The sequence below is a fragment of the Rana temporaria genome, chromosome 4 (genome assembly GCF_905171775.1).
Source record: "Rana temporaria chromosome 4, aRanTem1.1, whole genome shotgun sequence".
Taxonomy (NCBI): Eukaryota; Metazoa; Chordata; class Amphibia; order Anura; family Ranidae; genus Rana; species Rana temporaria.
In genome coordinates this window covers 65,511,671-65,583,759 of record NC_053492.1, presented here as the reverse complement: position 1 = coordinate 65,583,759, position 72,089 = coordinate 65,511,671, and the positions used below count along the sequence as shown (strand labels likewise).

General features: G+C 45.6%; 1 protein-coding gene, 1 non-coding gene and 1 pseudogene across 3 annotated transcripts; 2 read left to right on the top strand and 1 right to left on the bottom strand.

Annotated features, from left to right (window-relative positions):
• Positions 1-33,706: 33,706 nt before the first annotated feature.
• LOC120938379 lies at positions 33,707-33,813 on the top strand. The gene has a single exon (XR_005749005.1). It is a non-coding gene; the product is annotated as a U6 spliceosomal RNA (small nuclear RNA).
• A 2,394-nt stretch (positions 33,814-36,207) lies between these two features.
• LOC120938467 lies at positions 36,208-36,384 on the top strand (annotated as a pseudogene).
• A 21,254-nt stretch (positions 36,385-57,638) lies between these two features.
• On the bottom strand, positions 57,639-68,305 carry C4H19orf25 (chromosome 4 C19orf25 homolog). Of its 2 annotated transcripts, none has more exons than XM_040348513.1 (3): positions 68,167-68,305; positions 61,413-61,573; positions 57,639-58,379 (listed from the first exon to the last, which is right to left on the bottom strand). In XM_040348513.1, the coding sequence occupies exons 2-3, from the start codon at positions 61,540-61,542 to the stop codon at positions 58,189-58,191; spliced, it is 321 nt and encodes a 106-aa protein (XP_040204447.1). In that variant the 5' UTR covers positions 61,543-61,573; positions 68,167-68,305; the 3' UTR covers positions 57,639-58,188. The 2 variants fall into 2 exon arrangements, with proteins under 2 accessions (XP_040204447.1, XP_040204448.1); XM_040348514.1 differs by lacking the exon at positions 68,167-68,305 and adding an exon at positions 67,881-68,149.
• Between the last annotated feature and the right edge of the window lie 3,784 nt (positions 68,306-72,089).

The window sequence follows — 72,089 nt, the reverse complement described above, 5'->3', positions numbered from 1 at the left end:
CAAACACTTTTTAGGACAATAACTTGCATATATTAGCCTTTAAAATTAGCAATTTAGATTTCTCCCATAGACTTTAACAGGGTGTTCCGCGGCTTTTCGAATTTGCTGCGAATACCCCAAATTGTTCGTTGTTCGCCGAACAGGTGAACAGGCAATGTTCGAGTCGAACATGAGTTCGACTCAAACTCAAATCTAATCCCTAGTCCTGAGCCCTGCACTGCATTCATTATGTTGTACATAATACCCCTCCACTGCATTTGCTATAATGTACATTATACTCCTGACCCATCACGATATATGCTGTGTAGTACATAATACTCCTGATACTATTTTATATGTTTTCATATAATCCTGATCCCTGTTCTGTATACTCTATGTTGTTCTTTTTACCCCTGTGTATGTGCTATGTTGTACATTATACCTCTATACTGTACTGCATTCACTATGTGGTACATTAAACTCCTGACTCCTGCACTGTGTAATCCGTGTTGTACCATATACCCCTGAACCCTTTGTACTGCATTCACTATGATCTACATTATAGTCCTGCACCATATATTATATTCTACTCCTAACCCCTGTGTATATGCCTTGTTTTACATTAAACTCCTGATGCCTTCACTGCATTTACTATGTTGTACATTATACTCCTGACCCCTGTGTATACACCCTGTTGTACATTATACTCCTGATCCCTGCGCTGCATTTACTATGTTGTACATTACACTCCTGTCCCCTGTGTATACGCCTTGTGTATTATACCCCTGACCCCTGTGTATACGTCTGTCAGGTCACCTGTGGCCAGGTGACAAGTGCACCCTGTAGGGGTCAGGGATGCACCACAGGGAAGTGAACCCTATAGCCGACTACTGCTGGCAGGGAGGAAGCGTAACCCAAGATCACCCAGGGCGCGGAGTCTAAGACCCAGTTTTGTATTCACCAGAGCCCTTGATGGTAGGGATGGTCTTGGCCGCAACTGGGTCCAGGTCGCGTTCCCGGGATTCCTCAAGTCACACTCCGCAGGGAGAAGGGGGAAGCAGCCAGCAGGACAAACAGTGGTGATGGACAGGCCGAGGTCAGGGCAACAGGCAGACAAGGATAACCGTGGAACATGCAAATAGTCAGGGGCACAGACAGACAAGGAAGTCGGGGACAAGCCAAAACGGTACACGGAAGATGATCGTAGCACTCTGCAAACAGGAACTAGCAATACACTGCAGACAGGAACTAAGCATAGGAACACTGTTGAACAGCACTGCAGACCTGTAGAGCAAAGGTTAATATAGGCTTCCTGGGATGGACTAGGGTGGAGCCATACAGGAAGAGGAAGTGATAAGAAGGGAAACCAGAACAGGATCTGCCTCTAATGAACACATGGAGATCAGGTAGGCAGACAGACTTGATGCATATTCATGACAGTACCCTCCCTCTTACGAGGCCTCCCCCTTCCCCGCCTGGGTCCGGGTTTAGAGGGAAACTTCAGATGAAAATTCTTCAATAGACGAGGTGGAAAGACCTCTGATGCAGGAACCCAAGACCTCTCCTCAGGACCAAAGCCTTTCCAATGAACAAGGTACTGAAGAGCGCCTCTACAGAGTCGGGAATCCAGAACTTGACTGACCTCATATTCCTGATTCTCCTCAGAGACTGGTGCCGTGGTGGGGAGAGGACGAGAGAACCTATTAAGGACTAAAGGCTTCAGAAGGGAAACATGGAAGGAGTTAGAGATTTTGAGGTTTTTGGGAATCTGAAGTTTGAAACAAACTGGATTCAGCTTAGCCATTATGGTGTATGGACCAATGAATCTTGGAGCAAACTTCAGAGAAGGAACTCGGAGCTTGATGTTTCTGGTGGAGAGCCAGACTTTGTCCCCTGGTTGAAGAGAAGGCGGTTTACGCCTGCGGCGGTCAGCAAAGCCTTTGAATTTGTCGGCAGCTGCCCGGAGGGAATCATGGACGTCGCTCCAGATGGAATTGAATGACTCTTGAGCTGAAGCCAAAGCTGGGATATCCAGAGAACAGGTCATGGGAAGTGGAAGTTGAGGATGTCTTCCATAAACTGAGAAAAAGGGTGTTCTCTGCGAACTGGTATTTACATGATTGTTATGGGAAAATTCCGCCCATGGAAGTAGAGAGGACCAATCGTCATGATGAGCGGAGACTAAGGTACGAAGAAAAACCTCTAACTCCTGATTAACCCTCTCCGTCTGCCCATTGGATTGAGGATGGTAAGAAGAGGAAAAATCCAAAGCAATATTGAGGGATTTGCAAAAGGCTCTCCAAAAACGAGACGTAAATTGAACACCCCTGTCCGAAACAATATGAGAAGGAACCCCATGAAGACAGAAAATCTCTCGAACAAAAATGGGGACCAAGGCAGGAGCAGAAGGCAGACCAGGAAGGGGAACAAAATGTGCCATTTTGGAGAACCGATCAACTACCACCCAAATGACCGTATTACCGTCAGACAGTGGAAGATCGGTGATAAAATCCATGGCAATGTGAGCCCAGGGCTCCTTGGGAATGGGCAAGGGCATGAGGAGACCAGCAGGAGCTTGTGTGGAGGATTTGAACTGAGCACAGACATGACAAGCCTTGACATAGTCTTTAACCTCTGAGCGGAGATTTGGCCACCAATAGTGACGACTAATGAGTAGGAAGGACCGGAGGAAACCAGCATGGCCCGCCACCTTGGAATCATGTCCCCAACGAAGGATCTTGGCTCTTAGCTCAGTGGGGACAAAGGTCTTACCAGGAGGAATTTTTGAGTCCAGGGTGGTAGAATGGGCAACAATGCATGAAGTTGGAATGATCGGCTCAGGTTCAAGAGTGAGATCTTCGTCCAAGGTGTCAAAGGATCTAGAAAGCGCATCAGCCCGACCGTTGCAGGAACCAGGTTTGTATGTAATCGTGAAACTGAAACGGGAAAAGAAGAGACTCCACCTGGCCTGTCTGGGATTCAGACGTTTAGCATTCTGTAAGTACTGTAGATTCTTGTGATCGGTGAAGATCGTTATGGAGTGAGGAGAACCCTCCAAAAGATGACGCCACTCTTCTAGCGCCAATTTAATTGCGAGAAGTTCCCGGTCACCGATGGCATAATTTCTCTCTGCCTGAGAATTTTTTTTGGAAAAGAACGCACATGGTTGACGTCTCTTCTCAAAAAGTTGAAGAAGCACCGCTCCCACTCCCACTGAAGAAGCGTCCACTTCAATAAAGAATGCCTCCTCAGGATTTGGTCTCCTCAAAAGAGGTCCAGAGACAAAGGCCTGTTTCAGATCGTGAAACGCAGAGACAGCTTCGGGAGGCCAGTCTTTGGCATTAGCACCCTTCTTGGTCAAAGCGATAATAGGCGCGGCAATGGAAGAATAATTCCTGATGAACTGCCTATAATAATTTGTGAAACCAAGAAAGCGCTGTGTGGCCTTGAGGCTAGCAGGAAGAGGCCAATTGGTAATGGCTAAGACCTTCCCAGGATCCATACGAAGGCCCAAGCTTGAAACAAAGCATCCTAGAAACAGGACCTCAGAACATTCAAAGGAGCATTTCTCCAGTTTGGCATAGAGATTATTCTCTCTGAGGCGCTGGAGTACAGTGCGGACATGGTTCCTGTGGACACGCAGATTTTCCGAAAAGATTAGAATGTCATCCAGATAGATGACAACAAACTGGTACAGCAGGTCCCTGAAGATTTCGTTGACAAAGTTTTGAAACACGGCTGGGGCATTACATAACCCAAAAGGCATGACCAGATACTCATAATGGCCGTCTCGAGTGTTAAACGCAGTCTTCCACTCATCACCTTCTCGTATTCGAATGAGGTTGTACGCCCCTCTGAGATCCAACTTAGTGAAAATGGAGGCACCCCTCAACCTATCGAACAATTCAGATATCAAGGGTAAGGGGTAACGATTCTTAATAGTAACAGCGTTTAATCCTCGATAATCAATACAGGGTCTCAAGGTACCATCCTTCTTGGCAACAAAAAAGAACCCTGCTCCTGCAGGCGATGACGATTTCCGAATGAAACCTCTGTCAAGGTTTTCTGCGACATACTCAGACATGGCCTGGGTCTCTGGGATGGACAAAGGGTATGTGCGACCCCTGGGCAGAATTGCTCCAGGAACAAGGTCAATGGCACAGTCAAAAGATCTGTGGGAAGGAAGCACCTCAGCTGATTTTTTACAGAACACATCCCGGTAATCGCTGTAAGCAGTGGGAAGATCCGAAGATACTGATGTGGTAGCAACCGGAAGTTCCCCCTTAGGAGTCACCTTGGAAAGACATGACGAGAAACATGAAGGGCCCCAAGCCAGAATCTGCCCAGAAGCCCAGTCCACATGGGGAGAGTGGAGCTGTAGCCAAGGAAGGCCCAATACAATGGGAGTGGAGGCTTTAGGTAGGATGAGAAAGGATATCCACTCCTGGTGGAGAATCCCTATCGACATCCTAATGGGTAGTGTCTGGAAGCGAATAGGACCCCCTGGGAGAATAGTGCCATCAATTGCCGAGACTACCAGCGGCGTAGTGAGGGGTGAAAGGGTAAGCTTCATAGAAGAAGCAGTTCTCCAGTCCATAAAGTTGCCGGCAGCCCCAGAATCCAGATATGCAGAGATCGATAGGGGAGAAGTGCCTACATGAAGGGACACCGGAAGGAGCAGACGGGAAGGTGATGTTTCTGGGTCCAATACTCCACCTTCTAAATGTATTAGACCTGAGCGTTTCCCGGGCGAAGCGGGCAGGAGGCACGAAGATGGCCCTTGCCTCCACAATAGAGGCACAAGCCCAGAGTTCTGCGTCTAGCACGTTCTTCGGGTGTTAGTCTGGTCCGGCCCAGCTGCATAGGTTCCTCAGCAGGCAGAGGATGGTCCACGGGACGAAGTGAGGGAAGCACAGACTGACTACGACCTAGGGAGTGCTGGTGTCTTTTCTCAATGGACCTCTCCTGAAAACGAATATCGATCTGATTGCACAGGGAGATGACATCGTCCAGACCGACGGGGATGGTTCTTCCCGCTAATTCGTCCTTCACTCGGTCAGAGAGGCCATGTAAAAAGGTAGCGACCAGGGCCTCATTGTTCCAGCTCAATTCAGCTGAGAGTATACGGAACTGAAGAGCATATTGACCCACTGAACGAGATTCTTGGCGGAGACGTAGCAGAGCACTGGCTGCTGAAGAGGCCCGAGCCGGCTCTTCAAAGATGTTCCGAAAGAGCTTTAGGAAGTTGAACAGGCTGGAAACTACCGGATCATTCCTCTCCCACATAGGGGCAGCCCAGGCTAAAGCTTCACCGGAAAGGAGGGAAATAATATAGGCTACCTTTGCCCGATCAGACAAGAAGTTTTGAGGCTGTAGTTCAAAATGGATGGTGCACTGGCTAAGAAACCCCCTGCAGGCCTTGGAGTCTCCAGAAAAACGGACTGGAGGTGGTAGCTTCAGCGAATGCGACTCTGCGACTGGTGCGACGGGCGCAGCCGCTGCCGCTGGTTGTACTTGGGGTTGTAGATTCGGGGCTCCCAACGAGGTCTGAAGCTGATCAAAGCGGGAAGCCAGATCCTGGAGGAAACGCATCACCTGAGCCTGATTAGCTTCATGCGTCTCGAGTCTGTGAACAACGCCCTGTAATGGGTCATCTGCAGGAAGCGGCACGTCGGCCGGGTTCATGGCTGTTCAAACTGTCAGGTCACCTGTGGCCAGGTGACAAGTGCACCCTGTAGGGGTCAGGGATGCACCACAGGGAAGTGAACCCTATAGCCGACTACTGCTGGCAGGGAGGAAGCGTAACCCAAGATCACCCAGGGCGCGGAGTCTAAGACCCAGTTTTGTATTCACCAGAGCCCTTGATGGTAGGGATGGTCTTGGCCGCAACTGGGTCCAGGTCGCGTTCCCGGGATTCCTCAAGTCACACTCCGCAGGGAGAAGGGGGAAGCAGCCAGCAGGACAAACAGTGGTGATGGACAGGCTGAGGTCAGGGCAACAGGCAGACAAGGATAACCGTGGAACATGCAAATAGTCAGGGGCACAGACAGACAAGGAAGTCGGGGACAAGCCAAAACGGTACACGGAAGATGATCGTAGCACTCTGCAAACAGGAACTAGCAATACACTGCAGACAGGAACTAAGCATAGGAACACTGTTGAACAGCACTGCAGACCTGTAGAGCAAAGGTTAATATAGGCTTCCTGGGATGGACTAGGGTGGAGCCATACAGGAAGAGGAAGTGATAAGAAGGGAAACCAGAACAGGATCTGCCTCTAATGAACACATGGAGATCAGGTAGGCAGACAGACTTGATGCATATTCATGACAACGTCTTGTTGTACATTATACCCCTGACCCCTGCGTTGCATTCACTATGTTGTACATTATACCCCTGACCCCTGCGCTGCAGTCACTATGTTGTATATTATACCCTTGCACTGAATTCTCTATGTTGTACATTATATTCCTAGCCAATCAGCAAACACAGCCTTTATGATTCTGTGATTCTCTTAGGAAAGGTTTCTTTTATAGTTCAGGTATAGTATAGTACACAGTTGTTATTTTATTTATGCAACCAATTGCTCGTCTACAAGTAATATATGCTGTGAAATCGGCTTTCTAATCAGCTATAGGCACACCGTCTTGTATGATAAGATGGTCATCTTTTGTGCTGTTATGTTGTGCAGCTCTAACCGTAAAAGAGAGCCATCTGGAAACAACAGAAGATATGATATGAATTTTCTCTTTCACATTTTATTTCAGACATGGTGATAGATTGCCAGCCCTGAATTATTCATGTTATATAAATATAATGTGATACAGTTTGTGTAGACTGACTTCACACAGTCACTGGAACATCAGAGTACCTGGGACCTGTCAGGGCTGACATTGCTAATCAGGGCCAAATTTAAAATAAAATTAATTCAATTTAAGTCATTCAGGGCAAAGTAACCGATTCCAAGGATAGATTATCCCTCTTCGGCCGCGTACAGACGAGCATACATGTACGATGAAACCGGTCCGCCGGACCATTTTCACTGTACATGTATGCCCAGGGATTTCTGTATGGTGGCTGTACTCACCATCATACAGAAATCCGCGCGTAAACAATACGCGGGGCGTGTCCGCGCCATCGCCGCGATGATGACGTGGGCGGCCCTGCCAGTTAAATGCTTCCACGCATGCGTCAAAGTCATTCGACGCATGCGAGGGATAGCGGGCGCTCGGACATGTACGGTAGGTCTGTACAGACGACCGAACATGTCTGAGCGGGCAGGATTTCAGCGGGCTGTTTTAAAACAAGTCCAGAAATATTTGCCCGCTGGGAAAAGGCCCGGCGGGCAAATGTTTGCTGGAATCCTGCCCGCGGTCCAGTTTCAGCAGACATGTTCGGTCGTCTGTACGGGGCCTTCTGCTGACTATTACCTTCCCTTAATGTACAAAGTGTATTGTTTATTTGTTTCACAATTTCCATTGACAGTTACATTCATATGGGCACTGTGGCATGCACATTGCAAACTGGTATTTTGTTTATGGAGCTGGAGCCGCAAGGAGCTGTGTGCAGGCAGCCTATGTCACTTTATGGGGACGCAGCTGTTGGAAGAGCAACAGCGTGTATTGTAAAGTTATTCATAAACTGACAATACTGGCCCAGATTCAGGTACCACTTGCGCATTATTTGCGGAGGCACAGGGCAACGATTTTGCCCTATGCCCCCGCAAATAATTAGCGCTGCCCTTGATTCACGGAGCAGTAGCTCTGTAAATTGCGAGGGCGCGCCGGCAAAATTGCCCGGCGTAAGCGTGCGCAATGTAAATGATCCCGCCGGGGGCGGGAATCATTTAAATTAGGCGCGCTCCCACGCCGAGCGTACAGCGCATGCTCCGTCGGGAAACTTTCCCGACGTGCATTGCGGCAAATTACGTCGCAAGGACGTCATTTGCTTCAAAGTGAACGTGAATGGCGTCCAGCGCCATTCACGATTCACTTACGCAAACGACGTAAAATTCGAACGTCGCAACGCGGGAACGCCGGGTATCCTTTAGCATTGCTACCCCTGCTTTTAGCATGGGCAGCCTTACGCTAAAGATGCCGTACGCAACCGACGTAACTTGCGTACGCAGGGGGCGCGCAACATTGTGAATCGGCGTAAGTATGCAATTTGCATACTATACGCTGACCACAATGGGAGCGCCCCCTAGCGGTCAACGCAAGAATGCAGCCTAAAATCTGTGTGGCATAAGAGCCTTATGCCACGCAGATTTTAGGCTGCAGTTGGCGTAACGAGTTCTCTGAATCAGGAGAACTCGTTACGCCGGCGCAAGTCAGCAATTGCGCTGCGTAACTATGGTTACGCAGGCGCAATTGCTACCTGAATCTGGGCCACTGTATGCATTATAACTACTGTATCTTTGCAGCAGGTGGCGCTGTAGTATTATAGTGTATAGTTCATGTTTTCTATGCTATAACAGGATGTGTTGTCTATCTCAGTGCATGTACTTGTATGGTTCTTGTACCTGTTTCTGTCTCCATGATTTAAAGACATGTTCTGATATTTCTCCATAGAAGTAAAGCCGTTTTGCTGTATCCAAAAAGCTTCCAGCGCATGTTTCAATATAGTCACATAGGCTGCCTGCACGCAGCTCCAGATGCTTAAAAGAGAAGTTTTTTTTTTATTAAACATACTTACCTAGGTGGATGCAACATCGGTCCCATGCTGCATCTCTCCCCCGTCGGCTTTAAGACTGAGAACCGAGCAATCAAAGACCATTGATCGCTCGGTTCTCAGAGCTCAGTGAGCTTTATGAGCTGTCTGCTCTGCCCCCACCCCACACTCACTGGAATGCTGAGCTGTGGAAGGGTTGGGAGCGACTGGCTCAGGCCCCGTACACACGGCCGAGGAACTCGACGTGCCAAACACATCGAGTTCCTCGGCCAGTTCAGTCCTGGAGCCGCCGAGGACCTCGGCGGGCCGAGTTCTCCCATAGAACAACGAGGAAATAGAGAACATGTTCTCTATTTCCTCGCCGAGGTCCTCATCGGCTTCCTCGGCCGAAAGTGTACACACGGCCGGGTTTCTCGGCAGAATTCAGCCAGAAACTCGGTCGGAAGCTGAATTCTGCCGAGGAAACTGGTCATGTGTACGGGGCCTCAGGCTCTCAGCGGCTTGCTGAGAGGCTGAGTCGGGTGCCGGTCCAGGGTTGTGGGCAGATCCCGACCATATTCAGCTTGCTGTCTGCTGAAAATTCATATGCCTGCCCACCCAATCATACTTATACATTATGTAGAGCTGCACGATTTATCGCGAAAAGATCGCAATCCTGATTCACCCCCCACGATCTCCAGGCTGAATGACCCGCGATTTTTGGGTGCGGCCATAGGAAAGTCCCCGTCTTCGGCCTAGCTCCAAAGCGGCGGCCATCTTGGTACACCAGGTGGAGGCTGTCTGGTCAGGAAGTGACATTTCATCGCCTCCATCTTGCTCCACCCCACACTACTGCACAGTAATGTTAGTGAGAAGGGGCAAGCGGACATCTTGTTACACCCAACAGAGTTTTAACATTCACAGTTATTTTAAACACAAAACGGAGCTTATGTGCTTAAATACAGTATATGTAAATCTGACGGACTGTTTACATGTTAAATTTTAAAAGCAGCAGCAAACCTTACATGCTTGCTAATGTGACAGAACACCTCTGATTTTCACATTTAGTTAAATGTAAAAATCAGAGCTGTTCTTTCACATTAGCAAGCATGTAATGTCAGCAGGTTTGCTGCGGATTTTAAAATGTAACATGTAACCAGTCTGTCAGATTTACATATACTGGGCCAGATTCACATAGATTAGCGGATCTTTAGATCCGCGTAATCTATGTGATTTACGATCCGCCGGCGCAATTTTGCGAGGCTAGTGCAGTATTCACAAAGCACTTACCTCCAAACTCGTAACTCCCCCGGCGGAATTCAAATTCCGCGGCTAGGGGGAGTGTACAATTTAAATCAGGCGCGTCCCCGCGCCGATTTAACTGCGCATGCGCCGCCGGCGAAATTTCCCAGTGCGCATGCTCCAAATGACGTCGCTAGGACGTCATTGTTTTCGGCGTTAACGTAAATTACGGCCATCCGTATTCGCGACCGACTTACGCAAATGACGTAAAAATTCAAAACTCAGCGCGGGAACGACGGCTATACTTAACATTAGCTACCCCTCATATAGCAGGGGTAACTATCCGCCGGAAAAAGCCGTACGCAAACGACGTAAAAAAAAAGCGACGGGCGGGCGTTCGTTTCTGAATCGGCGTATCTCCTCATTTGCATATTCATCGCGAGTAAAACATGAAACGCCACCTAGCTGACAGCGGAAGATTGCAGCCTAAGATCCGACGGTGTAAGTCACTTACACATGTCGGATCTAAGGGAGATCTATGCGTAACTGATTCTTATGAATCAGCCGCATAGATCCGACCGTCGGATCTCAGAGATACGACGGCGTATCAGGAGATACGCCGTCGTATCTCTTTGTGAATCTGGCCCAAGGTATTTAAGCACATAAGCTCCGTTTTGTGTTTAAAATAACTTTAAACATTTTTGAGAATCGTGAGAGAATCGTGATCTTCATTTTATGCAAAAGAATCACGATTCTCATTTTTCCCAGAATCGTGCAGCTCTAACATTATGGCAGACTTACCTCTGTGTTTGCCCTCTTTCAGCACTGACAGTTTAGTACTGTCTCCCACCCCTCCATCTGCCGCAATCTTCTGGAGTTACATCATCCTGATACCTTGCTCCATCCTTAACATCTTAACGGTACCAGGTGTGTAAAATGCACTGTGCATGCACCGCAGATAATGTATACTAGAAATAAAAAGCATTTTTTTTGTTTTGTTTTTTAGGAAACTTCTTCTATAGCCCTCACATACACTGGATGTTTAGCTAACACTCCTAAACTCCTTTCCTCCTGGCAGCAGCATTTTGGCATAACAAAATAACTTGATGCTTGTAAATGCTTGTAAACGCGCCTCAAGGCGAGTCAAGTGCCTGGGCAGTAATTCATTTCATTGGCCAGAATAATATTTTTTTAGGCTCTGTTCACATCTAGGTGTTGTTATTTGGCGTTTTTCAGGCGTTTTTTCTGGTGTTTTAATAGGCGCTTATGAAGCATATTTTGCAGAGAGTTTTGCAGCATATTTGTATAGGGTGAAAAGGTCACCAATGTAAAAGCAGTAAAATGCCTGTAATCTGCCAAAAAAAAGCTCCTGTACTTTTTTGAGCGATGGGCGTTCTGCTTCAGGTGACAGAACGCTCAGACGTGCAGGGGCCAATGAAATTGATGGGATTTGTCTTGTTGCTCAAAAACGCCTAGGTGTGAACGGAGCCTTAACGCTCAACCACTAAACATGCCTAGCACTTAGGGTGTGTTAAGACACGTTTAGAGGTGTCATGCGTTTTTGTCTGCCAAAACTCTGTTACTCCTGGATGCACTGCCTGTGGGTTTTTTACCTGCCTCTAAGCTCCTCTAAACGCCTATGTTTGCATGGACACATAGTAAAACATGCAGAGGTGTTTAGAGGCAGGAAAAAATAAACACTAAGGGCCAGATTCAGGTACATTTACGTTGCGCAGCAGCGGCGTAACGTATCCCATTTACGTTACACCGCCGCAAGTTTACAGCGTAAGTGCCTGATTCACAAAGCTCTTACCTGTAAACTTGCGGCGGTGTAACATAAATCGGCTCGGCTCAAGCCCGCCTAATTCAAATGGGGCGGGCACCATTTAAATTAGGCGCGTTCCCGCGCCGAACGTACTGCGCATGCGCCGTCCGTCAAATTACCCAACGTGCATTGCGCTAAATGACGTCGCAAGGACGTCATTGGTTTCGACGTTAACGTAAATGGCGTCCAGTGCCATTCACGGACGACTTACGCAAACAACGTGATTTTTCAAATTTCGACGCGGGAACGACGGCCATACTTAACATTGGCTAGTCCACCTAGAGGGCAGCCTTAGTTTTACGCGGCGTATCTCGACGGAAACGACGTAAAGTTAGAGCGACGGGTAAAGCGTATGTTCGTGAATCGCCGTAACTAGTCATTTGCATATTCTACGCTGACCGCAATGGAATTGCCACCTAGCGGCTGGCCTAGAATTGCATCCTAAGATCCGATGGTGTAAGTCAATTACACCTGTCAGATCTTAGGGCTATCTATGCGTAACTGATTCTATGAATCAGCCGCATAGTTACGACGGGCGGATCACAGAGATACCACGGCGTATCAGGAGATACGCCGTCGTATCTCTTTTGTCAATCTGGCCCTAAAAGCCCCTAGGAACAGCAAAAAAAAATGTCCAGTGTGAATGAGACCTTAAAAAATTAATACATGTCCTCACACAGATAACCAATAGAGGGATAATGTAAAAGTCAATATATGTATAAAATCACACATGAAATATAGTAGTAAAAAGTTTCATAAAAAATCTTAATGGTAAACAAGATAATAACTCAAAGTAAGAGCTCAATGAAAAAGCACTGCAGCTTGATGACAGTAATGATCATTGAATTCCTACCAAGTTGTCATTCAGTTTTCCAGGATCTTTAAATGAAAGCACGTTTGATGAAGACATTGAATAGCGTGTAATTAACAATCTGGGTCTGTGTGTCTTTGTGTTCCTATGATAGATGCTTAAAACTGACAGATTCACTGACACTGAGACAAGTGATATGTATTTCCTGTACACCCACGTAGTGTACGGGCCTAAAATCCTGGCAAGATCGTGATGGCATATTTGTAGAGTGGGGGCACTCTGGGGCTTTGCTGTACTGTCGTGTCATATGGAGCTTTTTTTTTCTTTCGAATTCTTTTAATTAGTAAAGCTCTGTGCTGAGGAAATGTCAGAGGAGTATGGTATGTGCATATATGTGTGGCATCCACAGCACGATGTACAGATGTGCTAGCCGTATCATAATTCCCTGTACTCAGCTAGTCTAAGGCCCCATGCACACGAGACACTGGTAAACTCGAGTTCAGAGGCATTTGGGCATTTTTTTCAACTGCCCCTGAACACATTTAATGTTATCCTATGTGTCCATGCACACATTCACGTTTTCTTGCATTTTAAAGCAGTTGGGTTTAGGATCATTTTTTCAGACGCAAAATTTTGGGTTCAGACACAAACGTTTTTGCGTTTCAAAGCTTTGGGAGGGTCTACAATGTCTTTGTTATGAACGCTGATAGCCGCAAACGCGGTAAAACGCCGCTAAACGCGGCAAAACGCCGCAAAATTCGCAGCAAAAACGGGCGTTTCAAACGCCGGTTTTTGCCTTTGAAAACTTGAGTTTACATGTGTTTGCATTTGCTTCTCGTGTGCATGGGGCCTAAGGTGCCGCTGCATGGGTTTATTATTTGTTTTATTACAGCAGAACAGGAAAACAATTACTTAGTAAACTTTTTTTTTTTTTTTTTTTTTTTTGTCAAATTAGTTTATTGGGTTTAAAGTAAAGAGAAAACAGTAGATACAATTGACAATAAAAGATTACAGAAAAATAAAAATGGTATCATGTAATAAGAGAGTATTTGAAACATAGACAAATCCAATAAATATTTGTAGATCCTATGAGGAATATTAAAGGAATCATTAAAGCAGGTTATAGTCAAACCAATCATGTTAGTCTATTGCATTTGAACTCATATAAAATATTATAGAATATTGTGATATAAATGGAACCGGATATAATTATGATATGAACTATAGTTATGGAGCAATTGTAATTTTAGCAATGAATCGGTTCAAAAACTGGCCGAAATAGGGGGGAGAAGGATCTTATTCATGTTAAGTATTAAAACAATAGGAGCAAAATTAGATATCGTATTTACATATTCACATTTACCATTTTATATAATGAGATAGCTTGAGTTATATATTTGAAGAAGTGAGAGATAAAAGAAAGAAAAAGGACAGAATGTGGAGTATAAAAGGTGAAAAGTGATGAAAACAATAGGATAGAAAAGGCAGTACAGGATAGAGGAAAGGCTCCGGGATCGTTACATAATAGAGATAGTAATAATATAGAGGGACTGTATCAAGAATGTTACTGGCTTACAATATCCTACCAAGGTCTCAATAGAGAATCATCTGGGTTAGATGAGATAGTATAGGTCACCCATGGGTTCCATATTGTTTCATATATGTCTATGGAATCATTGGTTATGGCTTCTGATTTTGAGTGGAGCATGGCTTGATGTACTCTATTTCTGGTTTCAGAAACTAGAAGCGTAGCTGTTTTCCAAGCTTTGGAGATGGTTTGCTTTGCGGCTGTGGTGATTTGTAGGAACAGTTTAAATTGAGCATAGGAAATACAATCCGGTTTTAAATTTAGGAGTGCGGTAGTCAGATCAGGAGTAATGGATTTCTTGAAAACTGCTGAAATCATGAGGAATATTTCTTTCCAGTAATTTTTTGTAACAGGGCACTCCCAGAAAATATGTAAATGTGTTCCCGGATCACCACAGCCGCGAAAGCAAAGCAGGGAATAACGGGGAGCAAATTTTGCTATTCTAACAGGAACCAAATACCAGTACATGAGAACTTTATAATTTGTTTCCATAGCAAGTATATTTTGGGAGGACGTTTTAGTATTTGACCATACTTTATTCCAGGTAGATATATCTATATTGAAACCAAGGTCGTTCATCCATTTTTCAGCATATGAAGGTAATTTTGCGGTAAGCTTAGTACTTAGTTGGCTATATAGTATTGAAATGAGTCCTCTTGAATGAGGATCTCGTTTACATATTCGTTCAAACTGCGTCATGTCACTCAATTTATTTATACCTTGTAAATATGGTGCAAAGAAATTTTTAATTTGTAAATAGCGAAAAATTTCTGATGCCGGAAGTTTATGACTTTCACGTATTTCTGGAAATGTTTTAAATGAGGCAGGTTTTAAAAAGTCACAACATTGTGTTAGACCCGCTGAAATCCATCTTGTGAAGGTTCTAGGAAATGTGAGGGCTGGGTAAAACTTTGAGTTTCTCATAAAAGATATGAGGGGTACATGTGGGGATTGTAAACCCTGGGTCATTTTAAATCTTTCCCAAATAGTGATTGTATGTTTTGTAATCTTATTGTCGATTATTTTGTGGTTAGAGGAGGTGGACCATATGAGATTTGGTATAGAGATTGGGTCGCTATCAATGGTTTCAATTACTACCCATAGTGGAATTTCGTGGCTTACATGGTATTTGGGAATGTTTGCTATTTGCGCAGCATGAAAATAAGTGGCAAAGTTTGGGAAACCTAAACCTCCTTTAAGTTTAGGGAGGTATAGGGTGTGTGGAGAGATTCGAGATTTTAAAGTGCTCCATATAAATGATTGTGTTTTTCGTTGTAGGTTTCTGAGGAAGTAGGCTGGAATAGGAATGGGTAAGACTCTAAAGAGATATAAAATTTTGGGTAATATAGTCATTTTTATAACATTTATTTTACCTAACCAAGATAAGGGGAGAGTGGACCATTGCTTTAAATAATTTGAAATTTTCCGTAACAGTGGGGGGTAGTTGGCGGAGAAAATATCTTTTAGATCAGGGGTAAGTACAATACCTAGATATGAGAGATGTGTCGCGGACCATGTAAAAGGGAGGGATATCTTCGCTTGTTGAAGTATATCTGGGGGCAAAGAAACGTTTAAAGCTATAGATTTTTGCATGTTTATTTTTAATCCAGATATATGGGCAAAATGGTCAAGTTTGTTTATAACGTTGGGAGCTGTAATATGGGGGGAGGACATGAAAATTAAAATATCATCAGCAAATAAGCAGAGTTTATGATGGTGGCCAGCCAGTTCTATACCTTTAATTGATGGATTTTTTCGAATAGCTTGAGCTAGGGGTTCGATGAGTAAGGCAAATAACAGTGGGGAGAGGGGGCACCCCTGGCGAGTGCCTCTGTTAATATTGAACATAGCTGATTTATACCCTGCATACTTGATGTATGCCTTTGGGTTATTATATAAAGATGTGACCCAACTAAGGAAATGTGGGCCAAAGCCCCATCTTTGTAAAGTGAAATGTAGGTAGGGCCACGTTACCGTGTCAAAGGCTTTTTTGATGTCTAGTGACAGTAGACACATAGGGATTCTTCTTTTTTTGGCTGCTTGAATCAGCAACAAGGCCCTACGAACATTATCAGTTGCTTGGCGCATTGGGATAAAACCAACCTGGTCGTTACTTATTAAGGTACCTATTATGCTATTCAATCGGGTTGCAATCACTTTTGCTAATAATTTTATATCTAGATTTAAGAGCGATATAGGTCTAAAATTAGCACAGGAAGAGTCATCAGATTGTGGCTTAGGAATCATAGATATAATTGCTGTTAGAGTTTCAGATCTGAATGATTGGTTATTAATGATGGAGTTGAATGCTTCTAACATCATGGGAGTTAATATATGTGAGAATTTTTTATAGTAAAGGGCTGAAAACCCATCTGGTCCCGGACGCTTATTAGGTTTGAGGCATTTGATTGCTTGTTCAATTTCAATGTGAGTGATGGGGCTTTCAAGGCTTTCATAATGACTTTGGGATAGAGTAGGGAGTTTTATTTGAGAAAAAAAAGTTTCTGCTGAGGATTGGTCGAAAGAGCCTTCTTTTTTATACAAGGAGGTGAGATGTTTGTGGAAGGTATGAAGGATATTGACTGGATTACTTGTATATTTATCATGGGAGATTTTCAGTCGGATTGGTTTGGATGGGTTGTTTAGTTTTTTAAGTGCACGTGCAAGGAGAGTGCCAGGTTTATTGGCTTGGAAGTAGTATTTTTGTTTGGATTTACGAAGAGTTTTATCTACAGATTCGGATAAAAATAGGTCTAGATTTAAGCTAGCATTCTCGAGTTGTGTTTTATTCTGCGGTGTAGGGCTGGATTGGAATTTATTATGACAATTGTTAAATTCAGTTTCAAGTTTTTGTTGCAGTTTTTTCTTTTCTTTCTTTTGATGTGATGCTTGACGTAAGCAATACCCTCTAAGGACAGGCTTATGCGCTTCCCATAGTGTTAGTGGGGATATATCTGAGGATTTATTAGTTTTTAAGTATTCTTTTAGGGCATTTTCTAGGTCTTGAGAGAGTGAAGGGTGTGATAAGAGAGAGTTGTTTATTTGCCACGTTGAGTCTTGTGCTTTTGGAAGTAATGAGTTAAAGGTGGAAATTATAGCGCAATGATCGGTCCATGTATAGGGTTTGATATATGAGGTGAGCAATTCAGGGGACATACAAATAGAAATTAAAATGTGATCAATACGGGAAAAGGATTTGTGAGGGTGAGAATAGAAGGAGTATTGACGTTTGGATGGGTTAATTTCACGCCAAGAATCTATTAATGAATGTTGTTGAAGGAGTCTCTGAAACGATCTAGATTGAGAATTAGATGTAGGGGGTAATGGTGATTTATCTAAATAGGGATAAATTGTTTGATTGGAATCTCCACAAATCAGGAGTGTGCCTACTTTATGTGTATCAATAACTTGAAGAAGGTGGGATAAAAATGATGTTGGTCTTTTGTTGGGTGCGTAATATGAGACTACTGTTATTGGGATATCGCATAGGTTGCCTATAAGTATGAGGTAGCGACCTTCTGGATCCTTGATTTCGGATTCTAGGGAAAAGGGTGTAGTTCGGTGAAATGCTATTAACACTCCTCTGTGTTTGGACTTGGCTGAGGCTGTATAAACCTGGGGGTAGCTTGCACCAAAATATTTAGGGGTGGAGGATTCAGTGAAATGAGTCTCCTGGAGGCAGACTATGTGTGCTTTTGATGCTGAAAGTGACCTGAAAACTTTAGTACGTTTATGAGGTATGTTTAGACCTTGTGTATTTAGGGTAAGTACATTCAATGGAGCCATATAAGAGTTTTTAGAAAAATATAACAGTACATATCAAATGTAAATTGTGGTATTAGACAAAACCCGGAGTAAGGGAGGAAAATGGAGAAAGAATAAGAAAAATAGGATAGAAGAAAAAAAAAGGAGATGATAGACAGTAATCTAATTAGATTGAGATGGTTGAAATCCATAGCAAGAAATAAAAAGTAGGCTTTCTGAGCTCAAAAATGACAGGAGCTCAGAGGCACAAAGTCTGTCTGAGGAGGCCCCCTACACTGTAACTACAGTGAGGGAGAGTCCTAGGACAGAAAAATTAGAGGAGCAGTGACCTCTTCTCGGCTTCTCAACGGTTAAAATGTATTCAAGAATAAGGAAAAAAAAAACATATTAAACTAAGACAACCAAACTTGGCAAGGTAACCAGCTACAAACATGTATTTAACTAGTGACTAGTTATTCCACAGTTATGAACATAGGATAAACAATTAACCTTATACATTTTAAAACTAGAAATGGCATATTTCAATTCTATTATGATCATAGGATTGATACACCTCAGGGCTGCTGTAAGTGTGGAAAATAATTAAGTATTCACTCTGTAGGAAAGAAATAGGGTTAATAACAAGAATATTAGTATAAATACACAAAGCCTTGGAGATACAACTTCTGTCTCTGCATAGTGTATGAAGGGGAGGAAAGGAAAGGGGGAAGGAAGGGGGTGGGGGAGGGGGTAGAGGTAGTTATAGGAGAAGGGGGAGAGACAGGATGTTACAATGAAGAGAGACTTATGAGGGTATAACAAGGCGATTTGGTAGAATGATTTTAAGTGTACTGATACTTATCTTCTTATGGGTAGGAAAAATGTGAATGAATTAAGGCATGGCTAAATTAACCATGGAGTTTGGAGGAGACACAAAGAGAGTTACTCAGTCAAGTCAGTCCATTGTGTCCTGCTGGTCAGAAACTGGAGGATTGAAACGCCTCTCTTTGGGGTAGCCTGTCTGTTTCCATCAGGTTCAGGGATTGATGAATATGGAGGAGAGTCAGAAAGGGCACGGCGTCGCGTATTTGCAGATGACTTATTATAAAGCTGAAGTTTTTGCAGCGTGTTCTTTAGTTCTGTAGTGGTTTTGCTGGAGTATTTGGCTCCTTGATAAGTGAACCTAATTGAAAATGGAAACCCCCATTGATATGGGATGTGGTGGAGTTGGAGATTTAGGAGCAAAGGTTTCATCTCACGACGTTTAGCTACTGTTATGGGAGATAAATCAGCAAACATTTGGTAAGTATGTCCTTGGAAAGTAAGAGATTCTTTCAGTCTAGCTGCAGCCATAATTTGATCTTTGGTGCGGAAAAAGTGGAACTTAGCAATTATATCGCGAGGGGGGCCATCAGCTTTGCGTGGCCCTAAAGCTCTGTGGATTCTATCCATTTCCAATCTTTCTATAGGAATTGCTGGTGTTAGTTCTTGAAAGAGGGCTGTCATAGATGATTGGAGGTCAATGATTGACTCCGGTATACCTCTTATACGAAGATTTGAGCGGCGAGCTTGGTTCTCAAAATCCTCCAAACGGGCTTGCATTGCTGCATTTTCTTCTTTTAGCATTTCAAATTCATTGTCATGGGTTGCTATGCTTGTTTCAATATCATCCATCCTGTATTCAAGGTCAGAAGTGCGCTGACCTATGTCTCTGATTTCTTTAGTCAGAGTCTCAGTAATGTGTTCAGAGGACACTTTCAAAGCTTTTTGAAACATTTTCTCTATTTGTTTCAATATTTTGGGTTGTAATGTATCAGTTTGTTTTGACTGGCTTATGGCACTGTGTTCATCATCAGTATCAGAGGAATCCTGTGATAAGTGCTGTTGTTTCTTGTCAGAGCAGGGTTTGACTGCCTGAGGAGAATTTGACAGTGCCATTTTCATATTCCCTTTGAGTGGCTTTTCTTTGAGGGTTTTAGCTGCGGTTTTTCCACGGGTTACTCCAAAAACCATATTGTTTTGATCCCTGGGCTCTAGGGAGTGATATGGTGTATATTATTTTGTAGTTACCCTGCCATTCGAGCGTCTGTGAGAGCCGTTAAGAGCCGAGAAGGACAGAGCTTCAGCAGGACACATCCATCACTGGCCACTCCCCTCAGCTGACTGCTACTTAGTAAACTTTTATCACATTACCAGCACTCTTTTTTCTTGTTATAGATGTACCTGCTGCGGTAAGTACAAAAAATACATACATATAGGGTAAATCTAACTATAGACATACATATAGATACATGGATTAATTCAATCCAGATTAGGGAAAGTTTTGGTAAATTTTTTCTGCATCACCAGTCCTCTTGGCAAATTCATTAACGGACTTTAAAGCTTAACTTCAGGAATTATTTGTATTGAATACTTACATTGGTGCAATTATGTGATTTTTTTTTCTGCAACCATGGGTTGATCAGGATTCCCTCGTTAGGAGCTGCAGGTAGGGTAAGGCCGCCATCGCGCTCTACCAGGAACGTAACTGCAACGAACAACTGGCCGACTCTCACTGGTCTTCTCCCAGAATCCTCCTGCCTGCGTCATTGTGCCCGCTGCTGCGGCTCGGAAACAGCGCGGCCGCCTTTTCGGCCTGTTTACTGTACTGTACACCGCCTACAGGAGCTTCTTGGAATCTCTAATCCCGCTACACCAGTGCTGGCCACGTGCGTCCCCTCATAGTCCTCACAGGGCCGACAGCTTATGATAAATTATCACAATTAGGCTAGCTTTGCATGGCAACTTTAGTTTGTTTGGATAAACTCTGCGTCATACACAACACCTCCAGTTTTCATAAATCTCCCTCAAAATAAATTCATTGAACCAAAGGTATAAGGACCTTCAGGGCCCTGATGCAAAAAAACATAAAGGGGCCCCCCTGACCTTTTCCTGGGGCCCTTTCCCTTTCCACTGGTCCCCCGTGCCCTCTATTGTTGTCCGGCAGCAGCAGGACCCTTTCACGTGTTCTGCGGTGGGCCTCCTTTCTGTATAGTTGCCAACCTTTCCCAAATAAGTTTAGAGACCCCTTTTTGTTATGTGCGCTGCCAACCATTTTAGGCAGAGAACATATCAACATAGGCTTGCCATCTCATCCCTTTAAAACCCGTACACACAGGTTCTGAGGCTAATTTAATGCAGATAGTGGGCCAGATTCACATATAACTGCGGCGGCCTAACGTATCATCTATACGTAACACCGCCGCAAGTTGTCAGCGCAAGTGCCTGATTCACCAAGCACTTGCGTGTAAACTTACGGCGGTGTAACGTAAAGGCGTCCCGCGCAAGCCCGCCTAATTCAAATGGGGCTTGTACCATTTAAATTAGGCGCGCTCCCGCGCCGGACGTACTGCGCATGCTCCGTTTTGAAATTCCCGCGGTGCTTTGCGCGAAGTGACATCATTTTTTTGAACGGCGACGTGCGTAACGTACTTTCGTATTCCCGGACGTCTAACGCAAAAAAAAAAAATTGAAATTCGATGCGGGAACGACGGCCATACTTTAACATGGCTCGTCTAAATTTAAGCCATGTTAAAGCAGCCGTAACTTTGCGACGGGAAAAAACGACTAGCAACGACGTAACGAACGCGAAAACCTTTGTGGATTGCCGTAAAAGCTCATTTGCATACCCGACGCTGGAAAACGACGCAAACTCCACCCAGCGGCGGCCGAAGTATTGCAGCCTAAGATCCGAAGGCGTACGAAGCCGTAAGCCTGTCGGATCTTAGCCAAAAGCCGTCGTATCTTGTTTGTGAATCACAAATTAAGATACAACGCGGCAAATTTGAAAATACGCCGGAGTATCAGTAGATACTCCGGCGTATTTCTTCTGTGAATCTGGCCCAGTAAGTTTAATTATCACCGTATTCAGATACAGAACCTGTGTAATTAATATGTGTTAAAGGGATGAGGTGGCAACTCTATATCAACACCTTTTAGCCGGCCATACGCATTTACTGTATGCAGCCTCTCGGTGGGTGGGCCTTAATGCAGAGAGGCCACATATATGCTTACCAAAATGTAAAAAAAAAGCTGTGCCGAGAGTGTGCACCCTGCGCGCTCTCACCATAGTTAACAGAAAGCTCCAAATTGCTACTTTACGCTCATGTGACAGCCAATTACAGCAGTCACATGACCAAAAACCCTGCCACCATCTCCAGGCATCTAAAACCTCTTAAAGGCACATATTTGCACCCCCCCAACTCCTAACACATACCTGTACTTACTTGCACATCTCTGCTCCCCTCCCCCCACCAGCAGACCTCCACAACATATCTCTTTAACCCCCCAACACACACAGCAGTGTCCTTTAAGTACCTTGGTCAACCCATTGCCACTCACTTCTCCTGCACATATTGATCGGTAGCTCTGTCGTTTTCAGCATCTCCCTCTGCTCCTCCAGTCAGCAGTTCACTAAGCAATAGGGGAGGAGGGGGTGATCAGCAGCTCTGCAGTGCACGTGGGCATCTCCCTCTGCTCCTCTGGCCAGTAGTTCAGCTAGACAGTGAAGGAGCCTCTGACCTGGGCAGGCTCCGGCTTCTGTACACAAGTAAATCGCTTTGCTTATGCACTGAAGCCAGTGCCTGCCCATGTCAGATGCCCCTCCACTGTTTAGCTGAACTACTGGCCTGATCACCGCAACTGCATAGAAACTTGAAGGTGGAGGGGGTAATGCCAGGTCCGAGCCCTCCCCCTACGGTGGTGGAGCGCCAGGGTCTGGTTGCATATGCGACCCTTGGGGCCCTGGCAATTCTGCCTCTGCCTTGAATGTAAGACCTTGTGGAGGGCCGTGTTAACCACCACAGGGATGCACATGTGTTCCATGCAGGCTCATTGATGTGAATTGTTTGGGATGCACATGTGTTCCATGCAGGCAGGCCCATTGAGGTGATTTTAATTGGATGCACATGTGTTCCATGCAGGCAGGCCCATTTAGATGAATTGTGTGGGATGCACAGGTATTCCATGCAGGCAGGCCATTGAGGTGAATTGTGTGGGATGCACAGGTATTCCATGCAGGCAGGCCATTGAGGTGAATTGTGTGGGATGCACAGGTATTCCATGCAGGCAGGCCATTGAGGTGAATTGTGTGGGATGCACAGGTATTCCATGCAGGCAGGCCATTGAGGTGAATTGTGTGGGATGCACAGGTATTCCATGCAGGCAGGCCATTGAGGTGAATTGTGTGGGATGCACAGGTATTCCATGCAGGCAGGCCATTGAGGTGAATTGTGTGGGATGCACAGGTATTCCATGCAGGCAGGCCCATTGAGGTGAATTGTGTGGGATGCATATGTGTTGCATGCAGGCAGGCTGATTGAGGTGTGAAACAAAAAGTGCAGTGCTAATGTGTGATGGTCAATGTAAATTAAACTTGGCCAATAGTGAGCAAATAAAGTCCAAAATGATGAATCTCCAAACAAATAAATGAATCACTTCAACAGGTGGGTAATTCACAGTTCAAAAATGAGTGCTGGATGGATATTTCTCATATAATATATATGGCTTGTCTGAAGTAGTTATCCAAAACATCAAGGTAAATGAAATGGGTACTCTTACCGACAGGTGTGGACTCACATGTTAGTACTAACAGTAAGTCTAAAAGGTGTGACCTGGAACCCTGCATGGATCGTCACTCCGGGCGGTGGTGGCTGTATTGATCCAGTCGAACGAATACCTCCAAACCAGGAACCAGGCGGATGTGATTCAGCAATGCTGGTCAGATGGCCGTCCTCAATGGGCAGGCAGGACATGAGTGAACATGGAAGTAAAAAAGAGAGTGCTCCAGATGGTGCAAAATCAAACTAAACCTTGGAAGGTTTTATTGAAAATTTGCATAAAATCACGTGAAAAAACATAAAAAGCAGTATAGGGTGCTAAGGTAGCAAATCCCATGGGTAAACACACAGCTCCCGGTCCTGTCAGGGGGAGAATGTATGAACAGCGATCTGTCATTTCCCCTAGTCAGTCCCACCCCCCCTTCAGTTAGAACACACCTAGGGAACATAATTAACCCCTTCCTCGCCCCCCTAGTGTTAACCCCTTCCCTGCCAGTGGCATTTTTACAGTAATCAATGCATTTTTATAGCACTGATCGCTATAAAAATGCCAATGGTGCCAAAAATGTGTCAAAAGTGTCCGAAGTGTCCGCCATAAGGTCGCAGTACAGATAAAAATCGCTGATCGCCGCCATTACTGGTAAAAACGTATTAATAATAAAAATGCCATAATTCTATCCACTATTTCGTTGCGCTTTTTTTGTTTTTTTTTACGAAAAAATATGTAGAAGAATACGTATCGGCCTAAACTTTGTTTTTTGAAAAAAAATGTGGGATATTTATTATAGCAAAAAGTAAAATATATTGGCCCCGGATTCACAAAGCACTTACGCTGACGTATATCAAGATATGCCAACGTAAGTATAAATGTGCGCCGTCGTATCTGTGCGCCTGACCCACAAACACAGATGCACCTAAAAATAGGCTTCACCCTGCCGACGTAACTTATTTACGCCGGCGTAGGGTGGGCGCACATTTAGGCTGGGCACATATTTACGCTCCGATTGATCAGCCATTCAAATATGCAAACGAGGAAAATATGGCGATTCACGAACGTACGTGCGCCCGACGCAGTGCGCGTAAGTTATACGTCCGGCGTAAAGTTATGCCCCATAAAGGAGGTGTAACCCAGCACCAGACATGCAAAGGTCTGTACCAGGGAACACAAGCCGACGTATTTTACGTTGGACGTGGGTCTGGCTGGGCGTAGGATACGTTAATGGCGTACACAGTGATCCGACGTATCTTAGGCAGTTGTTCCGACGTGGTTGTGAGCATGCGCACGGGGATGCGTCCACGCCGCGGCGCATGCGCAGTTAGTTTTATGTACTTTTCTGGTGATCGGCCCATCATTTGCATGGGGTCACGCTTCATTTGCATGGATCACGCCCACTTCCACTTACGCCGGCCTGCGCCTTTGAAACCCACGCCATGCTGGTGCAACGTAGGGAGCACTGGCTTTATGAATTCAATGCTTGCCTCTCTGCGCTGCGTTGGCGCAGCGTAAAGGGGATACGCTACGGCAGCGTAATGTGCGCCTGTGTCTGTGAATCTGGGCCATTGTGTTTTTTTCAAAATTGTTCGCTGTTCTTTTGTTTATAGTGCAAAAAATAAAAAACGCAGAGATGATCAAATACCACCAAAAGAAAGCTCTATTTGTGGGGAAAAAAGTACGCAAATTGTGTTTGGGTACAGCGTCGCACAATCATGCAATTGTCAGTTAAATCGACACAGTGCCAAATTGTAAAAAGTGCTCTGGTCAGGAAGTGGGTAAAATCTTTCCGGGGTTGAAGTGGTTAATCTTGACCATAATTATTGAAGAAATAAAAGATATACCAAACCAGTAATAAATGGCACACTTGTTACAAATTAACCACTTAAGCCCCGGACCAAAATGCAGGTAAAGGACCAGGCCCCTTTTTGCGATTCGGCACTGCCTCGCTTTAACAGACAATTGCGCGGTCATGCGTTGTGGCTCCCAAACATAATTGGTGTCCTTTTTTTCCCACAAATAGAGCTTTCTTTTGGTGGTATTTGATCACCTCTGCGTTTTTTTTTTTTTTGCGCTATAAACAAAAATAGAGCGACAATTTTGAAAAAAATTCAATATTTTTTACTTTTTGCTATAATAAATATCCCCCAAAAATATATAAAAAATATTTTTTTTTCCTCAGTTTAGGCCGATACGTATTCTTCTACCTATTTTTGGTAAAAAAAAATCGCAATAAGCGTTTATCGTTTGGTTTGCGCAAAATAGGGGATAGTTTTATTGCATTTTTATATAAAAAAAATTTTTTACTACTAATGGCGGCGATCAGCGTTTTTTTTCGTGATTGCGACATTATGGCGGACACTTCGGACAATTTTGACACATTTTTGGGACCATTGTAATTTTCACAGCAAAAAATGCATTTAAAATGCATTCTTTATTGTGAAAATTACAGTTGCAGTTTGGGAGTTAACCACTAGGGGGCGCTGTTGGGGTTATGTGTTCCCTGAAGTGTGTTTACAACTGTAGGGGGGTGTGGCTGTAGGATTGACGTCATCGATTTTTCAGTCATCGATTGTGTCTCTCTAAAAAAGGGATGACACGATCGATGCAGCCGCCACAGTGAAGAACGTTTAAAAAGAGAGGTGCTTTAATTCATTATTTTTAAACGTACTTTAAGCATCCGTTTCTTTCTTCCTCTCCCCCCTTCACTCCTTGGGAGCATTGAGCACCTGCCTTGATCTGAGATCAGAATCAACTACAGAGCCAAGGATATCATTGGGAAGTATTCTGATGTTCATCTTTGGATACGTTTATACCCATGTTATATGCCTACACCATATTCCACTAAGGTGAGAGTTCTGGGAGGGTAGTTATGGATACTGCCTTTGCTGCATTGTGATTAATTTACAGTCTGCTCTTGAAGATATTCCACTGATGCTCTATCGTTATCTTCAGCCATAGGACATTTTTCCTGTTGTTGGTCATTGCTCATCTCCATCCATTTATTGGCTCTCCTGAGTTTTTCCACCAGTTTTTCACTTATTTTGCATTTACTTATGTAGTGCCCCCTTAAGCCATGGGCACTACGCTAAAGTTAATGGGGAATGGGAGAGTTACTTTGCTCCCATTCGTAATTTGCTTAAATTTGGGACTTCTGTCATTCCAGAAATGTCCACTGGGTCAGTCTGTACTCCAGGGATGCAATGCCATCCCTGGCCAGCAGTTGGCGCCAGAGGGGTTCTGGCGAAGTAAGTTTCTCCAGCAGCCAATTAGAGGAGCTTTTTTCCCTTGCGGGGCGTGCTGGAGAGGAGTATATCTGTGACAGGTGTCATGTGTTCTAAAATCTTCGCAGGGTCCCCGTTCCAGGTGCGGCATCCACCTTCAGGGTGCGCGCATCCATGGACCCCGCCGGCGCGGCCCATCCGGCCAAAATTGCAGTCTACTTGGAACCTCATCCGGAGGTACAAGGGGACCCCAGTGACTCGCTGGGTTCCCAGTTCTATTGAAAAGATCCCAGGCTGGGTGCCGTTCGATTGGGGAGTCGGTTTGAGGGGGACCCGGAGGCAGGTTGTCCAACAGAGCCTGAAAAAAACAATTGGGGACAGGCTCGGATTTACTCCCTTTGCCGCCCCAAGGCCGAGTCCTTCAATGCCGCCCCCCCATCATCACATAGGGGGGTGACGCAAGGGGGGTAAGCGATTTTTGGTAAACGATGACTGGTGCTTCAATCATTTCGGCACCATGGTTGTTATGGTGTCAGGATGATTGAAATGCATTATTTGCATCATTACATTGTAATATAAAATGAAATAGCTCAACTCACCATAAAGCAGAATGAGTGGGAGCCCTGAGCGTGTCACTTGCCACCGTCGCTTGTCACCAGATGGGAATGTCACTTGCCACACTGCCTGCCACCAGATGGGGATGCCACTTGCCACGCTGCCTGTTACCAGATGGGGATGTTACTTGCCACGCTGCCTGCCACCAGATGGGATTGTCACTTGCCACACTGCCTGCCACCAGATGGGGATTGCCATAGTTACCTGGCTGCCACCCAAAAAGTACCAGTTTGTCACCAATTGCATGTAAAATCAAGCCCCCCCCCCAGCATTGCAGAGTACTTGCAGTCAGGTACAATGCTGTCAGCCTCTCCTCTCCCGCACAGGGAAATTAGCTGCAGGTGAATCGTAAAACCGAGGCACATGAGATGAGAGTAAGAGAGGAGAGTGAGGGCGGGCGGTGAGAGATGACGTCATTCTCTCTCTTCTGTGTCACGCAGCCTGTATGTAAGGGCGGAAGTTGTAACAGCACTGCGGGCAATGAGAAAATCTCTCTCCGCCGCCGCACGCCCCGCACTGCTGAAAAGTTACTTGTCTCCTCCGCCGCCCCTGCACACAGTGCCGCCCCGAGGCCTGGCCTTGTTGGCCTTGTGGGAAATCCGGCCCTGATTGGGGATCTGGTGACCAGAGTACTGACAGGTATGTTTGCTGTTATCTGGTGACCAATGCAGAAATCTACTTGGAGGATTTGCTCCATCTATCTATCTAGCTCACTTATTGTAATTGGCCTGTGGCAGAGGCCCTAGAGCCGGGTCTGTGAGAGAGGCCTGTTCCTGCCAGGAATCCTAAGTGACATCTCGGCTGCCAGGCTTGTAAAAAGAGGTCTGTCCGGGGGCACTTTACCCACTCCATTGGAGTGGCGACGAGTTACAAATTGGTACTATACAGAGCAGTACTGACTGCTCCATTTAATATCCAGGCCTGATACTGCAAGGTTTTCTCTCTCTCTCTTCATCAACCTTATCCTTCCCAATTGATGTTGATGTTGGCCGTGTTTGGCCTGGAAAATAAAGCATTGAAAAAACCTTTATTCACTGCCTGGACCTTCGCTCACTAACCCTGTCCTCACAACTACACCCCTAGACAACGCCAGGGTAACTTAATAGGCCGATCCCAAATTCAACCAGCGGCTCCTTCGGGGTTGAGCGCTACACTTATATTGTTGCATTAGCTGATCCATTTTATGTTATGGTACATTTCAGGTTGTGTTTCATCTATCACTAGTCAACACTTATTTATTAGTTGTTGTTAGCTTGGATAGTTGTTGCGATTTTCACTATAGTGGGTAGTGCTTATCACTATTTTTTCTATTTACCCTTTTTTTGTGTACAGTGAACACTATCAGATATAGCTGCTTCCACGTCACTCATTCCAGCTTCATTCACTTTTAACATTGACCTACTCCCAGTAGCGCAATAGTTTCACCCACCTATTTTCTTTGTCATTCAACAATGCACTAGCTTAAAGGAACCTATTTAGAAAATTAAAAACCTTTACAACCTCTTTAATTTTCTAGCAACTATAGCTTGCTTTCATGTGTTCTCTACTTGCATTTGAAAAGAGAGGTAATTTAATTGAGTTTATTGACAAGTTTATTGACAAGTGTTTGATCCGCAGTTGACCTCCTTCTAAGCTGCATCAACCTGTTTTAAGCGGCTTTTGCGTTTCTTTTGATTTGTATGGGAAGCAAAGAAGTTTTGAAGTGAAGAAAACCCTGTTACGGCCTATATTTTGTAGGCTTTAAAGCGGAGCTCCACCCTAATTACAACATTGCCTCGATTACATTTGCGTGCTAAAAAACGCTAAAAAACGATGTTTTCATTTTCTAAAAATGTACAGTACCTGTATAATTGATGAGGCTTCCGGTCTGTAACGTTGCGGGAATAATACGGGCATTCCGTCACTTCCCGTTTGAAGCAGTGTACTCTGGGAGCTTCTCTGCATAGCTCCCTTTCTTCACTGCGCAGCCGTAATATCAAATATCGTGGGATTTCATATGGAGGAAGTGACGTCCGAGATAAACAAAGGAAGGAGGGCGGGAATGCCAGCCGTTGTTAGGGGAACAGAGACGCTGACGCCGCTGCTCCCTGCTAAGAGTGCGCATGCGCGAGATCGTGCGGTGCATGCTGGGATTACAGCGTCAGCGAAAGCAGGAAGTCGCTGCTGGTGGGATTCTAATGCTCACAGTGAAGATGGCAACGGCGCACACAGATGAATATAACTCATTCTTGCAGACTGTAAGAGAAAGGAGCGGACGTTTAACCAGCGAAACGTGAGTTTATTTAACCCTTCCTAATATCCGTTTAACTACCCCAAAAAAAAAAAACGATTTGGCATGGGAGATCCGCTTTAAAGAAAAGTTCACGGCTCCATGCCTCAAAATACTCCTTCATATACTGGAATCAGGTGCTGGTTTGGAGTTAGTCACTCCATTGCCCATATGTTGGTATAATACAAAAGAAAAGTTGCACACTGATTATACCCATGTTCATTGGCTGAACAGGTTTGCTCACATTTGCATTTTCCACAATTTTGTGCAGGGAATAGTGGCCAAGTTGATTATGCTTCGAATTTCCTGCTTTTTAGAACAAAAATGTGCTCTCTTATCTTTAAACTATGAAGATGTCTAAGATTGTAGATGTATAGGATTGCATGTATCCACAGAGGATTAAAAATAAAAATCTTCAGTGTGTAGGAAACCTAATAAAACCCAATGACAATAAAATTCATGTTTCCTCCCAGTGCTGCTACACGAGACAAAAGTAGAATAAATATTATAGTAGAGTACAGGTAGTAGAGGTGAAGCGGCCCTTAGATCATTGTCCTTTGTTTTGAAAGCTGGAATTGCTTCTGCTCGGATTGAAAGCATGACCTCTTGTATAAAACATGCGTGCAAGTCTTCTCCATAATACATGAAGTCTCGTCTCCCCAAAGACCGCAGAGAGCTTCTAGGAGGCACGGAATGCAGGCCAACACGCTTACTGCCTGCATCTCAGACAGCTTTCCATCACAAAACTGTCTCCATGGTTCATGGTAACTTTCTAACAAACAATTCTTTTGAAACTACACATTGAAAAATTTGGGTGACAGGTTGCCTTGATCCGATGAATTGGAAGTAGTTGAAACTGCTGAAAATGGTTATGTGTATGGCCAGCATAAAACTTAACCCAACTCCTAAATTAAACTGGGGGTAAACTCCCATGGATGCATTTTCTGTTTATAAATATTTTATTGAATTTTATAATTTTCAACGAAATTACATTAACAGAGCATGTACAATAATATAATAGAAATGGATATTCCATTAACAGAACATGTACAACAGTATAATAGAAAAAGGTGTAATCATTCAGGAAAGTAACTCTTATAAATGTAAATGAAAATAGATAACCTAGCGGATTGTAGGATAAGATTATGTAACATGGAATGTCATAATCATAGCTTCATGGCAGATATTTGATGACAAGTAATTGAGAAATTAAGTTAATTGAAATAATATAATATATTTAAAGCGGAGGTTCACCCTAAAATAATTATATACCATTACATCCAGCATACTTCCGATATTTTTTTTTCGCTGTACATATCGTTTTATAGTTCTTTTTTACCCGGCTTCCGGGTTCTCACTCGCGCCGGAAGTAGGCGTTCCTATGAAGAGGCGTAGATTATTGACGTGTGGATAAGGCGCGTCACGCGTTTCGAAAATAGCCAAACTGGGACTCGGCTACATACGGCGCCTGCGCAGCCGTATAGCGCTGTATAGAGCTGAGTCCCAGTCCGGCTATTTTCGGAACGCGTGACACGCCTTATCCGCACGTCAATCATCTATGCCTCTTCATAGGAACGCCTATTCCCCGCGGGAGTGAGAATACGGAAGCCGGGTGAAAAAGAACTATAAGTTATTATACTATACCTACTATAGTAGGTATCAGTGGGAGGAATAGTGTCCCTTCACTGGTATGAGTAGAAAGACTAGTGGTTCATAGTTGGTATCAGTGGGAGGAATAGTGTCCCTTCACTGGTATGAGTAGAAGGAATAGTGCTCCATAGTTGGTATCAGTGGGAGGAATAGTGACCCTTCACTGGTATGAGTAGAAGGAATAGTGTTCCATAGTTGGTATCAGTGGGAGGAATAGTGACCCTTCACTGGTATGAGTAGAAGGAATAGTGTTCCATAGTTGGTATCAGTGGGAGGAATAGTGACCCTTCACTGGTATTAGTGGAAGGAATAGTGCTCCATAGTTGGTATCAGTGGGAGGAATAGTGTCCCTTCACTGGTATTAGTGGAAGGAATAGTGCTCCATAGTTGGTAACAGTGGGAGGAATAGTGTCCCTTCACTGGTCGAAGTAGAAGGAATAGTGCTTCATAGTTTGTATCAGTGGGAGGAATAGTGTCCCTTCACTGATATTAGTGGAAGGAATAGTGCTCCATAGTTGGTATCAGTGGGAGGAATAGTGTCCCTTCACTGGTATTAGTGGAAGGAATAGTGCTCCATAGTTGGTAACAGTGGGAGGAATAGTGTCCCTTCACTGGTCGAAGTAGAAGGAATAGTGCTTCATAGTTTGTATCAGTGGGAGGAATAGTGTCCCTTCACTGATATTAGTGGAAGGAATAGTGCTCCATAGTTGGTATCAGTGGGAGGAATAGTGTCCCTTCACTGGTATGAGTAGAAGGAATAGTGCTTCATAGTTGGTATCAGTGGGAGGAATAGTGTCCCTTCACTGGTATTAGTGGAAGGAATAGTGCTCCATAGTTGGTATCAGTGGGAGGAATAGTGTCCCTTCACTGGTATTAGTGGAAGGAATAGTGTTCCATAGTTGGTATCAGTGGGAGGAATAGTGACCCTTCACTGGTATGAATAGAAGGAATAGTGCTTCATAGTTGGTATCAGTGGGAGGAATAGTGTCCCTTCACTGATATTAGTGGAAGGAATAGTGCTCCATAGGTAGTATCAGTGGGAGGAATAGCGTCCCTTCACTGGTATTAGTGGAAAGAATAGTGCTCCATAGTTGGTATCAGTAGGAGGAATAGTGCCCCTTCGTTGGTGCCAGTAAAAGGAACAGGTGTTCCATTGCTTTTATCAGTGGGAAAAATTATGACCTGCTGCTGGTGTCAGTGGAAGGAACATTGACCCATTGTAGTTGTCAGTGAAAGGTGACTACTATCAGTGTGACAAATATTGCCCCAAGGACAAGACAAAGGCCCACATCTGACCCAGGGGTCACAGTTTGGATACAACTGCCCTAGTCCATAGATCATAGTCTATCTCGGGTTTAAGCAAGAGAGGGTGGCTATGTTCCTATACACAATGGGACCATGGAGAACAGATTTAGCCCCCTTCTAACAAGAAGTCAGATCACTGAAGCAAGTTAAAAGGGCAGAGAGTAATACAAAGGAGTGTTTTTTTTTTTTTTTAGTTAAAGTGGTTCTAAAGGCTTTCCTAAGCCCAATCTCAATCCAGCAATGTGCACGAGAGCCGCTGCTCTGACAGCTCTCTGTCTCCTCATTGGCTGAGACACAGCAGCCGTAGCCATTGGCTCCCACTGCTGTCAACCACAGCCATTGAGGAGGGAGCCTGGTCTGTGTGCCTGATGGACAGCAGCTTGCTATAAGGGCACTCAGCGCAGAGGAGGAGCCTAGAGCTCTGGCGGGGGACCCAAGAAAAGGAGGATCAGCACTGTTTTGTGCCAAACCATTACACAGAGCAGGTAAGTACGATATGTTTGTTATTTTTAGACCTTTAAGAGTACATACGTGTATAGATTTTTTTATTATTATTTTAATGAAATTAGATGTAAGCCCTAACGGGATGAATTATATCTTACTAAAGCACTATACTGTACATCATAAACTCTACATACCTGGATATTTTTTTTCATCCTTTTTTACGTACGGCTGCAGGAGAGCAACCAGGAGACAGATGCGCAAAGCACTGTCATCGACAGCAAATGGATCTTAATGCCGGCATTACCAGATATTATTTTAATGAAAGCTGCAATGTAATTAAAATGTCCTACGCTGTACTGTTGGGATGACACATGGAAGCTCATTGGCTGCTACAGACAATGAGAAACGTCCTTGTTAGCATACTTTTCATACATAAGCCCTTTAGGTCAGAGCAGAATGTATATTGCATGCGGCACCCCCCATCTATAAGAAGCATTGTAGAGGGTGCGAATTCCTGAAAAGCCGCTGTGTAGAGGAGACACAGGTAAGCCTGGTTTTCAAGGTTTTATTCTTCACCAGTTTCCTAGCAACAGACGAGAAAGCGCAGCGAGCATTATATTGAGCAATAAATTCAGCGTATACTGCTGTATGCTGCAAATCTGGACACTAATATGTCCTACCATACAGATATTGTATATTTCCGTTACTGCATCTTTGATTAAATCATGATCGCCGCATTTCTTTTCTTAAATACATTTTTAGAGGACCAGTCAGTGCTCGCTTCGGCAGCACATATACTAAAATTGGAACGATACAGAGAAGATTAGCATGGCCCCTGCGCAAGGATGACACGCAAATTCGTGAAGAGTTCCATAAAAAAAAAAAAAAAAAAAAAAAAAAGGACCAGTCATTATTGCACTTATTTGCCAGCCTGTTGTCCAGTCTTATAGCTGGATTCAGGTAGGGCGGCTTACTTTTGAGGCGGCGTAGCGTATCGCATATACGCTACGCCGCCGTAAGTCAGAGAGGCAAGTGCTGTATTCACAAAGCACTTGCCTCCTAAGTTACGGCGGCGTATCGCAAATGGGCCGGTGTAAGCGCGCCTAATTCAAATGTGGATCAGGGGGGCGTATTTTATGTAAATGACTGGTGACCCGACGTGATTGACGTTTTTACGAACGGCGCATGCGCAGTTCGTGAAAGAATCCCAGTGCGCACGCGTCGGATAGAATGCCTAAGATATGTCGAACACTGCCTACGACGTGACGTAACTTACACACAGCCCTATTCGCGTACGACTTACGCAAACGACGTAAAAAGATAGGCCTGTTCCGACGTCCATACCTCGCATGGGCTGCGCCACCTAGGGAGCAGCTTTATCTTTACGCCGGCGTATCTCTAACGTAAACGGCGTAACTAATTGCGACGGGCGCACGTACGTTCGTGAATCGGCGTATCTAGTCATTTGCATATTCTACGCCGAACTCAACGGAAGCGCCACCTAGCGGCCAGCGTAAATAGGCACCCTAAGATACGACGGCGTAGGAGACTTACGCCAAACGTATCAAAGCCTAATTTAAGCGTATCTGGTTTCCAGAATACGCTTAAATTTACGACGGCGTATCTACTGATACGCTGGCGTAACTGTATCTGAATCCAGCTATTAAAGTGTATATAGATTTAAAACTGAAAATGTAATATAATGCAGTTTAGTAATTCTCAGATGTAGTGACTGCATTTGTTTTCTTTTTTTGGATAATGGACCTAGGGCTTGTTTACATTTGTAGCACCTTGCTGCCCTTCTGAAAATTGATCATCTAACGGATGAAATGCATTGGCTGTGTTTTATTGTCGTACATTAACCATTTGACCTCCAGAAGATTTTACCCCCTTCAGGACTAGGGCATTTTTTTGCTATTCGCCACTCTGCTACTTTAACCGGTAATTATCAGGACACACACTTTTTCATAATCACTTTGACTGGCAGATAGAAATTGGTCAGCTGTGGCTGTCCTTTTTCTGGTGATGCAAAATTGTTCTGTCACTGGCCAATCAATTTCTGTCAAGCTCTGGTCAAGAATTAGGGAGACTGACATTTTTAATAAGGGAAAATTGGCTGAAATATACTAGAGGAAAAAAAAGAATACAGGCAGGAATTAAACTACAAGAATTAAAGTGGTTGTAAAACTCTGATTGTGACTTTTACCTTTGGTAAGCCTAGAATAAGGCTTACCTATAGGTAGTAAAAAGATCTCCTAAACGTGCGCCGTTAAGGAGATATTTGCTGTACACTGCACCGATGATGTCATCGGTGCATGTGCTGTAAAGAAACCGCCATCCCAAGTGCCGTGATTGACTGCTCTTGTGCACAAGTGCAGGAGTGACATCAGGCGGCTCTGGCCAGTCACAGAGCCAGAGTTTGCGGCCCCCGGAAGGAAGAGGGGGCGAAGATGGATACGGCCACCAGCGAGGACAGCACAGGCTTCGTTTGCAGGTAAGTGCCACATAATGGGCTAGTATGCTTTTACTTTGCAGGGGAACAAAGAGGAAGTAAAACCCATCAGGGTTCCCTTCCTCTTTAAGAGACTGCAAGTGACAGTAGCAGGACAATTTTAACCACTTGCCGACCAGCCACTGTCATTATACTGCAGCAGGTGGGCACGATCCCGCGAACTGTCGCAGCTGTACGTCGATCCCTTTAAATGGGATAGCAGGCACGCAAATTTACACTGAGGGAACCATGAATGCCAACATGCCCGTTTAAAGGGATCGATGTTTTATATGCAGCCGCCCCCACTGCTCCTCCTATCCAGGTTACAGGAGCGGGGGTTGCACTCACGTTTTCTGCTATCCGGGCCGGCTTCAAGTTGTCAGCAGCAGGTGCTTGCTCTTGCTCCTCCCCCCTCGCAGTCGCGCCCCCCCACTTCTCATCTAGCTCCGCCCCCTCTGTGTTTATGTTCCCCGGGCGGCCACAGAGAGGTTAGATGAGGTGTGGGATCAAAGCTGCTTGTGCCCCACAATGACTCTCTGCTCACACCCTAAAGACACAGCTGCATATGTATAATATTAACATGTGGGATGAGGAGTCTGTCTTAACCAATCCCGTTGCTTATTTTTTGGAAATTTGCATATTTCAGGAAAGCACTTACATTCCTTGAATTTTTATATTTTCTAAGTAATAAATAATAATAAAAAAGATGATGATGGGAGGGGGAAGTAAAGCTGGTAATAGTTTAGTAGATATCGCCTGCAATGACACCGAAAAAAATAAAAAATACTTACCTGGCAGGGGAGACACCATGATCACGAAGGTGGTTCTCCCAGGGCGAGGCTCGGCCATTGCACTCTGGCCGTGCTGATCGTGGTGTCTTCCCTGCCGCTTCTCGGCCTTTTGGCTAAGATCGAGTATGGTATCTGTTCTTATCAGTTGTCAGCGGAGCGCTGAAGCACCTCCTATATAGGGAGGGTGGATGCAATCCAAAGACATCATTGTACCTGGAAGGATGGTTTCAGCAGTGACTATGCCGTGCTGCCCGACAGATACTGGGGGCCGGCCCATGGTCGAGTCTGAGCCATCTGGAAGGGTGCTCCTGGTGAGGATGGGTGGCTGCACTTGGTTTGGTCTTTTTGCCGAGTTCTAGTCTGGCCTCCTGGCTGGCTGGTGTAAGTGCTATCTCTGTCGGCGATCCGGTAGGAGGAGCTGGTACTGCCCTGAGAGTAGACGGGGTAAGGCCATGCAAATCCGCTGGGTTGACGGGGGGTCTGAAAGGGCTAGTATTGGTGGAGGCTGCTAACTGGAGCGGCAGTTCTCCCCAAGAAAACCTTGGAAGGCTCTCTAGCTGGCAGGGATGGAGGGCTGCACTGGCCGGTCGGGGGGTTAGATTTGGAAGGAAAAGCCTATGGTGCATGTGCCCCTGGAGTGGCAGTCCAGGGGTATCTGAGAATCACTGTGAGTGAGGGTCACTTTGATTTAAAGATACCACGGTTACTGCACCAGCTACATGCTTTTTTTAGCACCTGCCTCCTTGGCCGGGCCTTTTGGCTAGGACCGGAGGAATTTTTTATTCCTGGCCGGAGGGTCTGGTCATTGTATGACCACTTCTTCACTCTCCTCTCCACTATCCCTTTCCCCCACTTTATTTTATTTATTGCCTATGTTAGTCACTTTTTGTCTTTTTTGTTTGTGCACGTTTTTATCTCACTGTGTGATTAGTAGGGTCCTCGGGCCAGCCCTGAACGTCTTGGGAGTGGGTGGACATGGCCTTCTGGCTTAGTCTGCCTGCTCTCATGGGGTCTCCCTTCGGGGGAGCCCCACCTAGTATTGGGAGGGTTCTGTTTCGGCAGTCCCTCCAAGGAAGTTGGGTCCGTGTCGGCTTCGGTTGCTCGGACCACAGTACCTCAGTCCCCGTCTGGAGCCTAACGCCCCGGGGGATCAGGGTTTTGGGTCCCTTCTTCACAGGAGGACCACTTGACGTTGCACCCGTCTGCACTCTTTATGTGTGTGCACATTTTTTCTGCATCGGGTGGAGTTTTTTGGGTGTGTTCACAAACAAAAAAAAATGTTGATTGATGATCTCTAGGAATGATTGTCCACAGCTCCTGCTGTTTGATGATCCCTAGGGAATGTCCGCAGGTCTTTGGTTACCATGAGAAAGTAGTCGCTAGGCATTGATGGCAGATCCTATCGCTACGGGGATCCAATGGCTCTTCGAATGTATCCACACAGTGCGTTGCATGTGGTAGTGCCATTCTTTTTTTTAAATGAAGGAAAGAACAAATTTCCCCCCCCATATTACCCCTTTCTGGAAAGTAGACAGATTGAGGCATTTAGTGCGACTTTTTTTAAGATGTAAAAAAAAAGAATGTCAAATCATTTTTTATTCAATTTTTTTTTTAACCACTTCAATACCGCACGTCCATAATCTCTTATCCTGGGTAGACGTCATATGACGTCCTGTACTTTGTGCGGTGATATCTGAATGATGCCTGCACCTAGAGGCATCATTCAGATATCATTTTGTTCCGGCGGCGATCCTGCGCACTATAAGAACGTTCAAATCGGCGGTTCCGCTGCTTGATCGTTCTTATAGGCGGTGGGAGGGGACATCCCCCCCTCCCACTGCCATCCGGTGCTTCTCCGGGCTCTCCCGTGCCATTGGGGGCCCGGAGAGATGATCGCTGTGCGCCAGATGGGAGGCATAGAGATGACTGGTGACAAGATGGTCACCAGTCATCTCTATGACCGTCAGAGGCCCGGGCACGATGTGATGATGTCATGCCCGGGTACCCGTAAATAAACAAACCGCAATTGCGGCTAGTAAGAATGAGATCTATGAATTTTTTTTCACAATCTTATTCTTTCCAGCCTGGAGGAGAGATGCGGGGTCTTATTGACCCCGCATCTCTCCTTAAAGAGGACCTGTCACACACTATTCCTATTACAAGGGATGTTTACATTCCTTGTAATAGGAATAAAAGCGATCGAAAAAAAAAAAGAAGTAAAATAAAGTGTAAAAAATAAATAAATAAGTAAAATAAAAAATAAATAATAATGAAAAAAATTAAAACGCCCCTGTCCCTGGTAGCTCGCGACCAGAAGCAAACGCACAAGTAAGTCCCGCCCACGTATGTAAACGTCATTCAAACCACACATGTGAGGTGTCGCCGCGTGCGTTAAAGCGTGTGCAACAATTCTAGCACTAGACCTTCTCTGTAACTCTAAACTGGTAACCTGTAAAAAGTTTAAAGCGTTGCCTATGGAGATTTTTAAGTAACAAAGTTTGGCGCCATTCTATGAGTGTGCACAATTTTAAAGCATGACATGTTTGGTATCTGTTTACTCAGCGTAACATCATCTTTCATATTTTACAAAATTGGTCTAACTTTACTGTTTTGTTATTTTTTAATTCATAAAACTATTTTTTTTCCAAATGTGCCCCCTTCATTGGTATCAGTGGGAGGAAATGTGCCCCCTTCATAGGTGTCAGTGGGAAGAAATATGCCCCTCCATTGGTGTCAGTGGGAGGAAATGTGCCCCCTTCATTGGTATCAGTGGGAGGAAATGTGCCCCCTTCATAGGTGTCAGTGGGAAGAAACATGCACCTTCATTGGTGTCAGTGGGGGAAAATGTGCCCCCTTCATTGGTGTCAGTGGGAGGAAATGTGCCCCCTTCATAGGTGTCAGTGGGAAGAAATGTGCCCCTTCATTGGTGTCAGTGGGAGGAAATGTGCCCCCTTCATTGGTGTCAGTGGGAGGAAATGTTTCCCCTTCATTGGTGTCAGTGGGAGGAAATGTGCCCTCTTCATAGGTGTCAGTGGGAGGAAATGTGCCCCCCTTCATTGGTGTTAGTGGGAGGAAATGTGCCCCCTTCATTGGTGTCAGTGGGAGGAAATGTGCCCCCTTCATAGGTGTCAGTGGGAAGAAATATGCCTCTTCATTGGTGTCAGTGGGAGAAAATGTGCCCCCTTCATTGGTGTCAGTGGGAGGAAATGTTTCCCCTTCATTGGTGTCAGTGGGAGGAAATGTGCCCCCTTCATTGGTGTCAGTGGGAGGAAATGTGCCCCCTTCATTGATGTCAGTGGGAGGAAATGTGTCCCCTTCATAGGTGTCAGTGGGAAGAAATGTGCCCCTTCATTGGTGTCAGTAGGGGGGAAATGTGCCCCCTTCATTGGTGTCAGTGGGAGGAAATGTTTCCCCTTCATTGGTGTCAGTGGGAGGAAATGTGCCCCTTCATTGGTGTCAGTGGGAGGAAATGTGCCCCCTTCATTGGTGTCAGTGGGGGGAAATGTGCCCCCTTCATTGGTGTCAGTGGGAGGAAATATGCCCCTTCATTGGTGTCAGTGGGAGGAAATGTGCCCCCATTCATTGTGTCAGTGGGAGGAAATGTGCCCCCGTCATAGGTGTCAGTGGGAAGAAATATGCCCCTTCATTGGTGTCAGTGGGGGGAAATGTGCCCCCTTCATTGGTGTCAGTGGGAGGAAATGTTTCCCCTTCATTGGTGTCAGTGGGAGGAAATGTGCCCCTTCATTGGTGTCAGTGGGAGGAAATGTTCCCCCTTCATAGGTGTCAGTGGGAGGAAATGTTTCCCCTTCATTGGTGTCAGTGGGAGGAAATGTGCCCCCTTCATTGGTGTCAGTGGGAGGAAATGTTTCCCCTTCATTGGTGTCAGTGGAAGGAAATGTTTCCCCTTCATTGGTGTCAGTGGGAGGAAATGTTTCCCATTCATTGGTGTCAGTGGGAGGAAATGTGCCCCCTTCATTGGTGTCAGTGGGAGGAAATGTGCCCCTTCATTGGTGTCAGTGGGAAGAAATGTTTCCCCTTCATTGGTGTCAGTGGGAGGAAATGTGCCCCCTTCATTGGTGTCAGTGGGAGGAAATGTGCCCCTTCATTGGTGTCAGTGGGAGGAAATGTTCCCCCTTCATAGGTGTCAGTGGGAGGAAATGTTTCCCCTTCATTGGTGTCAGTGGGAGGAAATGTGCCCCCTTCATTGGTGTCAGTGGGAGGAAATGTTTCCCCTTCATTGGTGTCAGTGGAAGGAAATGTTTCCCCTTCATTGGTGTCAGTGGGAGGAAATGTTTCCCATTCATTGGTGTCAGTGGGAGGAAATGTGCCCCCTTCATTGGTGTCAGTGGGAGGAAATGTGCCCCTTCATTGGTGTCAGTGGGAAGAAATGTTTCCCCTTCATTGGTGTCAGTGGGAGGAAATGTGCCCCCTTCATTGGTGTCAGTGGGAGGAAATGTGCCCCCTTCATTGGTGTCAGTGGGAGGAAATGTGCCCCCTTAATTGGTGTCAGTGGGAGGAAATGTGCCCCTTCATTGATGTCAGTGGGAGGAAATGTGCCCCTTCTTTGGTGTCAGTAGGAGGAAATGTTCCGCCTTCATTGGTGTCAGTGGGATGAAATGTGCCCCCTTCATAGGTGTCAGTGGGAAGAAATATGCCCCTTCATTGGTGTCAGTGGGAGGAAATGTGCCCCCTTCATTGGTGTCAGTGGGAGGAAATGTTTCCCCTTCATAGGCATCAGTGGGAAGAAACATGCCCCTTCATTGGTGTCAGTGGGAGGATATGTGCCCCCTTCATAGGTGTCAGTGGGAAGAAATATGCCCCTTCATTGGTGTCAGGGGGGGAAATGTGCCCCCTTCATTTTGGAATAGTGCCCCATTGTTGGTATCAGTGAATAAAATACTGCCCCAAGAGCTGGATAAAAGCAAGTAGGGCCGCATCTGGACCCCCGGTCCTGCAGTTTGAAGACTACTGTGTTAGGGAGAAGCAGAAGAGTGCTTTGCCATCCTAAGCTATGGGGCTGTGTGTTTCTACTGATGTATACAGTGTAGGGACATGTCTAGTGCTTGTATGCAAGGATGACTCCATAGGCCACCCTACAACAGGAAACCTGGAGCAGTGGTCATGGCACCAGTTTAAACTGGAACATAGGCATTAACATTAAAAGAAAAAGAAGCTGCATACTTTGGAAGTCATCAGGCACGGACTGGCCATTGGGACTACCGGGAGTTTCCCGGTGGGCCGATGGCTCAGTGGGCTGGTCAGGTGCAGTCCTCGAGCCGCTCCCCTCTGACAGTGAGTAATCGCGATTTCACTCTTGTCAAGAGAAGCAGCAGCCATCACTTGCTGGAGTGAGTATTAGCCTTTCTGCTCCCTCCCGCCCTATAGGGGGAGATAGACAGCCGGCAGACTTTCCTTCCTCTCCCCCCTTATCACTTGTCACTTATCACATGACTGGAGAGAGAAACAATGCTGCCTTTCTGCAGAGCTGTGAATGAGTACATGTGGGAGGAGGAGGAGAGTGGGGCACTCTGATTCAAGGGGGGGACACTTTGAAATGGGGGACACTCTGATGCAAGGGGAAAACTCTGATGAGGGACACTCTAATGCAATGGGGGACACTCTGATGCAAGGGGGCTCTCTGATGCAATGGGGGACACGCTGATGTAAGGGGGGGGACACTCTAATGCAAAGGGGGCTCTCTGGTACAAGGGGGGACACTGATGCAAGGGGGGCACTCTGATGTAAGGGGAGACACTCTAATGCAGTAGTTCTCAACCTTTTTAGTGCCGTGACCCCTTAATAAAATTTCCCAAGTTGTGGGGACCCCTAACAGTAAAATTATTTTTGTAGCGTGGGTTGTCACTACCCAAGACAAGACAAGCAACTTGCGCCCCAAGCCCACGGACATTTAGCGATCTGAGCCCCTTCCACTCATACAGTATTAAAAACCCTTATGGTACATTTTAGGATGTACCACTCTTTCTCTTTGTTCTCCTTCCTTCCCCTTTTATCTCTCTCTATCCTAATTTCTTGTTTTTTTCCCCATCCCTCTCTCTAGGTGGGTTCCTTCCCCTCTTTTCCTCTCCCTTCCATGTATTAATCAAGGTTATCTGCTGATCTGAGAACTGCAGTGGGGACTTAATGGCAACTATAATCACAGGTAGTGTTACTCACTGTGTCTCTGACTTTGTGGTGTCTCGCAGCAGTGACACCTATGCCGAAATCAGGAGATGGTAGGCCGGATTCACATACCTCGGCGCATCTTTATGCCGCCGTAGTGTATCTTCTTTACGCTACACCGGCGCAACGCAGGGGGGCAAGTATGAAATCCACAACGAAAATGCTCCCAACGTTGCGCCGGCATAGCGTATATTTGTCGGCGTAAGCGTCTCGAGATACGTTGGCGGAAGTGCTACGTGAATCCGGGCCGTAGTCTCCTCCAGCCCCTCCCGATTCACATTCTTCATAAGGCCCCTTTCACATTGGGGCGGGAGCCGCGCTGGCGGTATAGCGCCGCTAAAAATAGCGGCGATATACCGTCGGATTTGCCGCGAGTTGCGGCCGCTAGCAGTGCGGTATTATCCCCCGCTAGCGGCCGTGAAAGGGTTAATACCGCCCGCAATGCTCCTCTATAGAGGTGCATTGCAGGCGGTATTGCCGCGGTTTCCCATTGTTTTCAATGGGAAGGAGCGGTATACACGCCGCTCCAAAGATGCTGCTGACAGGAGATTTTTTTTTCTCCTGCCAGCGCATCGCCTCAGTGTGAAAGCCCTAGGGCTTTCACATTGAGGTTGCTTGGCAGGAGTTTTTCAGGCGGTATAGCAGCGCTATTTTTAGCGCTGTACCGCCTGAAAAACTCCTCAATGTGAAAGGGGCCTTAGTCAGCTGACCTCTAGTCTCTGCCCCCCACCCATGCCTTGAACTGAATGGGCAGCTGCTAAGAGGTTGAGTGGGAAGCCGCGGGCTCTGGGAACAGCCCTGCTGGGCGGCCACAAAAAGGCTGGGAGAGTGGTGCAGGATTCAGGAACAGCCCAGGAATTGGTGTCCCCTGGCAAATCATCATTCGACCCCCAGGTTGAGAACCACTGCTCTAATGCAAAGGGGGCTCTCTGGTACAAGGGGGGACACTGATGCAAGGGGGAACACTCTGATGTAAGGGGGGACACTCTAATGCAAAGGGGGCTCTCTGGTACAAGGGGGGACACTGATGCAAGCGGGGGACACTCTGATGCAAGGGGGAACACTCTAATGTAAGGGGGGACACTCTAATGCAAAGGGGGCTCTCTGGTATAAGGGGGGACACTGATGCAAGGGGGGACACTCTGATGTAAGGGGGGACACTCTAATGCACAGGGGGCTCTCTGGTATAAGGGGGACACTGATGCTAGGGGGAACACTCTGATGTAAGGGGGAACACACTAATGCAAAGGGGGCTCTCTGGTATAAGGGGGGACACTGATGCAAGGGGGGACACTCTGATGCAAGGGGGGGCACTCTGATGCAAGAGGGGACACTGATGCAAGGTGGAACGCTCTGATGTAAGGGGGGACACTCTAATGCAAAGGGGGCTCTCTGGTACAAGGGGGGACACTGATGCAAGGGGGGCACTCTGATGCAAGGGGGAACACTCTGATGTAAGGGGGGACATTCTAATGCAAAGGGGGCTCTCTGGTACAAGGGGGGACACTGATGCAAGAGGGGACCCTCTGATGCCAGGGGGAACACTCTGATGTAAGGGGGGACACTCTAATGCAAAGGGGGCTCTCTGGTACAAGGGAGGACACTGATGCAAGGGGGGACACTCAGATGCAAGGGGGACACTCTGATGCAAGGGGGAACAGTCTGATGTAAGGGGGGACACTCTAATGCAAAGGGGGCTCTCTGGTACAAGGGGGACACTGATGCAAGGGGGGCACTCTGATGCAAGGGGGAACACTCTGATGTAAGGGGAGGCACTCTGATGTAAGGGGGCTCTCTGGTACAAGGGGGACACTGATGCAAGGGGGACACTCTGATGCAAGGGGGAACAGTCTGATGTAAGGGGGGACACTTTGATGTACGGGGGGACACTCTAATGCAAAGGGGGCTCTCTGGTGCAAGGGGGGACACTCTGATGGAAGGGGGGCCCTCTGATGTAAGGGGGACTCTCTGATGCAAGGGGGGACACTGAAGGGGAACACTAATGCAAGGGGGGGACACTCTGATGCAAGGGGGACTCTGATGGGGGACACTCTGATGCAAGAAAAACTCTGATGGGGGATACTCTGATACAAGGGGGCTCTGATGCAAGGGGGACTCTCTGGTGCAAGGGGAACTCTCTGATGCAAGGGGGGCTCTGATGGGGGGACACTGATGTAAGGGGGACTCTGATGCAAGGGGGACACTTAAAATGAAAGTGGGCCGGTCTGGATGAAGTCCAGGGCCAAATTTCTGTCCCAGTCCCGCCCTGGAAGTCATTAAATCAGCTGCAGAAAGTTCTTAAAAACTGAAGGTTTAATATCACTTTAATGGCACAAAAATAAAAATCGTTGTCTAGGGTAAAAAAAAAGAAACTACCGCAATTACAATTTCTTGACTGATTCAGTTCAGCTATACTTTCATAATATAGCATACAAGTGGAGTTCTGCTCATAACAAGCTTTTCCTAAAGAACTTTGTTTAATGATTCACTAAATCTGTGGACTTTATGTGAGCAAACTTCAATAATGGAAAATGCATTATTCATCTGGATTTATGGTGTGTGGCAGCTGAGGGGGGTAATTGATGTTCTCCGGGGCCATGACCACAATCTGCACTGTTCAATCAATACACTTCCCTCCCAGCTGGCATCCTATAGAACATGTTATAGGTAATAGGATTTTCATAGAGCTAAAAACATGCTGCATAATGCAAAGTGACAAGACTGGCATCATGAGCATACCAGGGAACCTGCTGGATCTTGCCCAGCATCTCCGGGCTTTTTTTGTCACGTTGGCTCTATGGTTTGACTGCTAAAATTTGCCAGCTTTGGCACAGCCTGTATTGATTGTCAGCCCCCCCCTTTCACATTGAGTATGGCTTTGAAATCGCACGCTTCATGCACATATGTCTATTGAAGTCGCACCTGAAATCGCCAAAAGTAGTGCATGTACTACTTTTTCGAATCGATATTGTGTGTGGACAGCCTGCCTGTCTGTCACAATAGCTACTTTGGCCCCTTTCACACTGGGGTGGGAGGTGCTAGTGGCCGAAAAAGGGTTAATACCGCCCGCAATGCGCCTCTGCAGAGGTATAGCCACGGTTTCCCATTGCTTTCAATGGGAATGAGCGGTAAACACACCGCTCCTCTCACCGCTCCAAAGATGCTGCTAGCAGGACTTTTGGAGCGGTTCTGCTAGCGTATTGCTCCAGTGTGAAAGCCCTCGGGCTTTCACACTGGAGAAACAGCATCCGCTGTTTAGGGTTGGTTTGCAGGCGCTATTTTTAGCGCAATAGTGCCTGCAAACCGCCCCAGTGTGAAAGGGGCCTAAGAGACAAAAACGAAAGAAACTCATGGGACTGGCGATTGAGACATTAGATGAGCTCCCATCATAAACCTGCACACAAAAAGATGTGAAGGAAGGGGATGGCGTAGGACAGTGGATGAGTAGGAAGCCAGAATCGCAGACACTGTGGTTGATTTACTAAAACTGGAGAGTGCAGTCTGGTACAGTTCTGCATAGAAACCAATCAGCGTCCAGTTTTTGTTTTTTGTCAAAGCTTACTTGAAAACGCTGAAGTTAGAAGCTGATTGGCTACCATGCACAACTTTACCAGATTTTGCACTCTCCAGTTTTAGTACCGTATTTTCCGGCGTATAAGACGACCTTTTGGATGCAAAAAAATGCATCCAAAGTCGGGGGGTCGTCTTATACGCTGGCACCTGTCTCCGTCAGGCTGCGGGCATTCATGATTTAAAAGCCGTGCCTCCTCCTCAGACTGTTCCGCGATTAGCGGAACACTCATTTTCCCAGCAGGGCCTCTGTTCAGTGATCCGCCAATCACGGATGCCTTCTCATCCTCGGACGAGAGGACATCAGTGATAGGCGGAACACTGAACAGAGGCCCTGCTGGGAAAATTAGTGTTCCGCCTATCACGGAACAGTCTGAGGAGGAGGCGCGGCTTTTGAATCATGGATACCCGCAGCCTGGAAGCCAAAATCTGAAAAGAAAGTAACGTAGGGAGATCGTCTTGGCCGGCACAGTGGAGGCATGTGGTGGCACAGTGGAGGCATGTGGTGGCACAGTGGAGGCATGTGGTGGCACAGTGGAGGCATGTGATGGCACAGTGGAGGCATGTGATGGCACAGTGAAGGCATGTGATGTAATGGCACAGTGGAGGCATGTAATGTAATGGCACAGTGGGAGCTGAAAAAAGCCTGTCAGCGGTTCTGGCTACCCCTCAGCTTCCAGAAAGACTAGTAGGAAGGGGGTAGTCTTATACGGCGAGTATATCCCAAAACCAACATTTTTCCTGGAAAAATAGGCTGTCGTCTTATACGCGGGCAAATACGGTAAATCAACCCCCCCTGTTCTGTCTCATGTGAGTGTTGCTTCCATCACAGTGAACATTTGGATTACTGTATTTATCGCGGTATAACGCGCTCCCGCGTATACCGCGCACCCCTAAAGTGACCCCCAATCCTGTGGAAAAAGTTATTTTTGTACTTACAGTTTTGGTGTCTTGCGCGGCGTCGATCGGTGGCCTCGTCGGGTCCGGCGTCCTTCTGCGGCTTCGGGTGTCCTCTTCGGCGGGTCCGGCATCCTTCTGCTGGTTCGGGTGTCCTTCTGCGGCGGGTCCGGTGTCCTCTTCGGCGAGTCCGGCGTCCTTCTGCGGCGTCCTCCCCCGCGCCGAGTTTTGAAAACTGCGCCAGCATATACCGAGCGCAGTACACTCGGGCAGGCTCGGCAACTGTCTCGCTGACGTCCTGTACGTGACCGGGGAAGAAGCCGAGACTGGCCGACTATACCCGAGTGTACTGCGCTCGGTATATGTGGGCGCAGTATTAAAAACTTGGCGCGGGAAAGCGGGTATCGGCGTATATCGTGCACCCACGATTTTGCCCTGATTTTCAGGGCAAAAAAGTGCGCGATATACGCCGATAAATACGGTATTCTATGTGCATGCGAGTGAAGCTGCACAGTGATAGTGGACATGGTGGGGGTTAGATTACTTTAGTGCCTGGTTGGCTGTTGCCTAGAAGTTTAATGCTCATTAGACATGTGCACCGCTGAAAAAAAATTAGTTTTATTCATTTTTCAGGTCATTGGTTATGATCGCAATTCGAAAATCCGAACATAAGAAAGAAAATCTAACTAATAACGAACTATTAAATTATAGGTATTGGAATTTCCTTTCAAATTTAGCTGTTAGTGAACGTAAGGAATACAAATTTATCCGAAAGTTACAAATTATCTGAAATAACGAATGCTGCATCTAAACAAATGGAATGAATTAATAATAATAATAAAAAGTTTTTATTATTAATTAGTTACGTTCTATTCGTTTAGATACGGCATTCGTTATTTTGGATAATTCGTAACTTCGGATACGTTTGTTACATTCACTAACAGCTAAATTTGAAAGGAAATTCCATTACAGCTAATTCACCCGTGGCTTCCGGGTTGCGAATCCCGCGGGAGTGGGCGCTCCTAACTTGTTGGTGATTGACGTGATGACCAAAAACGAGCTCCCCCCCGTCGCGTAAGCTGCGTCACGATTGCCGAAAAGAGCCGAACGGCGGTGCGCAGGCACAGTATAGCGCCGACTCGCCGTTCAGCTTCTTTCGGCAATCGTGACGCAGCTTATGCGACGGGGGGAGCTCGTTTTTGGTCATCACGTCAATCACCAACAAGTTAGGAACGCCCACTCCCGCGGGATTCGCAACCCGGAAGCCGCGGGTGAATTAGCTGTACCGAGGTATGTACAGCATAAAAAAAAAAAAAATAGGCCTAATTGTATTGTAATGTGGCGGGCCAATGTAATACTAGAAAAGTATTTTTAGGGTGAACCTCCACTTTAAGTTATTATTAGTTAGTTATTATTTCAGATTTTTGGATTTTCCAAATATTCTGTAAAATTTGTTAAACGGGTTTTCGTTAATTGGGACATTTCCGAATGAACGAATTTGTCGAAATTCATTAAACGAATTCGAAGGGAAACGAATTGCACATGTCTAATGTTCATGGATGTAAAGTGTAAGTTGCTGCTGAACTGGTGGTGGGGTTGATGGGGGGGGGGGGGGGCAAATAACACAAAACACTGTTACACAGATAGCAAAGCACATCTTAGCAGGACAACTTTAAAGGGGTGGTTCCCCCTAAAACAAATTTCTAACAATACATTCGTAAGACCCGTTACACTGCGGGTAGGCTGGCTTTTGTTTTTGTTTTTTAGTACATACCGAGATCTCGCCGTTTCGTCCCTTGTCAGTGGGCGTTCCTAGTTGATTGACGTTCCTCCGACGGGCACATACGTGACGTCGCGACTTTCCGAAAGAAGCCGAACGTCGCTGCGCAGGCGCCGTATAGAGCCGATTCTATACGGCGCCTGCGCAATGACGTTCGGCTTCTGTCGGAAAGTCGTGACGCGCAGTATGCGCCCGTCGGAGAAACGTCAATCAACTAGGAACGCCCACCGCCAAGGGACGAAACGGCGAGATCTCGGTATGTACGAAAAAACAAAAACAAAAGCCAGCCTACCCGCAGTGTAACGGGTCTTACGAATCTGTTGTTAGAAATTTGTTTTAGGGGGAACCACCCCTTTAAGGGATTGTGAAGTTTGAAATTTTTATTTATTAAAATAATGAACATATTTTACATACCTGCTGTGTGCAATGATATTGTACAGAGCAGCCCTGATCCTCCTTCTCTAAGCCGAGTGTCCTCATAGAAAGCCAATTTCTATGGGGGCACTCGTGCAGGCTTAATTCCAGGCCACCCTGTGTATAGATACAGACAGGGCGGCTCAGCCCCGCTCCCCTTATCCCTCATCACAGCATTTGATTGACAGCAGCGGGAACCAATGGCTCCCACTGCTATCAATCTCCTCAGGGAGGAGGGAGAGCCGAGAGAGCTTCTGCTCTCATGCGCAGTGATGGATCCAGAATGGGCTCAGGTAAGTTTAGGGGGTGGGGCTTGGGGGCTACCTTGGCACAAAAGTTTTTTTACCTTAATTCAAAGAATGCAAAAAAAACTTAAGGCTCTGTCCACGCATGCTGCGGCTCACAGCATGGGGTCCGATGCGTTCCTGTTCATCGATTTAGGTCCGAATAATTTTTGCCTGAATTTGCACCTGAATCAGAATAGAAGACACACAGGACCCTTCTTCAATGCGGACCGCAGCCGCCCCTGAGCTGTGTGAGAATCGGCTCCATTGAGAGCCGGTCACATTCTACTGTCATGTGAATTGGATGCAGAAAAACTCACATCCAATTCGCATATGTGTGAACCCGGCCTAAGGCTTTAAAAACATTTTAAGTTAGCCATACAATGATCTAAATTCAGCCAGTTCAGCAGGGACCGGCAGAATTATGATCAGTGTGTGGGAGCCCCCCCTGCTCAACAGAAGCTGATCTGTCAAAGGGACATGTTGGAACAGTATTCTGACAGCTATGGGGGCACAATGTGCCGACAGGAAGGAGTCCTCCATCCACATGCGTTCAGGGACATCAACCCGCATGAATACACATTGGGAGCAGTGGCTGAGTAAACATGCAGCCAATTTCTGTCTGAATCGCACTAATATGCAGCACTGATAAGTGGCACTGCTGGGGCGTGGACTGTAGTGTTTTTCTTTTTACAATCTATTTTTTTTAAATATATATATATATATATATATATATATATATTTTTTTTTTTTTTTTTTTTATTTATTTATATATTTTTACAATGATTTCTTTCTTTTTTTTTTTTTTTTTTTTTTTAGGAGGGGTGTCAGTTATAAATGTTTTATTTATTTTTTTACAATTTTACTTTTAAATATTTTTTTATTACAAGGTTTCCTTTTTTTTTTCCTAATCTGTTGGGGGTGGCTTTGGTGAGATGTGAGAGACAGGTAAAGGGACTGAGGACAAAGATTCCCCAGTCCCTTTCTCTGCAGCCTCAGATGAAGATGAATGGAGAGGAGCCAGGGGCTCCTCTCCATTCATAAACTAAAGTATCGTAAACACATGTTATGATGCTCAGTTATGAATGGACAAAGTCAGTGACTCTGTCAATTCTGAAAAGGAAGGAGCTGGTAAATGACATATATACCAGATCCTTCCTCTGCTCTCCATCCTGAAATATCTGGCACAGGAGAGGGCAGAAGAGCACAGGGGGGAACCGCAGGAAGAAAGCGAGGACCACACAGGGGAACTGGAGGAGGACAGGGAGGAGCGCACGGAGGAGGACACGGGGAACTAGAAGAGGGAAAGGGAGGAGCACATGGAGGAGGAGACGGGGGGAGCACAGGGAAGAGGATACGGGGGAAACTAGAGGAGCACAGGGAGGAGGACTGGATCACACAGAGTAGGACATGAAGGGGGAACGGAGGAGCACACAGGGGAACTGGAGGAGGACAGGGAGGAGCGCACGGAGGAGGACACGGGGAACTAGAAGAGGGAAAGGGAGGAGCACATGGAGGAGGAGACGGGGGGAGCACAGGGAAGAGGATACGGGGGAAACTAGAGGAGCACAGGGAGGAGGACTGGATCACACAGAGTAGGACATGAAGGGGGAACGGAGGAGCACACAGGGGAACTGGAGGAGGACAGGGAGGAGCGCACGGAGGAGGACACGGGGGAACTGGAAGAGGGAAAGGGAGGAGCGCATGGAGGAGGAGACGGGGGGAACCGGAAGGAGCACAGGGAGGAGGACTGGATCACACAGAGTAGGACATGAAGGGGGAACGGAGGAGGATACAGGGGACAGTCAGGGATGATCAGGGCAAAGCCACGGGGGAGAAAGGAGGATAAGCGGCTGTCCGATGCTTTATTGAAAGCCACACAGGGAGATCTGTGATTGTAACTCCCTCCACTGCTGTACCGATCATCCCTGACCACCCCGGTATCGGGTCAAGCATCAGAGCATTTACAAGTTCTCGTGCAAATGCTCGGTATCGGTACCGATACTAGTATCGGTGCAACCCCAGTTCATTAGAGAGATTTACCCACACTTCCTGTCCTGCTGATAACATGTCATTGAACAGGAAGTGAGGCACACATATGTGAATAAAAGTCAGAGGTATTAGTATCCACCCTTCCCTACACTATCCAAAACTAAGAAAAAGGGCTTTGGCTGGGCATACCATTTAAGACCTTTATATTACACACACACACACACACACACACACACAAAATAAAAACACACAACCAAAATGACATTAGCCAGTTTATTCAAATTCATAGCAAGGAACCCACCACAATTTTTTACTTTAATCAGAAATTGGTTCAACTGTGCTGCTCAAAAGCAGAAATGACAGAACAGTATGGTATTGATGTGGAAGCATAACCACGATATACAACACTGTGCTGCTGGTCTATAAAAATAGAGAACAGAGAAGTATCCGTGGTGTTCTGAGCATCTTTTATTTAGTGACCTCTATTAGAAAATAATAGCAGAAATATGTCTTGTTGAGACAGTCAAAGGCATGCTTAGGGGTGCAAACAGGAGACCTCAAAATGCTGGGTTTAGCAAAGTGTAAAGGGTCCCAAAGTGACCAAGATGTCTAGGTTGGAAGTCCTAGAAATCCCTACACTATGGCCACACAGTGTGGTTGATTTAGTAAAGGCAAATAGAATGTGAACTTTTCAAATAAGTAGAACTCATTTTCCCCAAACTTGGTGAATCTGTTTTTTTTTTCTCCTTGCTTCTGATTGGGTATTCTTTAAGTGAAGCTTCACCAAAACCACCAAGCTGTGGGAAAATTAGTGTAACTGCACTTACAAAGTGCACAGTCTGTTTGCCTTTAGTAATAGAGGGCCAGATTCAGAGACAATTACGTTACTCTGCGGTGGCGTAACGTATCCCATTTACGTTACACCGCCGCAGGTTTACAGCGTAAGTGCCCGATTCACAAAGCTCTTACCTGTAAACTGGCAGCGGTGTAACGTAAATGCGCTCGGCACAAGCCCGCCTAATTCAAATGGGGCGGGCACCATTTAAATTAGGCGCGTTCCCGCCCCGAACGTTCTGCGCATGCTCCGTTTTTTTTCCGACGTGCATTGCGCAAAATTACGGCGTTTTTTTTTAAATGCGACGTGCGTTACGGCATTTCGTATTCCCGGACGTCTTGCGCAAAAAAAAAAAAATTTGACGCGGGAACGACGGCCATACTTTAACATGGCTGATCTAAAGATAAGCCATGTTAAAGCAGGTGTAACTTTGCGACGGGTAAAAACGACTAGCGACGACGTACGGGATTGCGACGAACGCGCGGATCTTCGTAGATCGCCGTAACTAGTCATTTGCATATTCTACGCCGACCGCAATGGAATCGCCACCTAGCGGCCGGCCTAGAATTGCATCCTAAGATCCGACGGTGTAAGTCAATTACACCTGTCGGATCTTATGGCTAGCTATGCGTAACTGATTCTATGAATCAGTCGCATAGTTAGGACGGGCGGATCACAGAGATACGACGGCGTATCAGGAGATACACCGTCGTATCTCTTCTGTGAATCTGGCCCAGAGTACCTCATTTACTAAGCACTGTGCTCTGGATTAAAAAAAAAAACGTTTTAATAAAATAAAAAAAAAAAAAGACTTGATTGAGCGTCCAACCTGACACATGAATTCCACTCTCTTCTCCTTACGTCACTTCTAAGTGCTGGTGGGAGGATCTGCCTACTGAATTCACATGATCAGTATTATAACAAAAGAAAAACTGCTGGGAAAAGCAATGAGGCAATTCCATGAGAAGGAAATGACACTACAGAAGAACTGAACACAGTGTACAGAAAGCTCCCATTGTTACAAGAAAGCCATCATTGGATTTCTGTCTTCCTCAGAAAATCATAGCTGGCTGCAGAATAAAATCTACAGTTGTTGGCCACAGAAACGCACAGCAAAAAGCACCGCAGAAACGATCAAAAGCAAACAGGTGTGAAGCGAGCCTAATGGGTGGATTTACTAAAGGCAAACAGACTGTGTACTTTGGAAAGTGCAGTTGCACACTGCAAGAGAAGTTGCTCCAGAGCTTAGTCAATGTGCAGGAGCTCTGATGACTTCCGTCTTTCAATCACATGCAAGCAAAAATGCTGTTTTTTTTTACTTTATTTTCCTTGAACGGAATTGGGCATTCTTTGCAAATGAAGCTTTACCTCATTTACTAAGCTCTGGAGCAATTGCACTTTGCAAAATGCACAGTCTATTTGCCTTTAGTAAATCATCCCCCTTAGACTAAATACAACTACAAAAATTTACCGGGGAGACAATTTCAAGTGCTCTGTTCCAAGCCTGTAGACTGCCCCTAACCCACTGAAAATCCACAGATCCACCCACACACAATGAATGGATAGGGTATACTGGAGACACACTGGGCTGCATTCAGATACATTGGCGTATCTGTCCGCCCGGCGTAACGTATCTGAGATACGTTACGCCGCTCTAACTTTGGGCGCAAGTTCTTTATTCAGAAAGAACTTGCGCCCTTAGTTACGGCGGCGTAACATATGTGTTGCGGCGTAAGGCCGCTTAATTCAAATGGGGATGTAGGGGGCGTGTTTTATTTAAATGTGTCTTGACCCCGCTTTTTTTACGTTTTTTTGGAACGGCGCATGCGCCGTCCGTAAAATATCCCAGTGTGCATTGCTCTAAATGACGTCGCAAGGACGTCATTGGTTTTGACGTGAACGTAAATTACGTCCAGCCGTATTCGCGAACGACTTACGCAAACGACATAAAAAATTCAAAACTCGGCGCGGGAACGACGCCCATACTTAACATTAGCTACCCCTCATATAGCAGGGGTAACTATACGCCGGAAAAAGCCGAACGCAAACGACGTAAAAAAAAAGCGCCAGGCGGTCGTTCGTTTCTGAATCGGCGTAAATACTCATTTGCATTTTCCTCGCGTAAAAATACGGAAGCGCCACCTAGCGGCCAGCCTTAAATTGCCGCCTAAGATCCGACGTTGTAAGACACTTACACCTGGCAGATCTTAGGGATATCTATGCGTAACTGATTCTCTGAATCAGTCGCATAGATACGACTGGCCGGACTCAGAGATACGACGGCGTATCAGGAGATACGACGGCGTATCAGGAGATACACTGTCGTATCTCTTTCTGAATCCGGCCCAGTCTGTTTGGAAAAATATATTTACCAGCATAGAGGTTGCTCAGATAAATTTGAAAAAGTATAGGCCCCCTGGCTTGATACCCCAGCTCTTAGTGCTCAAGATTTAATAACTAACAGGATTCTGTAATTGACCTGACCGCATTTGATTTGCACATTGGCATTCAAGACAACAGCATTTCTACTTAGAGGTAGTAAAGTTTTTTTTTTTTTGGACTTTTACCTACATTGAATATCTCCTAAACTTGCGATGTTTAGAAGATATTCCCAATAGAGGCAGTCATTGATGTCACTGGTGAGTGCGCTCTGCATGAAGGACATCATGGTGGCTCCAGCTACTCATACAGCCGGAGCCCGCGAACCCAGAAAAAAAGACCACGTGAAGATGGAAGCCCTGTCAGTGGTGATAGAGTGCCACTGGAGGGCTTTGTCCTAAGGCAAGTATTTCATAATGTGCTAGTATGCAATGCATACTAGCACATTATGCCATTGCAGGAGATTTTTTTTTGACAGTCAGTGTTTACTACCACTTTAACTTAAAAAGCAAGGGAAGAGACGCCTCTAAGTGTAGTTGTTTTAAACAATTTAATAAGTAGATAAGTACAGGCAACTCACATTTGGTAGAGTTCAAATAGGCATTTGTACATAAAATCCTTGGGAGAAATCATCAGGTCTGTCACTTGGTCCTTATTCTGCTGGGCGCTGTGCTGTGGGAAGGTGTCGAAACCGGCGGCGGTGGGGAAACTTTCAAGCCAGGCAGGAGGATGGAGAATTTTCCAGCAGTTCGGCCGCTTAATTGTTCTTATAGGCCGCCGAACTGCTGGAAAATTCTCCATCCTCCTGCCTGGCTTGAAAGTTTCCCCACCGCCGCCGGTTTCGACACCTTCCCACAGCACAGCGCCCAGCAGAATAAGGACCAAGTGACAGACCTGATGATTTCTCCCAAGGATTTTATGTACAAATGCCTATTTGAACTCTACCAAATGTGAGTTGCCTGTACTTATCTACTTATTAAATTGTTTAAAACATCTACACTTAGAAGCGCCTCTTCCCTTGCTTTTTTTGTTACAGTCTTGGAACATGGTTTCTGTTTCTCTATGATGGCAGCCCTGAGGTTATATTTGTGACCCCTACAAAAACAACGATTCTCCATCCATCCCTGGACTTTTTCTCCAAAACTTGTACCTCCCTGAGCTTGGACTCTTCTATACTGTGCAAATCTTGTGTACATTATTATTCTTATCATTACCATACTTTTATTTCTATAATATCAAGGAATTCTTGTATTCAGGTCTTGCGCATTTTTTCCTTGTGTACTACCACTTTAACTCCCTGTTAAAGCAGATGTCTTGAAAATATCAGTAATATTGAATGTATCACTCTATAGCTGCACTATGGGTGGATTCCCAAGTTGTCTATGGAAACTGTGCACTTAAACATACAATTCCAGAGCATTCAACAGTTAAAAAGTGTTCAATAAACATTCTTCCCGATTTAAAAAAAGAAGAAAGTAGTTTATGTGGGGGTAAGCTTTCCCAAACAAACTATTTACTGCACTAACAGGAGTATACAGCGCTGCATTCCGGCAGTTGAACGTGAGCTTCCTACCCCAGAATACAATAGAGGTGGGCTGAGCACTTCTCAGCTATTCACAGGAAGCTTGGTCTTCTATAAATGAATACAAAGCGTCCTCTGATTGGCTGTGGAGCAGATCATCACATTACCCCCTGCCTCTCCACCTCAGCCATTCAAATTAAGCTTTGTATTCATTCATAGAATAAAAACCTTCCTGTGAATGGCTTTGCAGAGCTCACTCAGCTGACTGTTTTGTTCCAAGAAAGGCATGGGAAGTCCCCGTCCCACTACCGGAACACAGCACTGTATACTGTATGTAGAGGAGGTTACATACATTTAACCACTTGCTTACTGGGCACATAAACCCCCTTCATGCCCAGGCGAAATTTCAGCTTCCGGCACTGCGTCGCTTTAACTGACATTTGCGCGGTCGTGCGACTTGGCTCCCAAACAAAATTGACGTCCTTTTTTCCCCCACAAATAGAGCTTTATTTTGGTGGTATTTGATCACCTCTGCGGTTTTTATTTTTTGCGCTATAAACAAAAAAAGAGCGACAATTTAAAAAAAAAATATATATAATTTTTTACTTGTTGCTATAATAAATATCCCATTTTTTTTTTAAACTATTTTTTTTTCTTAGTTAAGGCCGATACGTATTTTTCGACGTATTTTTGTAAAAGAAAAAAAAAAAAAATCGCAATAAGCGACTGGTTTGCGCAAAACTTATAGCGCCTACAAAATTGGGAACAGAATTATGATTTTTTTTTTTACTAGTAATGGCGGCGATCTGCGATTTTTATTGGGACTGCGATATTGCGGCGGACGTATCGGACACTTTTGACACAAATTTGGGACCATTCACATTTATACAGCGATCAGTGCTATAAAAATGCACCAATTACTGTATAAATGTGACTGGCACGAAAGGGGTTAACACTAGGGGGTGAGGAAGGGGTTAAATGTATTCCCTGGGTGTGTTCTAACTGTGTGGGGGAAGGGGGGTGACCGATGCTGTGTCCCTATGTACAAGGGACACAGATCGGTCTCCTCTCCTCTGACAGCACGTGGAGCTCTGTGTTTACACACAGAGCTCCACGTCCCTGCTGTGTTCCCGACAATCGCGTGTACCCGGCGGACATCGCGGCCGCCAGGTACACGCATCGGCTCTTCAGCGATGCGCGGGACAGTGTTTACCCGCTGCACGCCCCCCAGAGGCGCTTGCGGGTAATGCACTTTAAAAGACGTCCAAAGACATCCACTTGGCACTTGAGAGCCGCACTGTTGACGTCTTTTGTCAATAGCGCGGGTCTCAAGTGGTTAATACAGTGCACCTAGAAATTGCACCTGTTAGAGCAGTAAATAGTTTGTTTGAGCCAGCTTGGCCCAAATTAACCATTTAAAAGGGATGTTAAAAGGTGGAGTTAGGCATTATATAGAATTTTTTATTTGAGTGGAGTTACCTTTTTAGATTTTTTTGGAGGAATGTCTGGGTAAAGTATTGTATAGTGCAGAATGCATATCGGACTGGTCACTAACGTGTTTTGGACTTCATAGTATTTAACAGTTTATTTATAAAATATCTGTTGTTGTAATCAAGACCCGTGAGGAATTTTAAAATGTCTGGCACTTGGTTTGCCTGCAAATCAATATAAACTGGTACTACCCTGGCTGTATTTTCCTCTATAGAATGGACAAGGCACCATTCAGACACCCATTGACACCAGGACTCTTCAAGAAAGCGAGAGGACAGTATAAGGAATGACACCCTGCTGGACTGAATCACAGTGTCGGCCGCTGAAATGGCATGTACTCCACCTGCTTGATCACGGTGCTCAACAAAGCCATGGTAGCCGTTCTTCTCCAAAATGCCAGCAACTTTAAGAGCAATGTCTGTATCGTGTTCACTGTGCCACAAGGAGAATTCATACTTATGTTGCGCCGTGCCCATATCTCAAGTGGACACGCAATGTCAATGAAGCACTTGCTTATTTCAAAGGAGGAGTAAACTCTTGTGATCATGATATAGATCTTTTCACCTATACTTTTAAAAACCATTGGCACCAAGTAGTTGGCCAAAATAAAGTACATGCTTGGACTAAATTCACATGGCTGCTTCTCGAAGCTCTTCAATAACACTTTCAATCTTCATCCCAGAAGATCGCAAAGCTTCACATCGTTCCTTCAGCTCGTCCTGGGCTTCCTTCAACTTGTTGTTTAATTCCACATATGAACAACTCTGTAAGTACTGCTTATTTGCCTCACTGGATGCATCATAAGTAGGAATAAAGGACTCTGTTAGAAAACAAACAAATAAGTTAACAACGGAGCAGGGTGATGGTAAGCGAGCACATGGATGAAAGCATCTATTCTATCTACCAAATGGTTTGTTCAGCAATTGACATACCCTTTATGAGTCAACCAACTCTGCTGTGCTATATGGAAGCATAAAAAGAAGCCAACACCACATTGCAGAGCCTGCAATACTGCAGATTCCACCCAACCCATAAGCCTTTGTGCTCTTGGCACTACTAGTCAACCCCACACTGGAAATGTCTATGCCAGGGCTCGACAAATCCCGGGCGTCAGGTCGCCATGGCGACTAGAAATAGTGTCCTGGCGACTTGGCTTGGAAGGTGGGCTTTAGGAGCTGGCGCCATCTGATGGTGAGCCGTTGGTATTACAAGTTATTACCACCATATGTGAGCCGGCGCCATCTGGTGGTGGCCGTTGGTATTACAAGTTAAGCATTACAAGTTAAACAGCAATTCTAATGTCATTTTTCACTACCATCTTCTTCCCTCTAATTAGAACCCCCAAACATTATATATATTTTTTATCCTAACACCCTAGAGCGGGGATATGAAATTAGCGGACCTCCAGCTGTTGCAGAACTACAATTCCCATGAGGCATAGCAAGACTCTGACAGCCACAAGCATGACACCAGAGTCAGATGAGCATGATGGGACTTGTAGTTTTGCAACAGCTGGAGGTCCGCTAATTGCATATCCCTGCCCTAGAGAATAAAATGGCGATCGTTGCAATACTTTCTGTCACGCCGTATTTGCGCAGCGGTCTTACAAGCGCACTTTTTTGGGAAAAAATTACACTTTTTTAAATTAAAAAATAAGACAACAGTAAAGTTATCCCCTTTTTTTTTTATATTATGAAAGATACGCCGAGTAAATTGATACCCAACATGTCACGCTTCAAAATTGCGTCCGCTCGTGGAATGCCGACAAACTTCTACCCTTTAAAATCTTCATAGGCGACGTTTAAAAAAATCTACAGGTTGCATGTTTTGAGTTACAGAGGAGGTCTAGGGCTAGAATTATTGCTCTTGCTCTACCAATCGCGGCGATAGCTCACATGTGTGGTTTGAACACCGTTTACATATGCGGGCGCTGCTCACGTATGTGTTCGCTTCTGCGCACAAGCTCGTCGGGACGGGGTGCGTTTTCTGGCTCCTAACTTTTTTAGCTGGCTCCTAGATTCCAAGCAAATTTGTCAAACCCTGGTCTATGCCAAGCTCCATCCTTTTTGTAAATTACCTAAAGTACCGCCTATACTCACCCCATTTTAGACCAGGAACACCCACTACAAACCTTGAGAGGAACTTTAGCCCCCTTTACCTTTGGCCAGTCTCCCCCTTGTCACTGTACCGCTATCTTTGTATCTGGCACCTACGCAGCACAAAAACCCTGTGAAGTATTTATATTTTAGCAGCAGGAGGGGAGGGGCGTGGAGCAGATTGGCAGAGAGAGAGGGGAAGAGAGGAGAGACACAGCGAGATGATGGAGGCAAGTAAACAGACTACGGTAATCATTGATCAGCAGCCTTGATAAACGTGGTCAGTTTACAGAAGGGTGGGCAGCACAGGCAGGATCAGCCAGGTATTTTAGACAATAGAATAGGACTAATTACACAGCACAAGCACTGTTCTGTTATTTATGCTTTAACCACTTCAATACCGCACACCGTCATATGATGTCCACAAAGGGGGATCTCCTATCCTGGGTGGACGTCATATGACGTCCTGGACTTTGTGCGGTGATATCTGAATGATGTCTGCACCTAGAGGCATCATTTAGATATCATTTTGTTCCACGCACCATAAGAACGATCATAGCGGTGGTTCCGCACGGCGATCCTTTCTCCCAGCCCCCAATGGCACGTGGGAGCCCGGAGAAGCACCGGATGGCGGCGGGAGGGGGGGGGGCATGTCCCCTCTCGCCGCCATCCGGTGCTTCTCCGGGCTCCCCCGTGCCATCGGGGGCCGGGAGAAAGGATCGCCGTGCGCTGGATAGGAAGCATAGAGAGGACTGGTGACCAGATGGTTACCAGTCATCTCTATGACCGTCGGACGCCCGGGCACCCGTAAGTAAAAAAACCGCAATTGCATCTAGTAAGCATTAGATCTGTGAATTTTTTTTCATGATCTTATGCTTTCCAGCCTGGAGGAGAGATGTGAGGTCTTTTTGACCCCGCATCTCTTCTTAAAGAGGACCTGTCACACACTATTTATATTACAAGGGGTGTTTACATTCCTTGTAATAGGAATAAAAGCGATAAAAAAAAAAAGTAAAAAAAGTGTAAAAAATAAATAAATAAGTAAAATAAAAAAGAAATAAAAACGCCCCTGTCCCCGGTAGCTCAAGCTCAGAAGCGAACGCACACGCAAGTCCCGCCCACATATGTAAACGTTGTTCAAACCACACGTGAGGTATCGCCGTGTGCGTTAGAGCGAGAGCAACAATTCTAGCACTAGACCTCCTCTGTAACTCTAAACTGGTAACCTGTAAAAAATTTCAAAGCTTCGCCTATGGAGATTTTTAAGTAACGAAGTTTGGCGCCATTCCATGAGTGTGCGCAATTTTAAAGCATGACATGTTAGGTATCTATTTACTCTGCGTAATATCATCTTTCATATTTTACAAAAAAATTGGGGTAACTTTACTGTTTTGTTATTTTTTAATTCATGAAACCATTTTTTTTCCAAAAAAAAGGCGTTTTAAAAAATGATTGCTCAAAAACCGTGCAAGATAAAAAGTTGCAATGACCGCCATTTTATTCCCTAGGTTGTCTGCTAAAAAACATATATAATGTTTGGGGGTTCTGAGTAATTTTCTAGCAAAAGAATGATGATTTGTACATGTAGGAGAGAAGTGCCAGAATAGGCCCGGTATGGAGGTGGGTATAAAAGTCCGGTATTGAAGTGGTTAAAGGAACAGGATCAATAATAAAAAAAAATTATTATAATAATAAAAATAATAATTGGGTTATAATCACTTTAATGCAGCCATCATCTCGTTAACAGAAAATCTTACCCTCGCTGAGGTCACAAACAAATACAGGGTCAGATGCTACAGCCCCCCGAACATCTTCCAGAATCTGCTCTACAGTAGGTGGCTCTGGTCGAGAAGGAAGGACAATGCGCTTTTTGGCTCTGGAGGTCATCTTGAGAACGTTTCATGAAAAACGTAGTGGTCTGAAAACACAAACACATAGTCCATAACATGTCGCAACAATTTTGTTTTAAAAACGTAATGACAACATTTTATACAAATGTTTAAAGGAGTTGTAAAGGAAAAAAAATGTTTTGCCTAAAATTAATGTCTGCAAGGTAGACAGACAGAATAGTGTAATGATTCTGTTAAAAAATTTGTAAATACCTATTAAATTCCTTCATCTATATCACCTCCGGCGTTCTAGTTTCTGTTCTCTCATTTACTTCCTGGTTTGCGGCACTCGTTCATGTAAGAACTACATTTCCCAGTATGCATTGCGGCACGCCCAGTAATTCACACCTCCTTGAAGTCTCTAACACGTAGAGAGCGTCCTGCCACACAGATGTGGTTCCCAGGAGGGGGTGAGCACGTCACTGACCACCGCAGTAAAGCCTCCCTTCACGGTGGTGAGAAACAATCAGACAAGCAGGAAGTGAACAGAACAGAGAAGAAATAGAGCAACTTCTGAGCAAAAACGAACAAAGAGGAAGTGAAAAGAGGAATGTCTGCAGGTAAAGGATGCTTATTATGAAAAAAAGTTTTTCTTTACAACCCCTTTAACCACTTAAGGACCGCCTCCTGCACATATACGTCGGCAGAATGGCATGGCTGGGCACATGTACGTACAGGTACGTCCAGTACTAGTACCCAGCCGTGGGTCGCGGGCACGCTCCCACGACCCGGTCCGAAGCTCCAGGACCCGATCGCCGCTGGAGTCCCGCGATCGGTCCCCGGAGCTGAAGAACGGGGAGAGCCGTGTGTAAACACAGCTTGCCCGTTCTTCACTGTGGCGGCTGCATCGATCGTGTCATCCCTTTTATAGGGGGACACAATCGATGACGTCACACCTACAGCCACACCCCCCTACAGTTGTAAACACACTTCAGGTCACACATAACACCATCAGCGCCCCCTTGTGGTTAACTCCCAAACTGCAACTGTCATTTCCACAATAAACAATGCAATTTAAATGCATTTTTTGCTGTGAAAATGACAATGGTCCCAAAAATGTGTCAAAATTGTCCGAAGTGTCCGCCATAATGTCGCAGTCACGAAAAAAAAAAAAAAACGCTGATCGCCGCCGTTAGTAGTAAAAAAAAATAAAAAAATAAATAAAAATGCAATAAAACTATCCCCGATTTTGTAAACGCTATAAATTTTGCGCAAACCAACCGATAAACGATTATTGCAATTTTTTTTTTACCAAAAATAGGAAGAATACGTATCGGCCTAAACTGAGGAAAAATAAAATTTTTTTTTTTATATATTTTTGGGGGATATTTATTATAGCAAAAAGTAAAAAATATTGCATTTTTTTCAAAATTGTCGCTCTATTTTTGTTTATAGCGCAAAAAATAAAAACCGCAAAGGTGATCAAGTACCACCAAAAGAAAGCTCTATTTGTGGGAAAAAAAGGACGCAAATTTTGTTTGGGAGCCACGTCGTACGACCGCGCAATTGTCAGTTTTGCAAATCGCAAAAAGGGGCAAGGTCCTTTAGAATCAAGTTTAGATGCATTTTGGTCCGGGTCTTAAGTGGTTAAGGAAAGCAGATAAGTTAGGGCCTTTGTTTAGTTTAAGTTCTAGGGCTAAGATAAGTAAGGTGTGGCCTGGTGATCCTGACATTGAAGGGCCTTGTTCAGGCGCTTCCTGTTATGGGGAGACAACCATCTTTCAATTGCACTCTACCTCCAGTGAACTGTGTTAAAGCGGAGGTTCACCCGCACATGACACTTTTTCCCCTTAGATGGATGCTCGTTTTGTCTAGGGGAATCGGCTAGTTGTTTTAAAATATGATCCGTACTTACCGTTTACGAGATGCATCTTCTCCGCCGCTTCCAGGTATGGGTCTTCGGGACTGGGCGTTCCTATTTTGATTGACAGTCTTCCGAGAGGCTTCCGACGGTCGCATCCATCGCGTCACGATTTTCCGAAAGAAGCCGAACGTCGGTGCGCAGGCGCAGTATAGAGCCGCACCGACGTTCGGCTTCTTTCGGCTACTAGTGACGCGATGGATGCGACCGTCGGAAGCCTCTCGGAAGACTGTCAATCAAGAAGGAACGCCCACTCCCGAAGACCCATACCCGGAAGCGACGGAGAAGATGCATCTCGTAAACGGTAAGTACGGATCATATTTTAAAACAACTAGCCGATTCCCCTAGACAAAACGAGCAGGAATCTAAGGGGAAAAGAGAAAAAAAATCCTAATTGGGTGAACTCCCGCTTTAAGCCATGTTATGTTTCGTTGCTGCCATTTATTGTGATTGGTATCACAATGTACAAAGACACATTGTAGTGTGCTGCACTGGCCAAAAGTGATGTGTAGCGTTGGCAGCCCAGAATGGACTGCCTTAAAGGGATAGTTCTCCTTTACCACAAAGCTGCCAATGCTAATAAGGGGCAACTATAGATAAAAACAAACTATGCAGCTCTGGCTAAAGGTGAATAAAGCCCTTGCTATAGGTGTAGGTCATTTACATACCTTATAAAACCTGACTGGAATACTACCAGGACGCTGCTAAGTGAGGCCTAGTCATCCTCCACCATGACAGGAGTGAGCCCTCAAATGCTGAGCTCAGAGCTACTGCATCGGGAGAGAAGGAGCATTAGTGGAGGTTTGAATCAAAGAAAGAGTTCACTCCGGTGATGGTGGAGGTGAGCAGTGATGACTAGGCCTCACTTAGCAACATTCTGAGGAGTTTTTCAGTCAGGCTTCATAAAGGTATGTAAATGGTCTACACCTATAGCAAGGGCATCATTCATCTCTAGTCAGAGCTGCACAGTTTGTTTTATTCTACATAGGCAGTTTTTTTTTTTTTTTGTAAAGGCGAACTATCCTTTTAATCACTTCCTTACTGGGCACATATACCCCCTTCCTGACCAGGTGAAATTTCAGCTTCCGGCACTGCGTCGCTTTAACTGACAATTGCGCGGTCGTGCGACTTGGCTCCCAAACAAAATTGGCGTCCTTTTTTCCCCACATATAGAGCTTTCTTTTGGTGGCATTTGATCACCTCTGCGGTTTTGATTTTTTGCGCTATAAACAAAAATAGAGCGACAACTTTGAAAAAAAGTCAATATTTTTTACTTGATGCTATAATAAATAGCCCATTTAAAAAAAAAAAAACACAATAGGCGACTGGTTTGCGCAAAAGTTATAAAGCTTACAAAATAGGGGACAGAATTATTATTAATTTTTATTATTAAATTTTTTTACTAGTAATGGCGGCGATCTGCGATTTTTATTGGGACTGCGACGTTATGGCGGACACTTTTGACACATTTTTGGCTCCATTCACATTTATACAGCGATCAGTGCTATAAATATGCACTAATTACTGTATAAATGTGACTGGCATTGAAGGGGTTAACACTAGAGGGTGAGGAAGGGGTTAAATGTGTACCCTGAATTGTGTTCTAACTGTGGGGGAAGGGGGGTGACTGGAGGAGGTGACCGATCGGTGTCCCTATGTACAAGAGACACAGATCGGTCTCCTCTCTTCCCTGACAGGACGTGGATCTCTGTGTTTACACACACAGATCCACGTCCTTGTCTCTGTAACCGCCGATTGCGAGTGCCTGGCGGACATCGCAGGGCCCCAGGCACGCGCATCGGTATCTTAGGAATGCGGTGGGCACGCGCGTGCCCTCTAGTGGCGCGGAGGACGCATATATGCGTCCTCTCAGAGAATTAGAGCCACCCTGCGGCCGCACATATTCGTACGGCCGTCGGGAAGTGGTTAAAGTAACTTTTGTCAACATGTGTGCATTTACTGCACGTCCCCTGTGACATGGACACTTCCTATTGGCTGTTGAGCTTTGGGGTACTCTCAGGATCCAGAAGAGGAGTGACATTAGCAAGAGGGGGGCTGGCAAGCACAGGGCATTTCTACAGCACTGGATTAGTGGTCCCTGAACCTGGAACTGGAGCCAGCAAGGGATCCAGGCTGATTTCGAGTATATTTTGCTTCACAAGGTAGAAAAAAAAAAAAAGTAGGTTAGAGTTAGGTTTTGCCCACAGCTTTAATTAGAAATATACTTGCAAGTCAAATTCTGATCTGATACACATTTATAAAGAGGAATGTGCAAACACAAGGTAAAAAAACATCAAGGTCTGAGGAATTCACAGGACACGATGCCTGTAAGGAAAGCCAGGGTCAATCCTTTCACATGAGGAACAGATGGCGGTTAGATAAATCTTAGCACGTCTGCTCAGGGTAGAAAGCGTGCCTACATAAAGGACAAAGCAGCAGCAACTCATTAAATATATTTCGATTACCATCTATGGCATTATTAAAACCAAAAATGGCGTCCTAGCAGAAAATAATACATTCGGGTCAATACCTGTACCTTGTTAGATAGAGAATCTTTTAGACCCCTTTCACACTGGAGGCGTTTTTCAGGCGCTTTAGAGCTAAAAATATCGCCTGAAAAAAGTCTTTACAGCGCTTTACGAGCAGTGAATACACCACTCCTAAAGCGCCCCTGCCCATTGAAATCAATGGGAGCTTTAAACCCTTTATTTAGCTGCTAGCGGGGGTGAAAAGCCCAGGCGCTGTCAGCGTGAATGGGCTCTTACTGGTCTTTTTTCTTTTTGCGCTTACAGGAAATGTACTTATTCAATATAGAAGCACTAGAGAAAAGCAGCTACACATGAGTGCTATGCTTCATTACTGGAGCAATAGAGCTGGGTATAATATCACGGTTCTCATGAATGTGACTTCACAGACTCCATGGAAGTTGGCGGGCCGATATTTCAAAGTACTAATGACTCAAAACATGAGTCTGATAGCTGCATTAAAATGTTTCTTACAGCTGCCTATCAAGACTCAGATTATCTTAACCACTTGTCGACCAGCTCATGTACATTTGCTGAGGTAGGTTGGCTCTCTTACACGAACCGACGTACCTGTAACAAGGGAGGATATCAGACACGAGTGCGCCCGCCGCGTGAGCTGACCCGATGTCCGCCGGCTACCCATGATCACTGTATACAGAGGCAGAACAGGGAACTGCCTATATAAACAATGCGATTCCCTGTTTTCACAGGGGCAATTATTATTATACACGATTTATATAGCGCCAACAGTTTTGCAACGCTTTACAATGTATAGGGGGACAACACAATTACAGTACAATACAAAAGGTACAGGAGGGTCTGTAGTTTGTAGATGCAATATCTTTTGCGCAAATAAATCATTATATGCCTATTGCAATTTTGTCTCTGTATATTATTATGAGTGCACTTGTCATATCTCTGTATATTATTATGAGTGCACTTGTCATATCTCTGTATATTATTGGGAGTGCACTTGTCATATCTCTGTATACTATTGTGAGTGCAGTTTTCATATCTCTGTATACTATTGTGTGTGCACTTGTCATATCTCTGTATATTATTATGAGTGCACTTGTCACATCTCTGTATGTTATTGTGCGTGCACTTGTCATATCTCTGTATATTATTGGGAGTGCACTTGTCATATCTCTGAATATTATTGGGAGTGCACTTGTCACATCTCTGTATATTATTGGGAGTGCACTTGTCATATCTCTGAATATTATTGGGAGTGCACTTGTCACATCTCTGTATGTTATTGTGCGTGCACTTGTCATATCTCTGTATATTATTGGGAGTGCACTTGTCATATCTCTGTATATTATTATGAGTGCACTTGTCATATCTCTGTATATTATTGGGAGTGCACTTGTCATATCTCTGTATATTAATGTGCATGCACTTGTCATATCTCTGTATATTATTGGGAGTGCACTTCTCATATCTCTGTATATTATTGGGAGTGCACTTGTCATATCTCTGTATATTATTGGGAGTGCACTTGTCATATCTCTGTATATTATTGGGAGTGCACTTGTCACATCTCTGTATATTATTGGGAGTGCACTTGTCACATCTCTGTATATTAATGTGCGTGCACTTGTCACATCTCTGTATATTATTGGTAGTGCACGTGTCATATCTCTGTATATTATTGGGAGTGCACTTGCTTTATCTCTGTATATTATTGGTGGTGCCCGTGTCATATCTCTGTATATTATTGGGAGTGCACTTGCTATATCTCTGTATATTATTGGGAGTGCACTTGTCATATCTCTGTATATTATTGTGAGTGCACGTGTCATATCTCTGTATATTATTGTGAGTGCACGTGTCATATCTCTGTATACTATTGGGAGTGCACTTGCTATATCTCTGTATATTATTGGTAGTGCACTTGCTATATATCTCTGTATATTATTGGTAGTGCACTTGCTATATCTCTGTTACCTTTATCACAGAGCAGTAATAAGCAAGCACTGTGCAGAAAGCTCATCCTGCCATGCTCTAGTAGAGGTGAAGGGTCTCTGTCACCCTGTGGCCCTCTTGCCGTCCATGCTGACCTGTAGAAGCAGAGCTCTCCCATTCCCCTCCCCCTCCTGCAGACACATCATCCATTCTCTTCCTGCTTCCGATGTGGTGTACACAGCTCCTTCCAATCACTTCTCTGAAATAATAATGCACACCTCTTGCTCTCCTTATTCACAGACAGACCCATGAGCAGATCACACAATACCTGAGAGATCTCTCTTTCTTCTGCTCGCACACAGCTGGGTTTTCTTACAACGTTGCTCTATGCTGCCTCCCTGAAACCAAGCCTCGCTTTCATATACCCATAGTGCTCGGGGTTCCCACTTCCTTCCTGTTGCCATGCAACCACGGCTAACAGGAAGAGTAATCAGCGCCAATGAAATGTAATTCAATCAACTTTATTTAAAGCAAATCCAAACTAAAACCATTGCCTTAAGAATAAGCTGTTTGTGTAAATCATTATCACGAATATTTTTTTTAACGATCCTTTTGTAAATTTACCTTTACCTGCTAAAGTTTGTACCCCTCCATCTTCCTTGTGTCCTCCATTTCTCACTTCCTGTTTTGAAGCATGTGCATAATCTCTCCCTAATGCTGGACAGTGGGACTACATTGTCTTGGCTTCAATTACGTACATGCATGCTAAGGTCTCGTGTATACAGGCATACTACAGTGTATACCCATGCAAGGGCTGTGTTTACTTGCACAGGCATGGCTGCACATTAGGGTTGCCACCTAATCCTTTTAAACTAGGGTGACCTGACCAGACATCCCCGTTTTCCGGGGACAGTCCCCGGATTGAGGACACTGTCCCCGGACCAAGTCTCCAGATTGGATTTGAACAGGGGCTAGGGCAATTTCAAAGACAGTCAGTGTAGAATAAAAAAATAAACGAATTATGAATTACACACATTCCCCCCCACTGCTTCTACTAGCCTAGGGGGGTGTATTTTTTCCACTATCTGCGCCCCTTTCTGATGATCATGTGCTGGTCGGAGCGGAGGGAATATTTCTCCAGTTTCGGGTGCATGCCCATTCAGCTCCGCTCGCATGTTCTTCTGCCTTGGCTTAAGTCCCGGCCAGCCACCTGCCTGTTTATCGCCATGCCTTACCTGGCAGAGTGATCTTCCTCCGCTCCCCACCCGGTAGTGGCCGGAGCCCAGAGAGTAAGGCTTCATTCACACTTGGCGGACTCCGTCGATACGCCTGCGGCTCAGCGGGAGATCAGTCCGCAGATCTCCGCTGAGCCGACAATGACAAGCTCCTCTCTGCTCACTGAGCGGGGAGGGGCTTGTCGGGCACCGCTGTGTCCCTATGGAGCGATCTGATGAAAACAGACAGCATGTCCGTTTTCATCAGATCTTACCCGATCTGATCCGCATGGACGGATGGGGACGTGGCCCCCATACGTCTGTTTTTAGCAGGTTGGATCGGGTCGGATGTCAGCGGACATGTCTCCGCTGACATCCGACGCTTCATAGCGATGCATGGAGCGACCGTTCAGGTCCGCCGACAGACGGACCCCAACGGCCAAGTGTGAATGAGGCCTAAGACTTGACTGGCTATGAGGCAGGCAGCAACGGGCAGAGAGTCACTGATTGCCACCATTACTAGTAAAAAAAAATATATGTCCCCAGATTTCATTTTAAAAATCTGGCCACCTTATTTTAAACCCAAACACATATTAATTACACAGGTTCTGAGGCTAATTTAATGCAGAAAAGGTACCAAGTGAGTTTAATTACCACAGAACCTGTGTAATTACTATGTGTTTGATTTTAAAGGGATTAGGTGGCAACCCTACTGCACAGGTGTTGTTCCATGCATCCCCTTGCGGTCCCATTCATGTCAGTTGGGACACAGCTAGGGGTTTCACCTGTCCGGGATTCACCCGGACAGTTCGGGTTTTGAATCATGTGCCCGGGTTTCAGTCCACTTTAAACCCGGACACATTATTCAGAGAGGAATGAGGCTCAGGACAGGGCTTGACTGCAGGGTGAGGGGGCACTATAAGTGCCGCATTACTATTCTCAGTGCAGTGCCCAAAGGTGTCCCATGTCTGTTACAATCCTATAGTGCAGTGGTTCTCAACCTGGGGTCGGGACCCCCTCGAGGGTCAAATGACAATTTGCCAGGGGTCACTGAATCCTGGGCTGTTCCTGAAGCCCACAGCACTCTCAGCCTTTTCGCAGCCATCCAGCAGGGCTGTCACTGGAGCCTGTGGCCGCCCAGCTGGGCTGCTCCTGGAGCCCTTGCCCGCCCATTCAGTTCACGGCATGGCTGTGAGGCAGAGACTAGAAGTCAGCTGACTGGTGAGAAATCTGAAGTTGGATGAGCTGGAGGAGACCCTATCTCCTGATTTTGACATAGGTGTCACTGCTAGGAGACACCACAGAGCTGGAGACACAGTGAGTAACACTACCTGTGATTAGAGTTGCCATTTAAAGTCACAAACTCCAGTTCTCAGATCAGCAGATGATCTTGATCAAGAGCACCTATGCTGGCTGATCAGAACTCCATACCTCCCAACTTTCTGAGATGGGAATGAGGGACACCTATCAGCAAAAGTATGCAGGCATAGGACACACCCCTTGCCACGCCCCCTTAAAGGAGAATTGTACAAAAAAATAAGATTGGTTAAACCCACAAGTGCTTTTTTTTACCACTACTATTTCTTTATATTGGCTTTTGGAATTTACAAATGCAGCAATTTAGAAATCAGGATGAAAGTTTAGTGCTGGCAAACACTTTTTGATAGATAAAAAGTTCATTTTATATACATCTATATAGATCAGACCAAAATGAGGGACAAATGAGGAGAATGAGGGACAGAGGGACATTGCTCCAAATCAGGGACAATCCCTCGAAATCAGGGACAGTTGGGAGGTATGGATCTCCCCGCTAGCAATGCCAGCACTCCTAAAATGTACCAGAAGGGGTTTTAATACTGTACAAGTGTAAGGGACTTAGGGAGCCCTAAATGTCCTTGGGCTAGGGGCACAAATTACTTGTCTGGCCTTAGGTGCTGACAACCCATGCTATGAAAATTCTACTGTTAGGGGTCCCCACAACTTGGGAAATTTTATCAAGGGGTCCCGACACTAGAGGGGTTGAGAACCACTGCTATACTGTATACTAAAACAAATGTAGCGCTACCCCCGAAGGAGCCGCTGATTTGTTGTTGGGATCGGCATATTAAGTTACCTTGACGTGGTCTAGGGGTGCAGTTGGAGAACAAAGTAGTGAGTGAAGGTCCAGACAGTGAATAAAGGTTTTCCAATGCTTTATTTCCAGGCCAACACGGCCAACATCAACGTCAAATAGGAAGAAAAGGGTTGATGAAGAGAGAGAGAAAACTTTGCAGTATCAGGCCTGGATATGAACCGAGCAGTCCTGCTTGGTGTGGTATCAAATTATTGTTCGCCGCCACTCTAGCCAGAGTGGGTGACGTGCCCCCGGACAGACCCCTATATCAAGCCTGGCAGCCGAGGTGTCACTTTAGATTGCTGGGAGGAACAGATCTCTCTCACAGACCTGGCTCTAGGGCCTCTGCCACAGGCCTATTACTTTAAGTGAGCTGAATAGATGAATGGAGCGAATCCTCCCAGTAGTTTTTTAAACAAAGGTCACCGGATGACAGCAAAGCGTACCTGTCAGCATTCCAGTCACCAGATCCCCAATTGATTCATTCAAGCCCTGTTGGACAACCTGCCTCCGGGTTCTCCTCAAGCCGACCCCCCAATCGAACGGCACCCAGCCTGGGATCCTCTCAATAGAACTGGAGATCCAGTAAGCCACTGGAGTCCCCTTTTACCTCCGGATGAGGTTCTGTGTAGCCTGCAATTTTGGCCAGGTGGGCCACGCCGGTGGGGTCCATGGATGCGCGCACCCTGAAGGTGGATGCCGCACCTGGAACAAGATTCATGAGCACATGACACCTGTCACAGATATACTCTCCCCCAGCATGCCCTGCGAGGGAAAAACTCCTCTAATTGGCTGCTGGGGAACCCCTCTGGCGCCAGCTGCTGGCCAGGGATGGCGCCGCATCCCTGGAGCACAGACTTACCCAGTGGACCTTTCTGGAGCGACAGAAGTCCCAATTTAGCAAATTGCGAATAGGAGCAAAAT

Coding starts and splice junctions, on each gene's coding strand:
- C4H19orf25 (XM_040348513.1), bottom strand. CDS start 61,542: ATGACCTCCAGAGCCAAAAAGCGCATTGTCCTTCCTTCTCGACCAGAG. Junction 58,380..61,412: donor TGTTTGTGACCTCAGCGAGG/GTAAGATTTTCT, acceptor GTTTTCTAACAG/AGTCCTTTATTCCTACTTAT.